This window comes from Lolium rigidum, chromosome 1 (assembly GCF_022539505.1).
Source record: "Lolium rigidum isolate FL_2022 chromosome 1, APGP_CSIRO_Lrig_0.1, whole genome shotgun sequence".
Lineage (NCBI taxonomy): Eukaryota > Viridiplantae > Streptophyta > Magnoliopsida > Poales > Poaceae > Lolium > Lolium rigidum.
Window position 1 is genome coordinate 283,685,221 of NC_061508.1, and position 61,314 is coordinate 283,746,534.

The 61,314-nt window shown below is 44.8% G+C and overlaps 1 protein-coding gene, 1 long non-coding RNA gene and 1 pseudogene across 3 annotated transcripts; all 3 read right to left on the bottom strand.

The window, feature by feature from the left end:
* Positions 1 to 960: 960 nt before the first annotated feature.
* Positions 961 to 7,750, bottom strand: LOC124683819 (annotated as a pseudogene).
* Positions 7,751 to 22,860: 15,110 nt separating this feature from the next.
* On the bottom strand, positions 22,861 to 25,120 carry LOC124683820. Of its 2 annotated transcripts, none has more exons than XR_006996826.1 (4): positions 25,003 to 25,120; positions 24,707 to 24,929; positions 23,915 to 24,106; positions 22,861 to 22,967 (listed from the first exon to the last, which is right to left on the bottom strand). It is a non-coding gene; the product is annotated as an uncharacterized LOC124683820 (long non-coding RNA). The 2 variants fall into 2 exon arrangements; XR_006996825.1 differs by having other exon boundaries at positions 24,707 to 24,909; positions 25,003 to 25,101.
* A 16,380-nt stretch (positions 25,121 to 41,500) lies between these two features.
* Positions 41,501 to 42,949, bottom strand: LOC124683821 (UDP-glycosyltransferase 75C1-like). The gene has a single exon (XM_047218263.1). It carries the CDS (start codon positions 42,947 to 42,949, stop codon positions 41,570 to 41,572), a length of 1,380 nt encoding a protein of 459 aa, XP_047074219.1. The 3' UTR covers positions 41,501 to 41,569.
* Between the last annotated feature and the right edge of the window lie 18,365 nt (positions 42,950 to 61,314).

The window sequence follows — 61,314 nt, forward strand, 5'->3', positions numbered from 1 at the left end:
ATCTCGCCGCCGCCGTCGACCCGCTAGCCCCATGGGAAACTTCTAGAGCGAACGGAGGACACGCGTAAAGAATTGAGAAGAGAAAGAGGCAAAGTGGATGGTCAAAGCGGTTCGGCGGACCAAACCCATCACGCAAACACTAAATAAAAGGTGGAACTGATCTGCTGGCCCACCATAAACAGCTAGAGCCTCACAACAAACGAACCAATTAGTGCAACGAAAAGAACCGGCCAAATCCAACATTGCACGAACCGCTATGTCTCCTAAATAAATTCTTAGATGGCACCTAAGTTACACACGGAAAAAACCCAGCAGAAATCAATCACCAAATAACTTCCATGTCAGCACGAAATTAATCCAAAAAAAAGTCAAAATTCTGTGAAAAAAGGAGGTTGTTCCCGGTTAGTATAGTAGTTATATGGGTCGTCACAAAATCCTAGGGTGGGCTAAAATCCACAAAGAGCACCTTCTAGATCCGCCCTACGAGTCAACACATAGAAGGCTCAGCTGTGGTAGCATCTACATAGTCGAAATTTGTTCCCGATTCCTCTAATTCCCATCAGCAAGACTCTAAACATGAATTATTCTCTTGTAGCCCAGCTATCAAGATTTTCTATGAAAAGTGAGAGGAAAAGTAATGCCAACACCTCTTATAGAATGGGATAGTAAATGTGAGTAGAGGAAAAGTTACTACAAATTCAATGCAAGATTTATGTCCCCTACTATTTATTATTTTGAATGGGTGTTAACCAGTACTGAAGAACATTTGTTGGAAGAACTAAGAACGTGATTGGTTGGCCGTATGTATGGAGACCGGCCAGATCATGGCGATGCAAATTCTCGGTGATTGCATCTCCGCATGAGTTCCTAGACCAGACAACTATACAAGCATGAAGCTTAAAACACCTCTCAGCAAAGTTCAGTGAAAACTTGGAGTGATTAAGTGGGAACAAGATCTGCGAGGCGAAGGATTTCCCTTCTTTGCAGCAGGTTAGTCTGAATAATCTCATACATGACCTAATTCTATCATTGCACGTCACTAGTGATGCATTCCATGAAAGCTCTCAGATTATGATCTGACGAGCCATCTTTCCCAAGAGCCTCCACGACGGCACGCTTCCAGTCCGCCGCCGCGCCCCGCGCATCCCCCTGCATCACCTCCTCTACTCGCCGCCTCACCTCCGCCGCGCGCAGCACGCCGTCGCTCCCCACCTCCGCGCGCGCTCCCATGCGCCACTCGCACTCGACGAGCCACATGTTCATCCGCTGGTCCGACATCTGTGGCACGCACACCATGGGCACGCCGCACGCGACGGCCTCCATCGCCGAGTTCCAGCCGCAGTGCGTGACGAAGCAGCCCACCGCCGCGTGCGAGAGCACGCGCACCTGGTCGCACCACTCCACCACCATGCCGTTCTTGATCCGCGCCTCAGCCTCGGCGAGCTCCGCCTTGTTGTCCTTCCGGACGATGCAGAGGTACGGCCGGCCGCTCTCCTCGAGGCCCCGCAGCAGCTCGTCGAGCTGCTCCTTGGCCATCCTGGCCAGGCTCCCGAACGAGATGTACACGACGGAATCGGCCGGCTTGGCCTCCAGCCACTCGATGTACTTGACGTCGTCCTGCTTGAAGAGGCCGGCCTCGTCGCCGGCCGGGAGCACCCGGCCGATCGGGAGGACGTCGTACGCTCCAAGGGCGGCGAGCGTGGCCGGCTCGAGCTCCTGGCACGTGTTGACGATGACCGTCGCCTTGGGGGTTTCACGGTCGAGGGCGTCGAACAGGTCGCGGGTGGTGGTGTAGATGGAGTGGAAGAAGTCCGAGGGGTCGGTGGAGTCGGTGATGAAGGACGGGAAGTCCCGGACGGCCAGCGGCGGGAGGCCCGGGAGCCGCACGAGGAAGGACGGGTCGTGGCGGTGGTCGGCCACGACGCCGGCGTGGCCATGGAAGTAGTGGTAGTAGACGGCGATCACGGCGGGGGGGCTGGATCCAGTAGAGCCCGGACGGGACGCCCCTGTCGCGCGCGACGTCGGCGGCCCACGGGAGGAGCATCGTGTACACGACGCGCGTCACGGCGCGGCCGCGCGCGGCGAGCGCGTCCAGGAGCTCCCCGACGCTGCGCGCGCCCGCGGCGTGGAAGGCCGCCACGTAGGCGTTGAACGCGCCGTGGTCGCTGCTCGGCACGTACCCGGTCTCGGTGCCGTCCGAGAACGGGAGGAGCTCGAGGCGGCCGTCGTCGGCGCCGTCCGGCGCGTCCGGTTCTGCCTGGAACATGCGGCGGTGCGCGGCTTCGGTGGTGGAGAAGGTGACGAGCGCGTCGGGGGCGGCGGCGAGCAGGCGCCTGGCGAGGCGCAGCGCCGGCGCGATGTGGCCCTCGTGTGGCTTTCGCTTTAGCTCGAGGTGTACAATCTCGATCAGAGATCGACACTCGATCGGCTACGACGGCAAGCAAGCGACTTGTGTGGAGGCGCGAGAGTGAGGTTATACAGAGAATACAATCGACTTGTCTTTAATTTAATCAATTTTAAGTTGCTCGCCGAAAGGTTTCTAGAACAGAGCAGTCAGTAACACCGTTTCTCTACCTTTTTTTTTTTTGAAACATAGTTTTGCAGGTTGTCATATCACTATTTGACTGCAAAAGATACAAGTGATCCCATTGTACATGGGAGTTCTATTGAAGAGCGGGAGTTGAATCCATTATTTGGCTGGTTTGCTCGTTGCATGTTTGCATTGTGCCACTCTTTTGGCTTGCCTTCCATCTCATTATCTGCCTTGTTGTTCCGCCCACGTCTAAGCAAAAAGCAAGTAGGTGCACGAGTCCCCGCGGGTCGAGTTAGAATTGGTGGCTAACCTAACGATGGCATGACCAGTATTCTGGGAGAGTGGGAGTGCTAACTTTGACGATGTTCCAAATGTAGCTTCTTACTTTCACACATGCAACCTCTATTTCTGATCCCTCTCACTCCTACCTACATGACTTAAACTTTATTTCTCTTATTTTTCTCTCTCGTATTTCCGCTGGCAATATTTCTTGTATGAATGTGAAAGCATGGAAAGTGATTGGGAAAAGTTAGCAATGGTACACTGTTTTATATCATGATTTAATAGCAAGTGCAGCATGATATACCATGCAAAAAAAAATCTAATGTATGATGTCAATTGAAAGCTTGATATCTTCGTATCTACTGAAGTAGATGGTAATAAAGTGTAGAGTAGCCACTCGTTTTAGATAACATTAGTTGTTGGTGACTAGGGAGGAGATGGCAAAAATCTGTTTAAACAATTAATCGGAATATTCAACATCAACGCCATAATATTTATGTATCCCTAAGAAATATGTATGAGTCAAGGCACTATATTGTGAGAGAGGAAGAAATTCTTTTGGTACCCAGAGCATGTATGAATTACAGTACTACACAGTACTCCTTGATTTCACAAGAGAGCATGCCCATGTATCCTCCCGCCGAAGCCTTTTTAATGGGCCACATTGGCAGCACTGTTTTTTAATGGGCCTCGCTCACGGAAAGGTGGGCGTGGATCTAATAGCATACCACCAAGTTCAACGCCGCCTACGAGAAGATGAAGAAGCGATGATTACCTAATCTTTGGGCCAATTCGAGACGTCCAATGAGCAAAAGAACTTCAACTTGGTCCATTGTTGGAGGGCGCTCAAGTATTGCCCCCAAATGGCACGACCTATATGTGTCCTACGATATGATGCCAACGTGCCCGGTCAATCCAATGTCATCGATGCTGATTGTGAGATTCCAAGTTCACCCATGAAGAGGCCAAGGGGGCGGACGAGTTCTAAGGCGGAGGCCAAGCGAGAGGCTTCCTGGCAAGCGATGATGGAGACGATCAAGAAGCTCATTGCCGATAAGGAGGTGTCAAGTGAGAAGAGGGATGAGAGGAAGCGATGGGAAAAGGAAGAGGTTGTCAAGAACTACTTCGAGATACAAACCAAGAAGCTCGAGATTGAAGAGATCAATGCCTCGTGCGGCCGCAAAGGAGGTGGGACAACAAGCAAAAGGAGTTGGAGATCGCCCTGCTCCGCGAGAAGGACAAGATCATGGCGACCCCCTTGACCGACGACATGGACCCTACCCAGGGGCACGGCTTGAGAAGAAGAAGATCATTATAGCTCGAGAAATGTGATTTGTTTATCATGCTTTTGAAACTCTGGTGTGCCAGCTAGTTGTATCTGAACTATGTATGTTGCAACTTTAATTTCTATCTTTTTAGCGAATTATTTGCTCAATATTCATGGCCGGTAATGGCAACTATAATTTTTTTTAAAAAAAATATATTGCGGCCACGAATGTTTCGGGGCCACCATTGGAGCCGCTGTCACCCGCATCAGGACCGCGGCCTTTTACCTCTCCGTAGGCCGGTGCATCCGGACCTAGGCGGAACAAAAGGCGGTCCGGATTGCGACCCCCAGTTGGACATGGCCTAACCAAACAATGTCTAAGAAACATTGGCATGACCAGTCTTTTGGGAGTGATAATTTTGGTGCTCATCCAAACGGACTCACGCTTCTCACTTCCACGCATACAACCTCTATTTCCGATCCCTCTCACTCCTACCTACATGACTTTGAACTTTATTTCTCTTTTTTTCTCTCTCGTATGCTAAATTTCTTGTATGAATGTGAAAGCATAAAAAGTGATTGGGGAAAGTTAGCAAGGCTACCCTGACTTATATCATGACCTAATAGTAAGCGCAGCACATACCATGCAAACAAAAGAAAATATCTATTGTACTGTACGATGTCAATTGAAAGCTAGATATGCCATCCGAGCTTTCACGAGTACTGTACCATTGAACACCTATTGGTTGCTCATTTGTTGGAAAAAAATTAAGGGTTTATGTACCGTGAAGGATTTCTATTGCCAAAATGCCATCCTAGCTTTATTATCACCCAAATGTTACTACTACCTTCTACAGAAGTATTCACAGAGTAACAATAGGAAAGATATTGATGCCACGATTTTTTGTAGTAAGATAGGGAACACAAGGAGAACACGCTGCAATCTTGTTGATCCAATCCCTCTGCGTGTGACAAACATAAGCCTAGATAGTGAGACAGATCTTTTTTTAAACGAATCATCCAGCCTCTTTATTAATTTCTTAAAGTGCATGGATACAAACACCCTCAAACGGATCAACAAATCAAACATATCGTCCAACCTGCGACGACAACACAAGTCTAGATATTATGGGGGTTCTTTGTTGGATGATCGATTTTCATGCACAAAGGTCGCATTAGCAAGACCCTTTGCACCTATCTTGCCTTACTCGAAGGATGTGGCAGTAACTCCCCGTGCTCTGCCCCTTAGTTTCCTTGATCACGGATATGCAGTCGCTAGCAAATTGTGTCCTAGAAATATTGAGATCTTGTGATACGTTCAAGCTCTCTCTAACTGCGATTGCTTCCAAACCTTTCGGTGCAGTAGACCTTCAAAAGAACTACGAACACCCCCAAATATGTGCCATTATGTATCTGACATGGACACTACGGCAACCGTGCCGGTCTATCAGTTCTCAGCTAGTATGGTATATGGGTCGTCACAAAATCCTAGGGTGGGCTAAAATCCACAATGAAGACCTTCTAGATCCGCCCTACGAGTGAACACATAGAAGGCTGAGCTGCGGTAGCATCTACATAGTCGAAATTTGTTCCCGATTCCTCTAATTCCCACTAGCAAAACTCTAAACATGAATTATTCTCTTGTAGTACAGCTAGCAAGATTTTCTATGAAAAGTGAGAGGAAAAGCAATGCCAACACCTCTTATAGAATGGGATAATACATGTGAGTAGAGGAAAAGTTACTACAAATTCAATGCAAGATTTCTGCTATATTTCCTACTATTTATTATTTTGAATGGGTGTTAACCAGTACAGAAGAACATTTGTTGGAAGAACTAAGAACGTGATTGGTAGGCCTTATGTATGGAGACCGGCCAGATCATGGCGACACAAATTCTCGGTGATTGGATCACCGCATGAGTTCCTAGACCATAAAAGCATGAAGCGTAAAACACCTCTCAGCAAAGTTCAGTGAAAACTGCCCAATCAACCTTTTCGGTGGAGTGCTTAAGTGGAAACAAGATATGCGAGACGAATGATTTCCCATCTTTGCAGCAGGTTAGTCTGAATAATCTCATACATGATCTAATTTTATCATTGCACGTCACTAGTGATGCATTCCATGAAAGCTCTGAGATTATGATCTGACGAGCCACCTTTCACTAGAGCCTCAACGACCGCACGCTTCCAGTCCGCCGCCGCGCCCCGCGCGTCCCCATGCATCACCTCCTCTACTCGCCGCCTCACCTCCGCCGCGCGCAGCACGCCGTCGCTCCCCACCTCCGCGCGCGCTCCGATGCGCCACTCGCACTCGACGAGCCACGCGTTCATCCGCTGGTCGGACATCTGTGGCACGCACACCATGGGCACGCCGCACGCGACGGCCTCCATCGCCGAGTTCCAGCCGCAGTGCGTGACGAAGCAGCCCACCGCCGCGTGCGAGAGCACCCGCACCTGGTCGCACCACTCCACCACCATGCCGTTCTTGATCCGCGCCTCAGCCTCGGCGAGCTCCGCCTTGTTGTCCTTCCGGACGACCCAGAGGTACGGCCTCCCGCTCTCCTCGAGGCCCCGGAGCAGCTCGTCGAGCTGCTCATTGGCCATCCGTGCCAGGCTCCCGAACGAGACGTACACCACGGAGCTGACCGGCCTGGCGTCCAGCCATTCGATGTACTTGGCGTCATCCAGCTTGAAGAGGCCGGCCTCGTCGCCGGCCGGAAGCACCGGGCCGATCGGGAGGACCTCGTACGCTCCCAGGGCGCCGAGCGTGCCGGTCTCGAGTTCTTTGCATGTGTTGACGATGACCGTCGCCTTGGGGGTTTCCCTGTCGAGGGCGTCGAAGAGGTCGCGGGTGGTGGTGTAGATGGAGTGGAAGAAGTCCGAGGGGTCGGTGGAGTCGGTGATGAAGGACGGGAAGTCCCGGACGGCCAGCGGCGGGAGGCCCGGGAGCCGCACGAGGAAGGACGGGTCGTGGCGGTGCTCGGCCACGACGCCGGCGTGGCCGTGGAAGTAGTGGTAGTAGACGGCGAGCACGGCGGCGGGCTGGATCCAGTACAGTGCGGACGGGACGCCCCTGTCTCGCGCGACGTCGGCGGCCCACGGCAGGAGCATCGTGTACACGACGCGGGTCACGGGGCGGCCGCGCGCGGCGAGCGCGTCCACGAGCTCCCCGACGCTGCGCGCGCCCGCGACATGGAAGCCCGCCACGTAGGCGTTGAACGCGGCGTGGTCGCTGCTCGGCACGTACCCGGTCTCCGTGCCGTCGGAGAACGGGAGGAGCTCGAGGCGGCCTTCGTCGGCGCCGTCCGGCGCGTCCGCCGGGAACATGCGGCGGTGGGCGGCTTCGGTGGTGGAGAAGGTGACGAGCGCGTCGGGGGCGGCGGCGAGCAGGCGCCTGGCGAGGCGGAGCGCCGGCGCGATGTGGCCCTGGAGCGGGTAGGTGAGCAGGAGGAAGTGCGGCCGCGGAGACATGGCCGGCTTCTCTTCCTGACCTGACCTGCGATGGAGTTCGTGTGGCCGGCGTTTGCTGTAGCTCGAGATGGACAATCTCGATCAGAGATGGACACTCGATCAGCCTCTTCTCCTGACCTGTGACTTGGAGTGTGGCTTTAGCTAGCTCGAGATCGGCGCTCGATCAGCGACGACGGCAAGTAAGCGACTTGTGTGGAGGCGGGAGAGAGTGAGGTCTAGAGTAACAAAACCATCAGAAAGGTTGGCTTTCCTCCATTTGTTCGTAAAGTCCAATTATCACTGGGTGAAGTCAACAAGCAATCAGGCACGGCACTCGGCAGGGAGCAGGAACGGCGGCCAGCCGGTTCAGACACGGGTGCTGCCGGTGAGGGAACGGAGATTCATTTGGTCCGTTCTAGTTTTTGGTTTGTTTTAGTTTTTGGTTTGTTTTGATTTATTTGGATATATTGGTGGTGGCTGTCTAGCTGCTAGACCAGCATGCGCAACTGCTCAATCGACCCATTCGGTCCGAGTTAATCATTTAGTCAGCGGACTGTGGTCAAACAGTTTTAAATAAAGTTAAAACACGTGATCTTGGGTCTCGACGTGTCGTCTGAATCTAAAGGAACAAACACTCCAGCCATCCACATGAGGGTGAAATGGCGACAGGACACGAGGTAGGAATAGGTCGGGATAGAACTGAACCCTAGGAAATGATAGAAAAAACACTAGGAAGAGAACAAAGGAAATCTCAGCTTGACTTTTTTTTATCTTGAGATCCGGTACAGATATCTTTCCACACGTTAGATCGATCCGCAGATGGTACTAATGAAATGAAATGGGGCGCTTGTGATATCTGGACCACATGTGTGACTTAGGGATTTGAGCCTTCAGTTGACCAGGCAAGTGGCATCTCCCCGTATAGACTCTGTATTCCCGTATACTGGATTTATCCGCCACTCCACCAGAGATTCCTGGTGGTGGGCCCCATGCTGGACCCCGCGTACATCGAGCTCCCCTCATCGCGCATCCCCCCACCCACCCCGGCGTTCGGGATCTCATCTTGCGCCGCCTCCTTTACCGGAGGAATCCTAGCTCCCGTCATGTCCCCGTGGCCCGGATCCAAAGCGGACGGAAGCGTCCCAGAGTCGTCCCTTCGGAGCGATGGTTTCGCTGGGATTCTGAGCTTGACAATGAGGTGATTTCATTATTCTTGTCCATCCTTTCCCCGATTTTTGGCTTATTTATCTTATTCAACGATTATGTTTTCCAATCCAGAGTTTCGACGACTACGATCCGTTCTTGGATCTGCCTCGAGAAATCCTGGATCCGGGCTTCACGGGGCTGGATTTGAAGACGCATCACAGATGCCGTCACGGCGACGCCCCGTAGAGGAAGGTTGCCTTTGACATGGCCGCCACAAGGAGAAGATTCCTTGGATGCGCTCGTCAGGTGAGCTAACTGTTTTCCAGCTCAAAGCAATTTTGTTTTGGAGGGGAGGGACTGAGATATCAGAAACGCACAATTGTTTATGGATTATTGTCCCGTGCCTTGTACCTTTGGCTAGTTGTGCTCTGTAATCTTAGTTAACAATCTGTTTGTGATGGTGTGTGTTGACAGCAGGTATAAAAAGAGAAAAAAGTGCTTTAATTTGTGGTCACCTATATTCCCAACCAAGTGTAATGGTGTGTGTTGACAGCAGAACTTTTAATCACAATTTTAGAAAACATGACGATGAGATAAGGTAGCCAAAGAAATTTGTCACTGGGGGTGTAGGACTACCAATACATGATCTGATTGTAACGAGTTGCTCCACTTCATGAAAAGATTGGCTATGCTGTGACAATTGATGGATAATACTGTACAAGGGAATGAAATACCAGGGATCTGTATAGTCGGAATGGTGAGGAAGTATGGTGATGACTAACAGTGAATATAATTTCTGTACGGTCAGTTGTAGAAGGTTTCTCAAAGACACATACATGCTAGTGATTCCTTCCCCGAGTAAGTGTAGCTCTTTGTTTATAAAGAATAACACGTGCTATATTAACATTCATTGAAAATTCAGATATAGACTGTCTTATCATTGTGTAAATAAAAACTTTATCTGAAGATTCTGGTCTATGCGCTTGTCATTTTGCAGGGGGCGGAGCGTTGCTCATTTGTCGTGTGGATCGACGAACCTTGGATCCTGTATTAACTAGGTCTTTAATTCGCTTGTGGAGTTTGCTTGGGTTAAACTCAAGAAACGAACTTCTGCCAAATGATGTGGAAGCGCCCACTGATCAAGCATACATAGCTCTATGGACTGAGAAAAACAACCTGCAGCTTGCATTTGAGCAGAAGGAACACCAAATGAAGACTAGGGAGCTCAGGCTTAAGGAAGTTATCCGGCACAACAACGAGAGAGCATCACGCTCTTTAAACATCTATGCCAATGTGTTCATCTTCTGCCGCCAGCGATGCGATTTTTGATCTCCCTTCAGAGATCCCTGATCCGTGTTTTTAGGGCCGGAGGTGAACACAAATAACAGGTGCCGCCATGGCAATGTCCCGCAGCTGAAGGTGGCTTTCGATATGGCTGCATCTGGCAGGAGTTTCCTTGGCTGCCATCAGTAAGTTTGAGCAGAGGGAGCACAAGCTGAAGGAATTAATCAGATAAAGCTTTGAGATCTTCAAACAGTTATGCTAATGAGTGCATCTCTGCAGTCAGTATAGGTGTTACTCTGTTTTGCTATAGTTGCCTTCATATTATTTAAATAGGCCTTCCGTTCAATCTGATCAACAATTCATGTAACATAGAAGAACTATGTTCCAGCTTAATGTGTGAGAAACTATAACTGTACATGAAAACTTGTCTTTTATCATCAAATTGATCGTGACCATGCAGGTTGCCAATATATTTGTTTGTACATCATAAGAATTAGAGCGTCCAGTTTGGGATTCATTTTTCAAATATGTTGCTGGTGTCTATGATTCCAATACAATTGAAAAAATGGCAGGACTTTATAGCGATTGGTGTTGTACTCTTCCGTCGTTCTAGGCGGTACTCCCCATAAAGCCAGATTATTTTAATTTGTTATAATGACATATTCTGTGGGTTTCGTTAAGCTATTTTGATCTGATTGTGCCAACTTAAACTCCTGGTTTTACTAGTACCTGGAGATAGATATCCATCCATATTTTAAAGGCAGGACTGTATGGCTCGGCACTCTGGACGCTACCTGTCCATCCGCGCTGGAGTAGTAGATTCTGTACTGCTATTCAGATGCATTAACGTTTTTGAATTCGCCCCATTCAAGTAAATTTATGGCACTCGGGAAATGCGCGTGCATGCTTTCTCAGCAAACTTTTCTGCTGAATGATTTAAATATATAATATGCTCAGATGCCAGACAGCACCAGACACATTCAGATTCCTGGATTGCATACTCTATCGTTCGAAGTCGTTCTATCGTATGAAGTCCTTCATACACCGACATTCAGTGCCTCTTGCGGATTCATATAGTACATCGATCAGAGAAGCCACCCGGGCATTGATTGGAATCCTATACCAGGTCCCGCTGCCGCTCCGTGTAGTCGATGCAGGCCAGTACAACCGTCCGACGACCGACGGTCGCTCTGCAGCAGTATGGACCGTTGGGTAGCGTCATCGTACCATCAGAGTAGAAAAAATGTGATTCTTCTTCCCAACAAGTGGAAGCAACCTTACGATTTTTTTTATGCAGTCCGATTTTGAAAAAATGTATAATTTCATATGATCCTGATTTACAAAAAGTTGGATGCAATTTTCGCCGGTGAACTGAATATTTTCCTACCGATATAGTCTCGCTTGCAACAATGCACATAAAAATCATACCTGAATGCTCGAATATCGGCCCAGTCTCGATACCGCTGGTTATGCACAAAAAATGACCCGAACACATCTCGGATAAAATGTCGGCCCGGATATTTTTATTGGGTGCTTGGAATTCGTTTCGGAACCTTAGTAGATGCGTGATAGTTGGCGGGAGTCAACCCAAACATAAACGTAAGTGGGACGATCAGAGCGTTGCTCTCAAGGAGATGGATTTGAGAGTTGTTGGAGGGAAGTTGATGGCCAAGGCGGACAAGGTGAAGTCCAATGCTAGAGCCACAAACATCCGAATCATGATGGTGGAGATTTAGGTATACGGGTAGGCTAGGATTGATGTAGTCATAGATCAGGAGATTACCCGTAAACAAAATTTTCTACCAGATTAGATCATGAAGCACGTCAGGCGGTCCTTGAGAAGCTCCCTCATGTGTGGCTCGTCCAAGTGCTACGGATGCAGCACCTCCAAAGTATCCACACCTACGAAGTGGAAGCGCCGCACGCCGAACTCGCTAGGTCAGCACTAAGGCATGAGAGGAGTGGCGGCTAGGTCGAGTGGTTCAACCCTAATCAGCTCGCCCCACCATCTCTTACATAGTCTAATGCGGACCCAATCTGGATTAGGCTTCCAACCCCTTAAGCGTGTGACCCTATATGTTCACACGCGAATAGACATGACACAGGTACTTCTAGTCCGACAATAGTTGGTAACGGCCTCTAGTTGTTCATAACATGTGTCTACATCACTGGTTTGACATCTCCATATCTATGGACTGCTAGGTCAGCACGTGCAACTGAGGCGTGAGATGAGTGGCGGTGCCTAGGTGCAGAGTGGTTCAACACCGAACCCTCTCTTGTATAGGCATCCCTGATGAGCTTAAACACTTGAGTCCCATTAGGACCCAGAGCCTAGTCAAATGCAGATCCAATTCGGATTAGGCTTTCAACCCCTTAAGTGTGTGACCCTATATGTTCACACGCGAATAGACATGACACATGTACTTCTACTCGGAAAATAGTTGGTAGCGGCCTCTAGTTGTTCATATCATGTGTCCACATCACTCGGTTTGCTATCTTCATGTCTATGGCATGCGTGACACACAGCTTATAACCCAAGCGATATGCTAGTCCAATATTCACATACGTCCTCACATGAACTCCGACTAAGGACAACTTTAGAAAACCCTACAAGTAAACGAGTTTCACAAACAATTTACATAATTTTCATTCAACAGAAGTTGCATGGTAATATAATTTTCCTGTCATTTTTTGAATACATGATCAATAATAACACTCAACATAGAGATATTAACCCTCAATATAATACCTTTACATCTACCAAATATAGGCGATTAGCAAATCTATATGGATTCGAGAACAAATGTCTTAGGCATGCGGTTCATCGATATTCCCCCTGAAACTACATTTTGACTAGCCATGCGGTCCTCGGTTTTGTTTAGGCGATAGATTGTGTTCGGATACATTAAATTCATACTAGTCAATGCCGATCGAGATAAATCTTAATGCTTTCTTAATATAAGAAATAACACACGATTGAATCTAAAAATCTCAAGAATTACGCACTTGCATCCTTCTCTATCTCGTCGAACCGTAATCTAGCCATGTGGTACTCAATGGACTAGCTATAACGTACTCTAGGTTTTATCTATTTAACTCACGTGATGATTGTGTTTGCATATAAATTAAATTATACTAGTCACGCTAGACTAATATAAATCTTGGTGGGGTTTTTAATGTAAAACAACATAAAACAACACAATGCATTTCATGAGACTAGTCGAATGGAAGTATCATACACTAGTATCATGCACATGATACTAGTTTGATACTACCCCACAATGCATAGTATCATAACATAGTACTATCATAGTATCATCACATTTAATGTTTTGTAGAATCTAATGCAAATTTGTGACATGATGTGTTTGTCATTAAATTTTCTAGTTTTACGTGCTATGATACGATATCATATTATGATACCACTCCCATCTCCACCTCATTAATTGGCGGCACATCAGATTTTGCCAACATGGCATGCATGATACTACTTATGATACTCTCATTGTGGATAGTCGAGGTCCTTGTTAGAATCTCTATGGTACACAAACATAAATGCATTAGTATATGATACTATTAGATTACAGATGACTCACATGATGAAATCTTTAATATTGTAGCACGATACATGAGGGTAGAAACTTAACACTCATAAACTCGGCGTAGCAAATGAGTGTGAATTTTCAACATACATGAAAACTGCAATGGAAATTTGAAACCTAAGAGAAAATCAGAGATGCAATACATAGATGAAATGCTACTGTACTGCATATAATCCTTATCGGAACTTGGCGGTGAATAACTCGGGCTAGTGCAAAGGGCCTGGAGAATTGAAGGACTATCTGAACTCAAATCCAGAACTTAAAAAAGGACATGTTATTGGGGACAAATCATTTGTTACTTGGAAAATACAACTAAACAATGAATGAACCAACATTGAAGTGTTGGAGATACTACACCTGCATCTACAAATGAAACTGTACATCACACCAGACAATTGCAATAATACCATATGCAGTGCTTGCCGTATTTTCACACACACACGGAAAATAAAATGAGAAGGTTTTATCGTACACCCGTATAATAGATTATTGTGTCTCATGGAGGAGACAAGGGAACACGAAAAATAATCTCAAGAATTACGCAGCTTGCATCCTTCTTTATCTTGACGAACCCTAATTTAGCCATGTGGTCACCGACAAACCAGCCATATCGTCCTCTAGATTTTATCATAAATTCCTTATGTTATCCTCTATGCATCGGTTGTTCAGGCGTTAGATTGTGTTTGGATACATTAAATTCATACTAGTTAAGGCCAGACAACGATAAATCTCAATACTTTCTTAATGTAAGAAAAAAAATACACAATCAAATCTGAAAAAATCTCCAGAATTACACAGTTGTATCCTTCCCTATCTTGTGGAACCCTAATCTAGCCATGCGGTCCTCAACAAAATAGATATGACGTACTCTAGTTTTTTTAGAACACGGTACAACGCAGACGCTCACAAACACGCAGGTACAATCACCCCTATGAACACGTCATCTACCACTGAAAGCATAGCGTCGATTAAATCCTAGAATTAATCCAGGTAAATGCAAACATCCATGCTAAGTCTAGAACTTGAACCTGTGTGGACTGGTATCACCACAAGGAACCTAACCACCGGAGTCAAGCTCTGTTTGCAACATACTCTAGGTTTTATCATAAAGTATTTACGATGTCCTCTATGCATCGACTTAACTCATGTGTGATAGATTTTGTTTGCATATAAATTTATACTAGTCACAACCAGACTAATATAAATGTTGGTGCTTTCTTAATGTAAAAAAACAACATAATACAACACAATATATTTTATGAGGTCCTTATTAGATCGAGTCTCCATGTGGTACAAAACATAATACCATAGAGTGCTTGCCGTTTTATCATACACACATGGAAAATAAATCGAGAATGTTTTATCGTACACCTACATAGTACATTGTTGCGTCCCATAGAGGAGACAAGGCACACCAAAAATAATCTAAAGAACTACGCAGCTTGCATCCTTCTCTATCTTGATGAATCCTAATTTAGCCATGCGGTCCTCGACAAACCAGCCATATCGTCCTCTAGGTTTTATCATAAAGTTCTTATGATATCCTCTGTGCATCGGTTTTGTTTATGTGGTCGATTGTGTTCGGATACATTAAATTCATACTAGTCAAGGCTAGACTAAGATAAATCTTAATGCTTTATTAATGTAAGAAATATTACACAATTGAATCTGAAAAAATCTCCATAATTACGCTGTTGCTTTCTTCCCTATCTTGTGGAACCTTAATCTAGCCATGCGGTCCTCAAGAAACTAGACATGATGTACTCTAGGTTTTATCATAAAGTTCTTGCGATATCCTCTATGCATCGACTTAGCTCATGTATGATCGATTTTGTTTGCATATAAATTTATATACTAGTCACAACCAGACTAATACAAATGTTGGTGCTTTCTTAATGTAAAAAAACAACATAATACAACACAATATATTCCATGAGGTCCTTTTTAGAATCTCCATGTGGTACAAAACATAATACCAAAGAGTTCTTGCCGTTTTATCATACAAATGTGGTAAATGAATCGAGAAGATTTTATCGTACACCCACATAGTACATTGTTGCGTCTCATAGAGGAGACAAGGCACACCAAAAATAATCCTAAGAATTACGCAGTTGCATCCTTCTCTATCTCGACGAACCCTAATTTAGCCATGCGGTCCTCGACAAACCTGCCATATCGTCCTCGAGGTTTTATCATAAAGTCCTTATGATATCCTCTGTACATCGGTTTTCTTTAGGTGATAGATTATGATCGGATACATTAAATTCTAACTAGTAGATCATACTAGTCAAGGTCGACTGAGATAAATCTTAATGCTTTCTTAATGTAAGAAATAATACACAATCGAATCTGAAAAAATATCAAGATCTACGAAGTTGCATCCTTCTTTATCTTGTAAAACCCTAATCTAGCCATGCGGTCCTCGACAAACTAGCCATATAATCATGCATCGACTTAACTCATTTGTGATAGATTTGTTTGCATATAAATTTATACTAATCACGGCCAGACTAATATAAATGTTGGTGTTTTCTTAATGTAAAAAACAACAAATACAACATAATACCATAGAGTGCTTGTCGTTTTTATCATACACATGCGGAAAATACATCGAGAATGTTTTATCGTATACACCCGCATAATACATTGTTGCGTCTCACAGAGGAGACAATGCACACCGAAAATAATCTCAAGAATTACGCAGTTGCAACCTTCTCTATTTTGGCGAACCCTAATATAGTCATGCGGTCCGCAACAAACTAGCCATATCGTCCTCTAGATTTTATCATAAAGTCCTTATGATATCCTCTGTGCATTGGTTTTGTTTAGGCGATAGATTGGTTCGGATACATTAGATTCATACTAGTCAAGGTCAGAATGAGATAAATTTTAATGATTTCTTAATGTAAGAAATAATACACAATTAAATCTAAATGTCTCAAGAATTACGCAGATGTTGCATCCTTCTCTATCTCGTCGAACCGTAAGCTAGCCATGCGGTCCTCAACATACTAGCTATAACGAACTCTAGGTTTTAACATAAAGTCCTTACGATATCCTCTCGTGCTTCGATTTCACTCATGTGATAGATTGTGTTTGCATATAAATTAAATTTATACTAGTCATAGCTAGACTAATATAAATGTTGGTGCTTTCTTAATGTTAAAAAACAACATAATACAACACAATACATTTCATGAGATCCTTTGTTAGAATCTCCATATGTTACGCAACATAATACCATATGAAGATTCATAGAGGGATTTGATTGGTCAAGATGTATATCTAGATCTCCTCTCTCTTTTTCCCAAATATGAGCAAGAATCATGGAGGGGTTAGAGGGAGAAGAAGGTTCTCAAAGTCAACAATAGAGTAGGGAGAGAGAGGGAGAAGCCACCAGCCCAAGGAGGAAGAAGGGGGTCTTATATACTCTCTCCCAACGAAATATGACCGTTGGGGATCCCCTAGGCCGGATTATCCACTCTGGGACGGATTATCAGCCCTTAGCCCTCGAAAACGGCTAAGGACCTTAGCGGGTCCAAAAACGTGAGCCCATGTATAGAGGCAGGATATTTGGCCAGATTATTCATTTGGGACGGATATTTCGTCGGCCGGATAATCCGCCCCCAACTAGGGCCGTATAATCCGGCCCCGAAAACTGGTAGAAACAATAAAAACAATATTTGCATGGGGCAACCTCAAATAAATAGAACACCGTCTTGCTTACATGGCTTTGGGGATAAATACTTGACCAACTCGGAGACGCCACCACCCTATCCGTCCGGACTTTCACATTCTTAATACTTGCTTGTTATCAAATGTCCATGGAGTCCCATTAAACCCCGGGTCTTGAAGATCATAGAAGGATAAAGTTTCTCTAAATTCCCACATCTGTTTTTCATTTCTTTCCTTTTTTAAGAAATGTTCACTTTATCACATGTTTCGTTGAAATTTCCCATCATAAGCCAGGGTAGATTCATCATAGATTTTTTATAACAAATCCCACATATGATGTCGCATGCGGGTTCGAGGTTCCCCATAGACAAACGTGCACCTCCATTTATTTCCTTTTTTTCATATCAATAATGATTACATCGATAATTATCTCATTTATTTTAAAAACTCGACTTCTAAACTCTCATGCCAGAACAGGGCTAGACCTCCCCCCTTCCCTTCCCCGTGAAACGAAACTACATGCTTCAGACCAAGCCTCCAATGAAGGCTTTCCATGACATCTTTTCTTTGCCGTGTCTCCGACAACGAAGACGAGTTGGGGGCGATGAGTGTGCATGAGGTGTTCGAGCTCTTGAACCGTCCGGGAGTCACCCACCCCCGGAGGTTCCAACCCAAAGCTCTCATGGCTCCTGATGAGCATTGAATACATTGTTCTTGATCAAGGTCTATAGGGTACTCCGATTGTACGATATAGAGTACATTGTTGAATGATATAGAGTCCTTTCCATATGAAAATGATATGGTGGCGGCAAACATATACAGACTGTTCAATACTTTGAGTTTGATAAACTCCATGTGGTACATTGTTGTCTCCCGTACATATCGTCCTCTAGATTTTATCATAAATTCCTTATGTTATCCTCTATGCATCGGTTGTTCAGGCGTTAGATTGTGTTTGGATACATTAAATTCATACTAGTCAAGGCCAGACAAAGATAAATCTCAATGCTTTCTTAATGTAAGAAAAAAATACACAATTGAATCTGAAAAAATCTCCAGAATTACACAGTTGTATCCTTCCCTATCTTGTGGAACCCTAATCTAGCTATGCGGTCCTCAACAAAATAGATATGACGTACTCTAGTTTTTTTTAGAACACGGTACAACGCAGATGCTCACAAACACGCAGGTACAATCACCCCTATGAACACGTCATCTACCACTAAAAGCATAGCGTCGATTAAATCCTAGAATTAATCCAGGTAAATGCAAACATCCATGCTAAGTCTAGAACTTGAATCTGGGTGGACTGGTATCACCACAAGGAACCGAACCACCAGAGTCAAGCTCTGTTTGCAACATATTGTAGGTTTTATCATAAAGTATTTACGATGTCCTCTATGCATTGACTTAACTCATGTGTGATAGATTTTGTTTGCATATAAATTTATACTAGTCACAACCAGACTAATATAAATGTTGGTGCTTTCTTAATGTAAAAAACAACATAATACAACACAACATATTTTATGAGGTCCTTATTAGATCGAGTCTCCATGTGGTACAAAACATAATACCATAGAGTGCTTGCCGATTTATCATACACACATGGAAAATAAATCGAGAATGTTTTATCGTACACCTACATAGTACATTGTTGCGTTCCATAGAGGAGACAAGGCACACCAAAAATAATCTGAAGAATTACGCAGTTGCATCCTTCTCTATCTTGACGAATCCTAATTTAGCCATGCGGTCCTCGACAAACCAGCCATATCGTCCTCTAGGCTTTATCATAAAGTTCTTATTATATCCTCTGTGCATCGGTTTTGTTTAGGTGGTCGATTGTGTTCGGATACATTAAATTCATACTAGTCAAGGCCAGACTAAGATAAATCTTAATGCTTTATTAATGTAAGAAATATTACACAATTGAATCTGAAAAAATCTCCATAATCACGCTGTTGCTTTCTTCCCTATCTTGTGGAACCTTAATCTAGCCATGCGGTCCTCAAGAAACTAGACATGACGTACTCTAGGTTTTATCATAAAGTTCTTGCGATATCCTCTATGCATCGACTTAACTCATGTATGATCGATTTTGTTTGCATATAAATTTATATACTAGTCACAACCAGACTAATACAAATGTTGGTGCTTTCTTAATGTAAAAAACAACATAATACAACACAATATATTCCATGAGGTCCTTTTTAGAATCTCCATGTGGTACAAAACATAATACAAAAGAGTTCTTGCCGTTTTATCATACAAATGTGGTAAATGAATCGAGAAGATTTTATCGTACACCCACATAGTACATTGTTGCGTCTCATAGAGGAGACAAGGCACACCAAAAATAATCCTAACAATTACGCAGTTGCATCCTTCTCTATCTCGACGAACCCTAATTTAGCCATGCGGTCCTCGACAAACCTGCCATATCGTCCTCGAGGTTTTATCATAAAGTCCTTATGATATCCTCTCGTGCATCGGTTTTCTTTAGGTGATTGATTATGATCGGATACATTAAATTCATACTAGTAATTCATACTAGTCAAGGTCGACTGAGATAAATCTTAATGCTTTCTTAATGTAAGAAATAATACACAATCAAATCTGAAAAAATATCAAGATCTACGAAGTTGCATCCTTCTCTATCTTCTAAAACCCTAATCTAGCCATGCGGTCCTCGACAAACTAGCCATATAATCATGCATCGACTTAACTCATGTGTGATAGATTTGTTTGCATATAAATTTATACTAATCACGGCCAGACTAATATAAATGTTGGTGTTTTCTTAATGTAAAAAACAACAAATACAACATAATACCATAGAGTGCTTGTCGTTTTTATCATACACATGCGGAAAATACATCGAGAATGTTTTATCGTATACGCCCGCATAATACATTGTTGCGTCTCACAGAGGAGACAATGCACACCAAAAATAATCTCAAGAATTACGCAGTTGCATCTTTCTCTATTTTGACGAACCCTAATATAGCCATGCGGTCCGCAACAAACTAGCCATATCGTCCTCTAGATTTTATCATAAAGTCCTTATGATATCCTCTGTGCATTCGTTTTGTTTAGGCGATAGATTGGTTCGGATACATTAGATTCATACTAGTCAAGGTCAGAATGAGATAAATTTTAATGCTTTCTTAATGTAAGAAATAATACATAATTAAATCTAAAAGTCTCAAGAATTACGCAGATGTTGCATCCTTCTCTATCTCGTCGAACCGTAAGCTAGCCATGCGGTCCTCAACATACTAGCTATAACGAACTCTAGGTTTTATCATAAAGTCCTTACGATATCCTCTGTGCTTCGATTTCACTCATGTGATAGATTGTGTTTGCATATAAATTAAATTTATACTAGTCATAGCTAGACTAATATAAATGTTGGTGCTTTCTTAATGTTAAAAAACAACATAATACAACACAATACATTTCATGAGATCCTTTGTTAGAATCTCCATATGTTACGCAACATAATACCATATGAAGATTCATAGAGGGATTTGATTGGTCAAGATGTATATCTAGATCTCCTCTCTTTCCCAAATATGAGCAAGAATCATGGAGGGGTTAGAGGGAGAAGAAGGTTCTCAAAGTCAACAATAGAGTAGGGAGAGAGAGGGAGAAGCCACCAGCCCAAGGAGGAAGAAGGGGGTCTTATATACCCTCTCCCAACGAAATATGACCGTTGGGGATCCCCTAGGCCGGATTATCCGCTCTGGGACGGATTATCAGCCCTTAGCCCTCGAAAAACGGCTAAGGACCTTAGCGGGTCCAAAAAACGTGATCCCATGTATAGAGGCAGGATATTTGACCAGATTATTCATTTGGGACGGATATTTCGTCGGCCGGATAATCCGCCCCCAACTAGGGCCGTATAATCCGGCCCCGAAAACTGGTAGAAACAATAAAAACAATATTTGCATGGGGCAACCTCAAATAAATAGAACACTGTCTTGCTTACATGGCTTTGGGGATAAATACTTGACCAACTCGGAGACGCCACCACCCTATCCGTCCGGACTTTCACATTCTTAATACTTGCTTGTTATCAAATGTCCATGGAGTCCCATTAAACCCCAGGTCTTGAAGATCATAGAAGGATAAAGTTTCTCTAAATTCCCACATCTGTTTTTCATTTCTTTCCTTTTTTAAGAAATGTTCACTTTATCACATGTTTCGTTGAAATTTCCCATCATAAGCCAGGGTAGATTCATCATAGATTTTTTATAACAAATCCCACATATGATGTCGCATGCGGGTTCGAGGTTCCCCATAGAAAAACGTGCACCTCCATTTATTTCCTTTTTTCATATCAATAATGATTACATCGATAATTATCTCATTTATTTTAAAAAATCGACTTCTAAACTCTCATGCCAAAAGAGGGCTAGACCTCCCCCCTTCCCTTCCCCGTGAAACGAAACTACATGCTTGAGACCAAGCCTCCAATGAAGGCTTTCCACGACATCTTTTCTTTGCCGTGTCTCCGACAAAGAAGACGAGTTGGGGGCGATGAGTGTGCACGAGGTGTTCGAGCTCTTGAACCGTCCGGGAGTCACCCACCCCCGGAGGTTCCAACCCAAAGCTCTCATGGCTCCTGATGAGCATTGAATACATTGTTCTTGATCAAGGTCTATAAGGTACTCCGATTGTACGATATAGAGTACATTGTTGAATGATATAGAGTCCTTTCCATATGAAAATGATATGGTGGCGGCAAACATATACAGATCGTTCAATACTTTGAGTTTGATAAACTCCATGTGGTATATTGTTGTCTCCCGTAGTGTGTCATTCATCGATGAGGGGTCCTAATATTCTAAGGGCACGAAAAATGGATAATTTTTTTTTCTTAATCCCATATATTGCTTTCACTGTTTATTACCACACCAACACAAACATTTGGTGCAGAGCTTGGATGACACATCATCCAAGATGGAGGTGGGGTGTGCCTCGACACATCATCCCAGTATGGAGGTGGGGTGTGCCTCCGTCGTCGCAATGAGCGGTTTCCATCATGTGAGATGATATTTTTAGTTAGACTAACTTTTACTATCAAATAAACGATCAAACCTTTGCCAAATCCAATACATCAAAAAAATTGCACATTAGTCTTTCTGAATATTTAAGTTCTTCTCAGCCCTAAAATGGAATTTCTCCCGGTTGACCACTCGAAGATACACTTGTTATGAATTGTATTTAGCCCAACTAAATTTTATGATTACTAATCAGTGCAAACACCGATTTTGTTAGATGATGACAATTACAATTGTTTTATTTATATGCCACCAAACAAATTTTTATGGTTACTAAACAGTCCATGTTCACCTCGGGGCAAACTTCGTTGATCCGAGCAACCGACAAACCAACTACTAAAATATTCATGATGGACCAATCACTATTTATAAAGTTCTTTGGAGATATTCACGATATACCAATCCCTCATTTATTAAGTTCTTATATGGATCATCTCCCCCTATTACATATAAGTTCACAAATCGTCACACGGAGGGCGACCAGCTGCTGGTTGTCAGTCCTAGCCCCCATCACCTTCATCCGGCAGATCCACAACACCAACGCCGGCAGCTGTCCCCACGTCACCAGTTCTGTCCTGCCACCACTACCCAATTCTTGAGTGATATAATTTTCCTGCCATATTTGGCTTTCTGTAGAACAAAATTCTCCCAAGGCAGGACTGCACAATAAATAATACATGATCAATTATAATTACCCTTCGAGGAGTTCTCCTCGGGGGTAAATATGTCAAAAAAAATAGGCAATATTTGAACTCAGATACCGATAGACGAGGAAGGAAACAATTTCTGAAACTGAAGCATGCGCCACTATGACAATGCAATCGCAGGTCTGAGAGTGTGTAAAATGAAGAATCCACGAGTCTAAGTAAATGATTCTCGTTTAGGAGCTAATTCTCCTACAAACAATATGGCTATCAAGAATGAATTGATAGTCTAAACTCATACAAACATAAATGCATTAGTAAACTGATACTATTAGATTACCAGATGACTCACATAATAAAATCTAACACTCCATAAAACTCAGGCGTAGCAAATGAGTGAATTTTTAACATACAGGAAGAGCTTAAGAAACTGCGATGGAAATTTGAAACCTAAGGGCAAATCAGAGATGCAATACATAGATGAAATGCTACTGTAGTGCATATAATCCTCATCGAAACTTGGCATTGAATAACTCGGGCTCGTGCAAAGGGCCTGGAGAATTGAAGGACTATATCTGAACTCAAATCCAGAACTTAAAAAGGGACATGTTATTGGGGACTAATCATTTGTTACTTGGAAAATACAACTAAACAATGAATGCACCAACTTAGGTCAAAATAAGCCGGCCCTTATTGAAATGTTGGAGATGCTACACCTGCATCTACAAATGACACCGTACATCACACCAGACATGCTGAATTGCAATCAAACGCATTAGCTGTCAGCTTGTTAAAAGAAATTCTTCCGAAAATAGCATTTGTCCGCGATTTTGCATGACCTCATAGGTATAATTTCAGCCGCAACTACCGACCCGCCTTGGCACACTAAAACTAGGAAAATGATTCTGCTAACATACAAGAGCAACGATGAGCATCCTGATATTGACAGGAAATCAACGAACCTCTTCTTCCATGGATGTGGAGATGGAGGCGATTGTGAGGCGCAGATGGGATAATTCATATGTTTGGTTATCATCTGGCCTGAATTATCTCTTCATAAAACTATATCATGATGAACAATAAATAGGAGCGATTCCAAAACGCGAAGGGGGGAATCCTCCAGCGGCAGTCCTTAAGCTTGGTTGTTATATGACCTGCATTTAAGGTACAGAGTGTCCAAGTTAAACAGCATGTATTAAAGTGGATGCTACTACACTATCTGAGAATAAATCATTCCACTTGCTAGAACTGTTTGATCGGAGAAGCAAAAGAAGCAGAAAAGTCAGGATGCGAAGTGTCCCACATACAGACTTTAATTCAAGGAACCTAAATTCCTTATTTATCTATGAAACAAAAAAAAGCACTGTAAATCTGATTTAGAATACACACCCACTTTCCTAACAAAAACATCTCCATCTGTCAAACTATAAGAATAATAAAACTCTGAAACAACTTTGCTTCTCTTAAGATATCGTTTTGCTTCTCGTATATGTCACAGACCTAAAAAGTTTCAGTGATCGATTCCTCTAGAGGTTGACACCAGCTTGGTTCATAAACATTCAGCCAATTAAAGTTGGTTGCTCCCGGTTATAATCCGTAAGATTATCTCGCCTGTTTAGAATCAGGTGCGCTTTCAAGCCCACCAGCAAATCGATCTTTATCCGGTAGTTCATGGGGCTAATTCGTCCCAAGTGCGTGCTGTACGGGTCCTTATTCAACAAATTAAAATGCATCGCCGAATGAACTCTACGCACCTGTTGTTCCATGACCCAGGCGATGGTGGTGAACCGGAGAGATGGGCCGCGGCTTCATCTGGAGAAGGCATCGGAACTTCCGCTACCTCCGCGAAATCCGGCGCGGCCGTTGCTTCCAGAGCTCGTAGAGTCGACGGATCGGCTTGGGCTGGTGCCCTCATCTCCCGTCTGGTTTGCTTCTTCTCGGTCGAGCCAAGGCGAATCTAGGGATGGAAAATCCATGCTGGAGGGAGCATTGAGCGGAATCAGAGAGGCGGCGGCGCTCAGCGAGAGCTCGAATGACGGGGAGATCTGACCTGAGTGAACCCTTAGGGGCGGCCATCGACCTGCATCGCCAGCGGCGTCGGGATCTAGCCGGAGGATCCGCTCTCGCCTGCGGGTGTGTGTCTCGTCTGACGCAGGGAGGAGGCGATTGGATTTCGAATTAACTGGGCTCGGTGGATCCTGTCCAATACCCCACGTCGGCAGCGGGCCACCACCGTATAACATACGAAAAGGTGCTATGTATCTACGGCGCATCGCTCGTATTTGCGGAAATGGCTGGTCAAACGTTCCCGCATGTGGGCCCGGCACGGGAATCTCATAGCAGCGTCCGACGGGAGCGATTTCGACCGCGCCCCATTTCGCCTTCACCAACGCTCTTAATTAGAACCGGGTTCGTTGACTGCTGCTTTGACGATGCAGGCTCTCGACCAAAATGGCACCAAAGAGCTTCCATGGTTCCATGCACCCGTCCATGATCCGCATAGAAGGGGAACCGTGAAGATATGAGATGGGTGCTATCAAGTGGGATCCCACTAAATCCCACTTGAATTTACACTAGAAAAATCAAATTGCACTACAAGTAAAACCTAGGCGCAAAATTATGGAGTCTATTCTTAGAGAATCTCCAACAGGCGCGCTATATCGCGGCGCGCTATATCTCAGGTTCTGCGTGCGGTAAACAGCTAGCGCGCGCTGGGCCGGTTTTTCCTCCGCCGGACGCGGCAAAATGCAGCGCGTGCGCGGGCGGAATAAATGGTCCTCCGTCGGGCGCGGCAAAATACAGCGCGCGGGGGCGCGGAAAACAATTTTCTAGACTATTTTGCATTCACAAAGATCAAATAATCACACATAATTCATGAAACAAATGATGTACCATAATTTAAATGGATACAAAGTGCAACATACATCACATAGTTCAAGAACGACACACAAAATAACGTAGTTCAACAATGACACACGACATATGGTTCAAATAGACAAAGTGGAACACACAATTTGCATATCACAAATGCATATCACACTTCCGCATTCTCCAAGTCAACAGCTTCTCCTTCTTCCTCATCTTCTTGGGTTGAAGGAGGAATAGTAGCATTCATGGAAGACACGAAGCCTCCCGGTGGTGCTCCCATACTCCCATACACACCACTCACCGAGTCTCCCATAGTCCCTCCAAACACTCCTCCATAGCTTGGTCCTCCCATGCCGGCCATGCCTCCATAGCCTCCCATGCCGGCCATGCCACCCATGCTGGCCATGCCTCCATAGCCTCCCATGCCGGCCATGCCACCCATGCCGGCCACTTGAATCATCATCATCGATGATTGTTGCACCACCGGTAGCATTGGCCGCCATAGTTGCCGCATCCAACTTGCCGCGCGTCTTCCACTTTTCTTCATTCCCTAGCACTTCATAGCAATGATGCAAGGTGAATGGCTTGCCAAGAATCTTGTTTCCTTTCTTGTTCTTCTTTCCCACATCCCTAAACAATCCTTGAGCCATAGAGTTCTACACATATGCGGAAAAGAAAATAGATGAGCTATATGAAGTAGAACCGTATTCTTCTCATATGAGCCATATGGTGAACATAGTAGTAGAATGACTTACCCTATCATTCTCATTTGTGCCACTAGGATTGAGAACATCGATGTTTTCTTGCACGCCCGCCCATTTTTGGCAATCGGTACCGGTTGTTGGATCCATTCCAATTGTCAACCACGTCTTGCAAAGCAACTTGTCCTCCGCTATGGTGTAGTTGGCGGACCGACCGGGATGGCGAGGTTCAATCAACCCTTCTCCTTCCTCATCTACATCCTCATACTCCTCCTCTCCATAGGCGGCTTCATCATGCAAGAAGATCCAACATTCATTGTCTCCATGAATGTCGCATCATCCACTCTACATTGCAATGAAATTCATGACTATACGGCTAGGTATGCATCTAAACTACAATTCGACGAAAAGTAGTGTTTTTTACCTCTCGGGCATTTCATCATCCACGGTATGTGCGCCCGCGCGGTTGCCGGACGGAGGCGCCGGCTGGGTCGGCGGAGGAGGAGGAGGAGGCGTCTGGTTCGCCGGAGGAGGAGGAGGCTGCGGCCGGCGGGTGGCGGGCGCCTTCGCTTTCTTCGGCGGCGCGACGGAGGCGGCACCGATGTGCGGCCGTTTGGTCGACGGTGCCTTCCCCCTCCTCGGCGCGGGCCACGCGTTGCCGGCGCCCTGTGCGGCGGCTGCGCCTGCGTGCAGCGCTCCGCGCGGCGGGACGAAGAGCGCGCGCGCAGTAGCCGTTGCGTTGCCGCCGTCGGTGCTGCCGCTAGGGTTTGGCGGCGGCGACGGAGGGTGGGACGGAGTAGGGAGGGGTCGGTGGGTTGCCGGAGGGGTCGTCCATCGTCGGGATTTCACCGGCGGCGCGCGAAGACGACGGATTGGGCGCTCGGGCGGCGACGCGGAAGAGGAAGTTTCAGCGCGGGGTTTTTTCTCGCTTGGACGAGTGATGCCGCGCGCTGTAGCCGACGCGGAAGATATGTGATACGTCCAATTTGCATCACTATTTTATATCATAATTTGTTGTTATTCATTGATATATTTCATATTGGGACACAATACTTATGTTATTTCATCTATTTTGCATGTTTCATCATTATTGGAGGATCAAGCACCGGAGCCAGGATTCTGCTGGAAAAAGCACCGTCAGAACGCAATATTTCGGAAGATCAACTGTGGAAGGAAATTATACCAAAAATCCTATTTTTCAAGATGACGAAGGAAGCCACGGAGGGTACGTCGCGAAGAGCTACAGCCGCCTCTGCGGGGTGGAGAACACCAGAGAGAAAAGAGCTCTCCGGCAGGCAAGAATCCGCCGGGGAAATTCCCTCCCGGAGGGGGAAATCGACGCCATCGTCACCGTCATCGAGCTGGACATCATCTCCATCACCATCATCATCATCTCCACCATCATCACCACCGTCTTCACCGCTGGACATCATCACCGCCGTAGCAATTTGGGTTTGATCTTGATTGTTTGATAGGGGAAACTCTCCCGGTATCGATTTCTACTCGTTGTTGATGCTATTGAGTGAAACCATTGAACCAAGTTTTATGTTTAGATTGTTATTCATCATCATATCACCTCTGATCATGTTCCATATGATGTCTCGTGAGTAGTTCGTTTAGTTCTTGAGGACATGGGTGAAGTCTAACTGTTAGTAGTGAACTATGGTTGAGTAATATTCAATGGTATGATATTTAAGTTGTGGTGTTATTCTTCTAGTGGTGTCGTGTGAACGTCGACTACACGACACTTCACCTTTATGGGCCTAGGGGAATGCATCTTGTACTCGTTTGCCAATTGCGGGGTTGCCGGAGTGACAGAAACCTAAACCCCGTTGGTATATCGATGCAGGAGGGATAGCGAGGATCTCGAGTTTAAGGCCGTGGTTAGATTTATTCTTAATTACTTTCTTGTAGTTGCGGATGCTTGCAAGGGGTATAATCACAAGTATGTATTAGTCCTAGGAAGGGCGGTACATTAGCATAGGTTCACCCACACAACACTTATCATAACAATGAAGATTATATAGCCGTATGTAGCGAAAGCACTAGACTAAAATCCCGTGTGTCCTCGAGAACGTTTGGTCATTATAAGTAAACAACCCGGCTTGTCCTTTGTGCTAAAAAGGATTGGGCCACTCGCTGCAATTGTTACTCTCGCAATTTACTTACTCGTACTTTATTCAACTGTTACATCAAAACCCCCTGAATACTTGTCTGTGAGCATTTACAGGGAATCCTTCATCGAAACTGCTTGTCAACAACTTCTGCTCCTCGTTGGGATCGACATTCTTACTTATCGAAAATACTACGATACACCCCCTATACTTGTGGGTCATCAAGACTATTTTCTGGCGCCGTTGCCGGGGAGCTAAGCGCTATTGGTAAGTGGAATTGGTAAGGAAAACCTTTACTGTTTGTGCTGATTTTATTTCTGCCTGCTGCTATAAGTCATTATGGAGAGATCTTCTCTTCAATTTCTATTTGGGAAATCTACTACTACTGCAACGGTAGTGGATGAGGCGCCAGGTGAGGAAGTGATACCATATAAAATACCTATGAAAATTATTGAACGTGTTATGGATAACCGCTATGAAGGGGATGGAACTGTCCACCCTGGAGATCATTTATTGTTCTTGCATGAATTATGCGCTTTATTCAAGTGTGCAGGTATTGCTATGGATGAAGTGAGGAAGAAACTATTCTCTATATCGCTGTCTGGTAAGGCGGCGCATTGGTATAAATTACTGGATAATGGGGATTCTCTTGAATGGAATGATATTGTGCCCCGGTTTTATTCTAAGTTCTATCCTCCAAGTGAAATTCACAAGGATCGGAATCGCATATATAATTTTTGGCCTCATGATGGAGAGAGTATTGCCCAAGCTTGGGGGAGATTGAAGTCTTTAAAGCTCAAATGCCCCATTCATGAGCTTCCTGGTAATGTTATTATTGATAATTTCTATGCAAGACTTTCTTTTCAAGACAAGACCTTGCTGGATACTTCTTGTTCTGGATCATTTACACGCAACAAAGAAGAGTTTAAAAGGGACCTTCTTAATCGGATCCAAGAAAATACTGAAGGTTGGGAGAACGACAAGGATAGAGAATCAGGTATAATTTATGAGTATAAATGCATTGAAGCTTTTATGGATACTGATAAATTTCGTAATATGAGTGCTACATATGGTCTTGATTCTCAAGTTGCTGCAAATCTTTATAAAGCTTTTGCCTCTCATTATGAATTGCCTAAGAAGAATTTTGATAAGTATCATGAACCGTATAAAGATAAAATTGATTCATCTATTAATAAATGCGTTGTAGTTGAAACTGCTGATCATGTTATTCCCGAAGCTTATATTGAAAAAACTCCTTTCCCTGCTAAAATGAAGGAGTACTCGTTATAAATAGTGTGGTTCATAAAAGTGAAAAGAAACCCGTAGAACCCGAAGAACAAATAAAAGTTGAACCTGCTGTTGCAATAGTTAAAGATCTTGTGACTGAAAATGTGGAGGATGGGCATATTATTTTCTGTGAAGATGCTTCTAATATTGTTTCACATCCTAATAAACCCAAGCAAGCTAGTGTTCCTATGCTATCTGTTAGAATTGGTGATCATTGCTATTATGGTTTATGTGATATTGGTGCAAGTGTTAGTGCTATTCCTTATGAGCTTTACACGGAGATTATGCACGAAATTGATTCTTGTGAACTTGAAGATATTGATGTGGTTATTCAGCTGGCTAATAGAGAAACTATTTCTCCAATTGGTATTGTTCGAGATGTAGAAGTTCTATGTGGTAAGATTAAATATCCTGCTGACTTTTTGGTACTTGGTTCTGCTGCTAGTGATTATTGTCCTATCATTTTTGGTAGACCTTTTCTAAATACTTGTGGAGCTATTATAGATTGCAAGAAAGAGAAAATTTTGACTAAATTTGCTGGTGAATCTTATGAGTTTAACTTCTCTAAATTTACCAAAACTCCTTATAAAGCTGATTTGCCTAGTAATGATTTTAAAATGGAGCAAGTGTGCATCTATTGTTCTTGTTCCTAATAATCCTTTGCAGCAACATTTGGAGAATAGCGAGAGTGAAGTTTTTAGGAAAGAAAGAGATGAGCTTGAGGAAATTTTTCTTCGCCAACCTATTCTCAAGCATGATTTACCGGTGGAAGATTTAGGTACAACACCGCCACCAAAGGAAGATCCTGTTTTTGAATTAAAGCCTTTGCCTGATAATCTTAAATATGCTCATATTGATGATAAGAAAATATATCCTGTTATTATTAGTTCTAAGCTTTCAGAGATTGAGGAAGAAAGGTTATTGGAAATATTGAAGAAACACCGAGGAGCTATTGGCTACACTCTTGATGATTTGAAGGGGATTTCTCCTTCTATTTTCCAACATGCTATTAATATGGAAGATGATGCAAAGCTCGTTGTTGAACATCGGCGTCGTCTAATTCCGAAGATGAAGGAGGTGGTAAGGAATGAGGTATTAAAACTTCTTGAGGCTGGTATTATATATCCTATTGCCGATAGTAGATGGGTTAGTCCTGTGCATTGCGTTCCCAAGAAAGGAGGAATGACTCGTTGTGCCTAATGATAATGATGAGCTCATCCCTCAAAGAGTAGTTGTAGGGTATAGAATGTGCATTGATTTTCGAAAAGTTAATAAAGTTACTAAGAAAGATCATTACCCTTTACCATTTATTGATCAAATGCTAGAAAGATTGTCTAAAAATACTCATTTTTGCTTTCTTGATGGTTATTTTGGGTTTTCACAAATTGCTGTTAAAACTAAAGATCAAGAGAAAACCACTTTTACTTGTCCCTATGGAACTTATGCTTATAGGCGTATGCCTTTTGGTTTATGTAATGCTCCTGCTACTTTTCAAAGATGCATGTCTGCTATTTTTCATGGCTTTTGCGAGAGTATTGTGGAAGTATTCATGGATGATTTTTCCGTCTATGGGAATTCTTTTGATAGTTGCTTGCGAAACCTTGATAAAGTTTTGCAGAGATGTGAAGAAACTAACCTTGTTCTTAATTGGGAGAAATGCCACTTTATGGTTAATGAAGGAATTGTATTGGGACATAAAATTTCCGAGAGAGGTATTGAAGTTGATAGAGCTAAAGTTGAAGCAATTGAGAAGATGCCCTATCCGAGGGATGTTAAAGGTATTCGTAGTGTTCTTGGTCATGCTGGGTTTTATAGGAGATTTATTAAAGATTTCTCCAAGATTTCAAAGCCTCTTACTAATCTTCTTCAAAAAGACGTACCTTTTGTTTTTGATGATGATTGTAAGGAAGCTTTTGAAACTCTAAAGAAAGCCTTAACAACTGCTCCTGTAGTTGAACCTCCGGATTGGAATTTGCCTTTTGAAATTATGTGTGATGCTAGTGATTTTCTTGTAGGCGCTGTTCTTGGACAACGGGTAAATAAAAAACTGAATGTTATTCATTATGCTAGTAAAACTCTTGATGTCTGCTCAAAGAAATTATGCTACAACTGAAAAAGAATTATTAGTCTGTAGTCTTTGCTTGTGATAAATTTAGATCTTATATTGTTGATTCAAAAGTTACGATTCATACCGATCATGCTGCAATTAGATACCTTATGACAAAGAAAGATGCTAAGCCGAGGCTTATTAGATGGGTACTTCTTTTGCAAGAATTTGATTTACATATTGTAGATAGGAAAGGTGCTGATAATTTGTCTAGATTGGAAAATATTGCTTATGATCCTGTTCCTGTTAATGATAGTTTTCCAAATGAACAATTGGCTGCGATAAAGGTGAGTTCGCGAGACAGTCCTTGGTATGCTGATTATGCTAACTTTATTGTTTCCAAGTACTTGCCTCCAACCTTTTCAGCTCAGCAAAGGAGGAAATTCTTTTATGACTTGAGGCATTATTTCTGGGATGACCCACACTTATATAAAGAAGGAGTGGATGGTATTCTGCGAAGGTGTGTTCCCGAATATGAACAACAAGAGATATTGAGTAAATGTCATGATAGTGCTTATGGAGGACATCACGCCGGAGAAAGAACCGCGCAAAAGGTTCTACAATCAGGTTTTTATTGGCCAACTCTCTTCAAGGATGCGAGAAAGTTTATTTTATCTTGTGATGAATGCCAAAGGGTTGGTAATATCTCCGGACGTAATGAAATGCCTATGAATTATACTCTTGTTATTGAACCATTTGATTGTTGGGGATTTGACTTCATGGGACCTTTTCCGTCTTCGAAGGTAACACTCATATACTTGTTGCTCGTTGATTATGTTACTAAATGGGTGGAAGCCATACCTACAAAAAGTGCTGATGGTGAGACCTCTTTAAGAATGCTTTTAGACATTATTTTTCCTAGATTTGGAGTGCCTAGATATATTATGACTCGATGGAGGTTCTCATTTTATTCATGGAGGTTTTAGAAAAACTCTTGCTAGGTATGGTATTAATCATAGAATTGCTTCCGCTTATCATCCTCAAACTAGTGGGCAAGTAGAATTATCAAATAGAGAGATTAAATCTATCTTGCAAAAGACTGTTAATAAAACTAGAAAGAATTGGGCTAGTAAATTGAAGGATGCACTATGGGCTTATAGAACTGCTTATAAAAATCCCATGGGAATGTCACCTTATAAAATGGTTTATGGGAAAGCTTGTCATTTACCTTTAGAACTAGAGCACAAAGCTTATTGGGTCGTTAGAGAATTAAATAAAGATCCTAAACTTGCTCGGTAATAAGAGGTTGTTGCAATTGAGTTCTCTAGATGAATGGAAAAGTGAAGCTTATGAAAATGCTAAACTCTTTAAAGAGAAAGTTAAAAAATGGCATGATAGAAGGATTATCAAAAGAGAATTTAATATTGGGGATAAAGTCCTATTGTATCGGTCTCGTCTCAGATTCTTTGCGGGGAAATTACTCTCGAAATGGGAAGGACCATATGTTGTCGAGGAGGTGTATCGTTCAGGAGCAATTAAAATTAGCTCTCTCCAAGGCAATGCCACGCAAGTGGTGAATGGACAAAGACTCAAGCATTATATCTTAGGTGATTCCTATAATGTTGATGTTGATATTATTCGAGTGGAAACACCGGAGGCTTTCATCAAAGGGCAAATTGACAGTCCGCCAGAACTCGACTTTGAATAGGTAACGATGATCGGTAATGAAAAGTACGCAATTTACTTTCCGAACAATATTTTTGCTTGTTTTTGGAAAATATGAAAAATTACGAGATCGAAACGGAGTGGAAAAGACGCACGAGGGTGTGCCACCATAGGCCGGCGCGGCCTGACCTGGGCCCGCGCCGACCTATGGTCTGGCCGCCTCGTCGCCCCTTTCCGACCCTGGTTCGATCTGGTACTTTCCTTTTGTCGTGAAATTTTTTGCTATATAATCCCCCGGACCCCTGGAGGCCCGTATATCATTTTCTTGACGTGTTTTGTTTCGAGCTGTTTCTGCCAGGATTTGCTTCGGATCTAGGGCCATCATGTCTTCGTCGGAAACTCCGAAGGACAGCTCCTGCAAGGATGTTGGCAACTTGTACATGGAGGAGCTGAGGATGCACCCCAAGGAGTTGCTGCTCGTTGAAGGAGAACTGCAGATCAAGGATGTCCAGGGTCCTAAAGGAGAAGGAAGCTTGGAAGACAGGATGGAGAAGCTAGAACAAGAAGTTTTCAAATACAAGAAGATGGCTGAGTGTGAGGTGGATATCTTCCACGGGATTGTGTCTGAACTCATTGCTGAACATGAGAAGGAAACTGCAAAGCTTTGGGGCGACATCCTCTCACTTCACGACACCACCAACAAGCTCCAAGCACAACTCTATGACGTTCAGAACAGAACTGTGAGTATGAAAACAGGTTTAAATACATAAGCCGTGCTGCTAGTTTCAGGATTCCCGAGACCAAGATGTCGTTTCTTGATGGAGAGCCTCTTCCTTGGAAGTCTGATGACGGGAGTTCATCACCACCATCGCCGCAGGAGTAACTCATCATCGGTATTGGCATCCCCTTGGTTTGTTCCAAACTTGGGGGAGTGCCGCGGTATCACATCATCACTATCTTTTACTTTTTACTGTCAAGTAGTGTCATATCATGAGTAGGGAAGTTATCATATAAGATGGGTTGCAGTTTGGAAGTATCTCTCCTTTAGATGGTTATCTATGTATCCCTTGGTGTGAGTTATCGTTATGGAATATTAATGAGAAGTCTTATCATTTACATATTGCACATCTTATTTTAGTTTGCACTCTCTATTATATGATTTACCTTGTTGTTAGTATTGGTATCACTTTGGGAGCATAGAATAAATCTATTTGGTTTTGGCAAACTTAGCATTGGTCAATAGCAACAACACTTTGAGGTTTAAGTAGAAAAGAGAAATACATGTAGTTGTTTCATTGTCTTTCTTTCTTGTTAGCTCATAGTTTATTATTCTGAAGTTAAAATTGTTTGTGCTTACAAGGAAGATGCATGATTGTTTCTATCACATGTATATTTGTTTGTTTCCCTCAACTCTTATGCTTGCTAATTAACCTTGCTAGCCAAAAACCTGTACTGAGAGGGAATACTTCTCGTGCATCCAAACCTTAGTCCAAACCTATGTCATTTGTGTCCACCATACCTACCTACTACATGGTATTTTCTGCCATTCCAAGGAAATACTTCATGTGTTACCTTTAAACAATTCAAAACTTAGTATCTCTTATTTGTGTCAATGTTTTATAGCTCATGAGGAAGTATGTGGTGTTTTATCTTTCAATCTTGTTGGGCAACTTTCACCAATGGACTAGTGGCTTCATCCGCTTATCCAATAATTTTGCAAAAAGAGCTGGCAATGGGATTCCCAGTCCCAAACTAATTAACCTAATTAGACACTCCTCCATGGTATGTGATTGATGGATGGCACCCGAAGGATTCGGTTAGCCATGGCTTGTGTAAGCAAAGGTTGGGGGGAGTGTCATCATAATAAAACTAAAATAAAAAGGCACTCCTTCATGGTATGAGATTGTTGGCGAGCACCCGAGGATTCGAGTTAGCCATGGTTTGTGAAAGAAAGGTTGGAAGGAGTGCCACATAAAATGAAAATAATATGGGAGCCGCTCTTTGAAGGTTGTCCGGCAAGGGGGTTAGAGTACCCGCTACCGATCGTTGACAACAACAAACACCTCTCAAAATGTTACTTTTATTCTCTTTATATGATTTCAAAACTGAAAAAGCTCTAGCACATGATTTAATCCCTGCTTCCTCTCGCGAAGGGCCTGTCTTTTACTTTATGTTGGGTCAGTAAACCTATTTCCCTCCATCTCAAGCAAGCATTTGAGTGGTTGTGATCAAACCATTATATTGTGATTTGCTTTATCATGTCTTTTATTCTTCCTTGTTTAGTACAAGTTTTATCTGAATGAATATAACTTTGCAAGTTATCAATGATCATGAGGAGACCATTATGATTGAGTATGCAAGTTGTGCCTTATAAACTTTAACATGAGAGCGCTGCTCAATGAGATAAATATAATCTATTAATTGTTCTCTGACCAAGAAACGAAGTTTGCCATCACCAACTATGATTTCTTATGCACCTTTATTTGTGATTACTTTATACTTGTTTCAAGTTGAGTTATATGAGGAAGTTGTTTACTAGAATATCTTGTGTGAATGAATATGATGCTTCTTGTCCGTATTTTATTTATCGACTCTTCACTCCATAAACATGTGGTCCTGTTTACCGAGTTCAGTTTCGCTTGGGGACAAGCGAAGTCTAAGCTTGGGGGAGTTGATACGTCCAATTTGCATCACTATTTTATATCATAATTTGCTGTTATTCATTGATATATTTCATATTGGGACACAATACTTATGTTATTTCATCTATTTTGCATGTTTCATCATTATTGGAGGATCAAGCACTGGAGCCAGGATTCTGCTGGAAAAAGCACCGTCAGAACGCAATATTTCGGAAGATCAACTGTGAAAGGAAATTATACCAAAAATCCTATTTTTCAAGATGACGAAGGAAGCCACGGAGGGTACGTCGCGAAGAGCTACAGCCGCCTCTGCGGGGCGGAGAACACCAGAGAGAAAAGAGCTCTCCGGCAGGCAGGAATCCGCCGGGGAAATTCCCTCCCGGAGGGGGAAATCGACGCCATCGTCACCGTCATTGAGCTGGACATCATCTCCATCACCATCATCATCATCTCCACCATCATCACCACCGTCTCCACCGCTGGACATCGTCACCGTCGTAGCAATTTGGGTTTGATCTTGATTGTTTGATAGGGGAAACTCTCCCGGTATCGATTTCTACTCGTTGTTGATGCTATTGAGTGAAACCATTGAACCAAGTTTTATGTTCAGATTGTTATTCATCATCATATCACCTCTGATCATGTTCCATATGATGTCTCGTGAGTAGTTCGTTTAGTTCTTGAGGACATGGGTGAAGTCTAACTGTTAGTAGTGAACTATGGTTGAGTAATATTCAATGGTATGATATTTAAGTTGTGGTGTTATTCTTCTAGTGGTGTCGTGTGAACGTCGACTACACGACACTTCACCTTTATGGGCCTAGGGGAATGCATCTTGTACTCGTTTGCCAATTGCGGGGTTGCCGGAGTGACGAAACCTAAACCCCCGTTGGTATATCGATGCGGGAGGGATAGCAGGATCTCGCAGTTTAAGGCTGTGGTTAGATTTATTCTTAATTACTTTCTTGTAGTTGCGGATGCTTGCAAGGGGTATAATCACAAGTATGTATTAGTCCTAGGAAGGGCGGTACATTAGCATAGGTTCACCCACACAACACTTATCATAACAATGAAGATTATATAGCCGTATGTAGCGAAAGCACTAGACTAAAATCCCGTGTGTCCTCGAGAACGTTTGGTCATTATAAGTAAACAACCCGGCTTGTCCTTTGTGCTAAAAAGGATTGGGCCACTCGCTACAATTGTTACTCTCGCAATTTACTTACTCGTACTTTATTCAACTGTTACATCAAAACCCCCGAATACTTGTCTCGTGAGCATTTACAGGGAATCCTTCATCGAAACTGCTTGTCAACACCTTCTGCTCCTCGTTGGGATCGACATTCTTACTTATCGAAAATACTACGATACACCCCCTATACTTGTGGGTCATCAATATGCCGCTCCGGTTTGTGCAAAACGCCACACGCTCTAAAATATTTACAGCGCCGCGCCGTTTACCGTGCCTGTTGGAGCGCCTGATTCCCTCCCGCGCGCGGTATACCGGCGGTTTTTTTGCAGCGCGGCCGATATAGCGCGCCTGTTGGAGATGCTCTTAGAGGAAGGCAATTTGATGCTCTAGTTGCAATATTTGGAAGTCAAAAAGTTGTAAAATTGCAAACCGAAGCTTCCCACATTCCACTATATAAAATAAGTAGCCATAAACAGCAATCAGATATAGATCATTCGTAGTTCTCTCCTCTCAAAATTCTACAGAGATATATTTTGGGCGCACCACACCCCTACCCCTCCTCTGTCAGCTCCACCGGAGTGGGAGTAAGGGATACCAATCTATCGAATGGAGTTCTAGTTTACTCGAGTTGAGGCTTTTAATAAGGTTTAATGGTGGCGCCTCGTTGGTGTTGGCGACGCTGCCAATCTGAATAATTTTTTTTCCACGAACCACACCATCTTGACGATGTAGGCTACGATTTGTGTAGAATATTTCCATTCGGTTAGGGTTTGCTGGATTTCGTTGGCGGACGGCTACATTTGCATATTAGCCTACGTGTGCCCTCTCCATCACATTAGCACGTCAATTTTATTTTAAGATGGGATACTCAAGCGGCGCCAACTTTCATGGTTTTTTTTTTATCATATTGCGGCCACGGACATTTGGTGGCCGCCGTTGGGGCCACTACCATCCATATCAGGACCGAAACATTTTTCCTGTCCACGGGCCGGCGCATCAGGACTCAGGCGGACCAAAAATTGGTCCGGAATGCCGCATTGTAGATGGCCTAACCAAACTATGTCTAAGATACACTCGGATGACCAGTCTTTTGGGAGTGATAACTTTGGTGCCCATCCAAACGGACTGACACTTCTTGCTTCCACACATGCAACCTCTGTTTCCGATCCCTCTCGCTCCTACCTACATGACTGAAACTCTATTTCTCTTATATTTCTCTCTCGTATTTCCAATGGCTACATTTCTTGTATGAATGTGAAAGCATGGAAAGTGATTGTGGAAAGTTAGCAAGGCTACCCTGACTTATATCATGACCTAATAGTAAACGCAGCATGCTATACCATCCAAACAAAAGAAAATATCTACTGTACTGTATGCTGTCAATTGAAAGCTAGATATCTTCCTACTATACCATTGAACACATATTGGTTGCTCATTTATTGGTTGCCATCCCAGCTTTATTATCACGCAAATGTTACTAGTACTACCGTCTACATAAGTAATCACAGAGTAGCAAAATTGGAAAGATATTGATGCCATGATTTATTGTAGTAAGATCCACAGTGAGCACCTTCTAGATCCGCCCTACGAGTCAACACATAGAAAGCCGAGCTGCGGTAGCATCTACATAGTCCAAATTTGTTCCCGATTTCTCTAATTCCCATCAGCAAGACTCTAAACATGAATTATTCTCTTGTAGCCCAGCTAAGCAAGATTTTCTATGAAAGTGAGAGGAAAAGTTACTACAAATTCAATGCAAGATTTCTGCTTTATCCCCTACTATTTATTATTTTGAATGGGTGTTAACCAATACTACTACGACTAGTTACAATGGGAGTATCATAAGTAGTATTATGCATGCCATGTTGGCAAAAAATCTGATGTGGCGCATCAATTAATGAGGTGAGAAATATGTGTAGTATCATAATATGATACCGTATCATAGCACGTAAAACTAGAAACCTTAATAGCAAATACATCATGTACACACAATTACATTGAGATTCTACAAAACATTAAATATGATGATATTATGATACTATCTTATGATACTATGCATTGTGGGGGTAGTATCATAAACTACTATCATGTACATGATACAAATATATGATACTTCCCATTGTGACTAGTCTACTAAAGAACATTTGTTGGAAGAACTAAGAGCATCTCCCAGTCGCGTCCCCCAAAGCGTCCCCCAAAGGGATTTGGGGCGCGCCGGACAAAAAGCGTTCCAGCCGCGTCCCCCAAAGCCCATTTTTGTCCGGCGCGGCCCGATACGGTGTCCGGCGTCCCGAGCCCGTCCCCGTCCCACAGGGGACGCTCCGGGGACGCCGGACACAACGAAAGCGAGGCGGGGAGTGGCGGGGCCGACGCGTCGGCCGGCACGGTTAATTTAAACCTAACCGTCGCCTACCTCGCGACGGAAGTTGTCCGCGCGCAGCGGCATCTTTGCCTTAATGGCGACGGAGGGGCAGGCGAGACGTCTCGTCGGTGCCGCGCAGCCTCCACGCGTCGCCGGCGTTCGCACGCCACCGCCCGTTCCCGCGCGATCTTCCCGCCTCTTCTCGTCCGTTCCGCGCTTTCTTCCCGACGCCGGCGTCTATAAAAGGTCTCCCGGCTCATCAATGGTAGCCACCACACCCCGCCGGCAACAAACACAGCCCTCGTCGCTCCACGGCCGTCTCCTCCATCACCGGTGGCAATGGCGAACCGCCCCGGCGATGGCCACTTCCCTCCACCGCCGTCTCCTCCATTGACGAGCCGGCAGCGGCGTGCGGCACTCGAGGAGGCACTCGAGGAGGAGGCCCGCCGGCGGCGTGAGGCGCAGCAGGGCGGCGGATCTAGCGGCGTTCTCCGCCCCTGCCTCCGCAGCCGAGGAGGCCGCGGCGGCAGCAGCGTGGCGAGGAGCAGCGAGTGCGACACCGTTGCGGCGTTCGACGCCTCGACGGGACAAGAGGCGCGACGGCGCCGGTACCGGGAGGAGATGGAGCAGCGATGGGCCGACGAGCGCCGGCGCCGGCGCGATGAGCGGCGGCGCTGTTCCGTGAACGGCATGACTCGATCGAGCGCCGGCGGCGTGAGTCGATCGAGCTCCGCAGCGACGGCGACGGCGGAGGAGCGTCGACAGCGGGAGGCGGCACTTACGGCGCTATGGGGAGGCGGGCGGAGCGAGTGGCGGCGGCCGACGCGTTTGCGACGGCGATGATGGAGGCGCCAACAGATGTGGAGGAGGAGGCGCCAATGGAGGAGGAGGAGGCCGAGGCGGAGGAGACCGAGGTGGAGGACGACGACGACGACGACGACGAGTTCGACTGGTCCGACGACGACGCCCCGCACCCGGACGAGACGGCCGATCAGCAACGCGCCCTCGTCGAGTCCTTCGAGTCGGAGAAGAAGCTCCGGGACGACGCCCGTGCCCTCGAAGAGGCGCATATTCGTCGCGCCATCGAGCTCTCCCTCCGGGCGGCGCAGCGAGGGACGGCGGAGGACGCGCGGCGGGAGCGGCACCGTCCGGCCACCGCCGAACGCAAGGAGAGGAGGCGCGCGCGAGGAGGAGCTGCGGCGTAGGGGAGGCGACGACGGGGCGGGGCCGTCGAACGCGCCGCCGGGCGGTCGGTAGTCTAGGTTTAGATGAAATCTAGCCGTTTTCATTCAAACTTTGTAATATATAATCAAAATTGAATGAAAACCTTTATTTTCGTGCACAAATATTCATTTGGGGGCGGCGTTTGGGGGACGCGGCTGGGGAGCGACGTCCCCCAAACGCGGCACGAACAAAACACGTCCCCCAAACGCTCGATCCGGCGCGGTTTGGGGGACGCGACTGGAGATGCTCTAAGAACGTGATTGGTAGGCCGTATGTCTGGAGACCGGCCAGATCATGGCGATGCAAATTCTCGGTGATTGGATCTCCGCATGAGTTCCTAGACCAGACAACTATACAAGCATGAAGCTTAAAACACCTCTCAGCAAAGTTCAGTGAAAACTGCCGAATCAACCTTTTCGGTGGAGTGATTAAGTGGGAATAAGATCTGCGAGGCGAATGATTTCCCTTCTTTGCAGCAGGTTAGTCTGAATAATCTCATTCATGACCTAATTTTGTCATTGCACGTCACTAGTGATGCATTCCATGAAAGCTCTCAGATTATGATCTGACGAGCCATCTTTCCCAAGAGCCTCCACGACCGCACGCTTCCACTCCGCCGCCGCGACCCGCGCGTCCCCCTGCATCACCTCCTCTACTCGTCGCCTCACCTCCGCCGCGCGCAGCACGCCGTCGCTCCCCACCTCTGCGCGCGCTCCGACGCGCCACTCGCACTCGACGAGCCACGCGTTCATCCGCTGGTCGGACATCTGGGGCACGCACACCATCGGCACGCCGCACGCGACGGCCTCCAGCGCCGAGTTCCAGCCGCAGTGCGTGACGAAGCAGCCCACCGCCGCGTGCGAGAGCACCCGCACCTGGTCGCACCACTCCACCACCATGCCGTTCTTGATCCGCGCCTCAGCCTCGGCGAGCTCCGCCTTGTTGTCCTTCCGGACGACGCAGAGGTACGGCCTCCTGCTCTCCTCGAGGCCCTGCAGCAGCTCGTCGAGCTGCTCCTTGGCCATCCTGGCCAGGCTCCCGAACGAGACGTACACCACGGAGCTGGCCGTCTTGGCGTCCAGCCATTCGATGTACTTGGCGTCGTCCTGCTTGAAGAGGCCGGCCTCGTCGCCGGCGGGGAGCACCGGGCCGATCGGGAGCACGTCGTACGCTCCCAAGGCGGCGAGCGTGCCGGCCTCGAGTTCTTCGCATGTGTTTACAAGAACCGTCGCTTTGGGGGTTTCACGGTCGAGGGCGTCGAACAGGTCGCGGGTGGTGGTGTAGATGGAGTGGAAGAAGTCGGAGGTATCGGTGGAGTCGGTGATGAAGGACGGTAAGTCCCGGACGGCCAGCGGCGGGAGGCCCGGGAGCCGCACGAGGAAGGACGGGTCGTGGCGGTGGTCGGCCACGACGCCGGCGTGGCCGTGGAAGTAGTGGTAGTAGACGGCGAGCACGGCGGCGGGCTGGATCCAGTAGAGTGCGGAGGGCAGGCCCCTGTCGCGCGCGACGTCGGCAGCCCACGGCAGGAGCATCGTGTACACGACGCGGGTCACGGGGCGGCCGCGCGCCCCGAGCGCGTCCACGAGCTCCCCGACGCTGCGCGCGCCCGCGACATGGAAGCCAGCCACGTAGGCGTTGAACGCGGCGTGGTCGCTGGTCGGCACGTACCCGGTCTCCGTGCCGTCCGAGAACGGGATGAGCTCGAGGCGGCCGTCGTCGTTGTGGTTGTTAGGTGCGTCAGCGGGGAACATGCGGCGGTGGGCGGCTTCGGTGGTTGAGAAGGTGACGAGCGCGTCTGGGGCGGCGGCGAGCAGGCGCCTGGCGAGGCGCAGCGCCGGCGCGATGTGGCCCTGGAGCGGGTAGGTGAGCACGAGGAAGTGCGGCCGCGGAGACATGTTGTTGTCCTCTCTTTTCTGACCTGCGATGGATTTCGTGTGGCTTTCGCTTTAGCTCGAGATGTACAATCTCGATCAGAGATCGACACTCGATCGGCGACGACGGTACTTGTGACTTGTGTGGAGGCGCGAGAGTGAGGCCCCGTGCTCTGTTCGTGGGCAAGCAACTTATGAGGTCAGTGCTTGCGCATGAGCTCATGTTGTCACGTGCCTACAGCCCACCATTCTACAGAATACATCCAACAGAAGAGAACAAAACCTTGCGTTGTTGCGTTTCGCGATTGGTTCGTAGAGTCCAGTTATCACTGGGCCAAGTCAACAAGAAATCAGGGACGGCGGCCAGCCGGTTCGGACAGGGGTGGTGGCGGTGAGCGCCTGCTGTTGCCGTCCTCGGACTGCCGCTCACGTTCCGCTGATCATGTCATCTGACAGGGGTTACTCCGATCTTGGGCCTGGACGTCTGAATCTGAATGAACAAACACTAGGAACTCCTGTGAACCGCATGTCCTCCATCTGTTTTCGTTTTAGAGAGGAAAGGCTAGTAAAAACACTAGGAAGAGAACAAAGCAAATCTCAGCTTGAATTTTTTTATTTTAGAGCTGGTACAGATATCTTTCCACACTTCAGATGCTCTTAGAACGTGTTTTGCTGAGTTCTGCTTTGATGATGCAGGCTCTCGTCCAAAATGCCACTAAACAGCCACCATGGTTCCATGCATCCGTCCATGATCCGCATTCTCCGGATACATTTGGCATTCTACTCAACACTGGTGATTTGTGATCCCGCTTCCTTTAATTTTATTTTCATGTCTTCTTCATGGCATACCTTTTGTCATGGCACGCAGAATGAAAATATGGATCTGCCTTCCTCTCGGGGGACGGAGATTTAAGCTAGCGCTCCGGTTGACGTCATTGGCGTTGTTAGGTTTCTTCTCCTCCTCTGGCAAGCCCCGACCTAACCAATGTCCTGCTTGCCACGGCTTGCATGATGCTACCACCTCCTATGTCGGTTCACCGCCATACCTTTCATCTCTACTTCGACTTGATTATCTCTCCGACTCCTCTCTCAATAAGTTTCGGTAAATACTACACATCGCAGGCCGACGGGAAGCAAAACATCGGACTGATCGGACGCCACCCATTCCCATTACATCGTACGGCCCCTGCATCAATGCTTCCCATGATTTTTTTGGCCCATAACATCGCACCTTGCCGCACCTCCTGCCCCAAATTTCTGTTTGCTAGCTTATCCCCCAGATTGCTCCCAAAAATTATGCCTGCATCTCTCCAAATCGATCTGATGGCATTGCATCTGCTCTCTCCGTCGCGCCGCCAATCATCTCCCCGCCGCCGCAAACCCAACAGAGACCTGCGCCTCAACGGGATCCGGGCACTGCGCTGTCACGCATGCCGCACAGTCGCGGAGAGTTTTTTTTTTGAGAACACAGTACAACGCAGACGCTCACAAACACGCACGTACAAACACCCCTATGAACGCACGCACGCACACCCTACCCCTATGAGCACCTCCGAGGGACTGAGCCGGCATATCTTGAGGTTGACGAAGTCACCACCGGCGCCTCGCCGTTGACGGGCACGTCACCTACCACCTGAAAGCATAGCGCCGGTTAAATCCTGGAATAAATCCAGGTAAATGCAAACACCCATGTCAAGTCTAGGACTTGAACCTGGGTGGGCTGGTTCCACCACAAGGGACCTAACCACCAGAGCCAAGCTCTGTTTGCGCACAGTCGCGGAGAGTTGTTGCTGCGGACTCCCTGACCGCCGCCGGCCGGCGGTCTAGACTCGGAGGCGGCATAGCCGGGCTGACCAAGCTACGCTCCACATGAAGCAGTGGATCGAAGGTTGCTTCCACTCGAACCGGGTAGGTAACTGCAGCTGACCTAGCTAGGTTCCCAATCTTGGTTTCAATTCTTTGTAAAGCTTTGTAAAGTAACATTAGCTGGTTAACTTTCATCACATAAGTACACAACCACACGATTGATCTGTTGAGATAGCAACATCTGAAATCCCTAATATTGGTATAGTGTATATAAAATTTGTGTGCTTCCAATACAAATGATTTTGTGTTAAGACAGCATTGATCTCCTGCAATGGGTATATGAATTTTCTATGCTTCTAATATAGATGATTTATGTTGACATAGCAATAATCTCTTGTTTGAAAATATCCATGCTTCATATGTACAATATACGTTTTTCTTTGGTCTACATAGTTTGCTACCTACGACCATGCTTCTTCCTTTTTGATTTTTGTTATAGTCATTTTTAGTACCATTGTAATTCTGATACTGCCCTCATGCTGCTAGTTATCACTAGTGGAAAACGGGGCAACAGACCCGGTTTGTTTGGGCCTTCAGTCCCGGTTTTCAAACCGGGACCAAAAAGGCGGGACTAAAGGGTCCCCCCTTTAGTCCCGGTTCAAAGTTGCACCGGGTCCAAAGGTGTCGCCACGTGGTGCGGCCAATGAGCTCGCGGTGGAGGGCCTTTGGTCCCGGTTCGTGGTACGAACCGGGCCTGGAGGTTCTCTGCCGCGGCAGAAAATTGCTATTTCTCTGCCGCGGCACAGGTTTAGGGTGGAGCACCGTTTCTCTGCCGCGGCAGAGTTTCAGCAATGCATATATCATTCAAGAAACCACAAAAAATCGTCGTGAATACATAGACATCGTCAACAGTACACGTAATGCATGCATATTTACAATATAAAGCTAGTCGGATCTCTTTACTAAATCTATTAGGCTTTACGAAGTTGCTCAATATCTATGACCTTCGCATAGTGCTCTCCAGTTGGGGCAATGACCTCGGTAAGAAAGAATCCCGCGATTTCCTCTTGAATTGCTCATATGCGATCCTCCGTTATGAGAGTGTCCCGCTGGCATATCATCTATATTTAAAAAGGAGATCAATATATATATATATATATATATATATATATATATATATATATGAATGGAACTCAATACAATTGATGGTACTAAGATTAATTGTGAAAATTTGTTATCGTACACGAGTGTGGAGTATAGCGGCATCCGCACCCCTGGAACAGGCCATGTCACGAATGAAGTTGCAGACTTAGTATCCACATAAGTTATTCCCGGGTTCCTGCCTCATACACTTTACGAACAAATAGTTCGATCAAACTAATAATCAAGCATCGTATTGAAAGTAAATATCATAGAGTTTCACGGACATAGCTATATATATAGTACTACTTACGGGGTAATCTTTAAATGTAAGCTCCGGTTTCCATTTACCCGAACAAGTATTGATGAACCGTTTCCAAGCCCTGCCCGACAAAAAATAATGAGTAAATGAGTTATTGATTAGTTGATGATATCGTCGAATTAGAACAGATGAAGATGCCAATACGAAATTGATTGAAATTACCTCCGGAGGATGGCAGCCATGTCCACCCATTCCGCATGTTCTTTACGTTTTGAGTCCATGACATTTACGACTCCTTTGTGAAGATCAATGATTAGGAGAATAAAGTGGAATCTGCACAAGCATAGCTCAATGATTACGAGAATAAAGTGAAAGCTGCACAAGCATAATGTATGTTATATATAACACTCACTTGAAGTTGTAGGGAAAGAATATATCCTCTTTGTTTGCTTGCTTCACTAAAAACATTAGTATGTTGTCCTCTGTGTCCTTGGGGTACTGTAGAACCGTAACTTCATGAACTGTGTCTGGGTCAATGAACCCTAGCTCGTGGAGCTTGCCTCTTGCATTCGAGCTTCTTCATTCTGCATAATTAATATATAGCGTACACAAAGAATATAGTGAGGATAATTGTTAGTGCAAATGAATGAGCTGAGCTACGGACTTAATTACATAAATAAATCACTTACATGCGGTAGCAACTGATGACAGCTTTGCCGAGGGCGTCTTGATTGAATAACTGAAACAGTTCTTCTAACTCAAGGTTTATCTCCTCGTCCCCCCGGAAGTAATGCTCATCTCTAAGATACACCGTGAGGTAGCGATCACCTCTTCGACAGGCTTTCAGGTACCATTCATGCAACCTTCGCATCTGAGTCCCTAAACGCGCGAGCTCGCCAGGTTTGACGAGATCACATCCGTATCTATACTTGTTTAGGACTTGAGCCGTTGGATAGTAATCTTCGTACTGACCTGATGCTCCCTGAGCTCTAGCCTCCCGTTCGATCATCGATGCCGTCTCTGGATCATCATAGGACTGCACGACGAAGTGGGGTATGAACTGAATGTCCTGCTGTCCAAGCTAGGCGACTTTTTTTTTGCTTTGCCCGCTCTATAGGACTGACATTTTACTTTGCAGATCACACCTCCATACAATGTATGACGCCAAGCCAGATTCTATGATGAAAGGCTGTTTTGCAGTGTGGTGGTACACCTGGGCATGAACTTGTACTACATGTGTGTTGGTCTTCTATAATTCTGGTGTTGTTGGTCATTTGTTGAAGCAAGAAATGAAGAAAGCATCTTTCAGCTTTTGGTGTTGAAGCATTGAGTGATAAGCCATGAAGATTTATCTAATTTTGTATGAAACACTAAATATAGTATTCCAAATATAATTCTTAGTTATGTAATTTTGTTGTCGGTCATTTTTTGAAGCAAGAAATGAAGGAAGCATGCTTCATCCATTTTTAGTTTTTGGTGTTGAAGCATTGGTGATAAGCCATGAAGCTTGATCCTATTTTCGATGAAGCATCAAATGTAGTAAACCATTTTTTTTACTTATTAGATGCACATACTGATTCGTTCCAAGGATGTCTAATTATGATAATGAAAATGATTTTATTATTGCTCCAAACAAAGCCATATTGTTTGAAGCAGGTTTCGTTGATCGAAGCTACAGTAGGATGTTATTGAAACAAAATTTCTATTGAATCAAAGGATTTTTATTCAGTGTGGAAGAAAATTATCCTACCTCTGAAAATAAAATTGAGTTAAGTTGCATTAGAAGCAAATTTTATTTTATTTAGATAAACACAGGTAACAAGAAACAAGATTTGCTTCCTAACAAGATCTGAAATTAGTTTCCAAATATACAAGATATATAAATAAAATCAGAGTAGTCAATGGGAATCTCACGTCATTAGCGCCGTAGTTACCAGAAAAGATTGCTAGTTAATGCCGATTCTGGCGTGACTTGAAAGCAAATCGCTACATGCAAACCACACCCTGGCCCACTCTACTTTCTGGATCATCGGACAGACGAAGCAAAGAAATCCTACGTCGGAAAAGAAGTCCGATGGGAAGCTATCTGTCGGCATCCGATCCCTAGCGCCCCCCGTAAGTTTTTGCATCGTACGATGGAAGAAGGGAAACCATGAAGAGATGAGGTGGGAAGTACATAAGGTGGGCCAAGGGCGCAAATCTCAGCGCACTGATACAAGGTAGAGGAGTCGAACAAGCTCCAAGTAAGTTCCTAGTCAGCCGATACCTAGCAAAAGCGTAAAAGTATAGAATCCATCCTCACAAAAGGGCAATTTGATGCCCCAGTTGCAACATTTGCAAGTCAAAATTTAAAAACCCGCAAACCAAAGTTTTCCACATTCCAGTACAAAAGTAGCCATAAACACGCAGTCAGCTAGGTCTTCCATTGTTCGCTCCTCTCCAAATACTACAGGCCCCTCCTCTGCCCTGGGAGTACGCGAGGGCCAATCTACCAAATGGAGTTCTTGTTTACTTGAGTTGGGGATTTTAGCAGGGTTTTGTAGTGGCACCTCGTTTGTGGTGGCGACAATAGCGGCCTAGTTAATAGTTTTTCCTTTGTCCTTATCAAAACATATGGGAAGCGTTGCCCTAACAGGGTCGCTAGTGTGTGTATATATATGGACATGATTACATCGGTTTACAAGAGTTCTACCTCTACACGGTACAGTACAGGAGACCTATACAAACTACAGTTAGCTATACAGGATGTTTAACACTCCCCCTCAATCATAACTTATCTAATTTAAGATTGCGACGAAACACAACTAGCTGTCTTGAGGATAGTGAATTTGTGAAACCATCAGGCACTTGATCTCCTGAAGGAACAAACCGAATGTCCAAAAGCTTACGAGCTACTCTCTCACAAACGAAATGATAATCTATTTCAATATGCTTTGTCCGAGCATGAAACACTGGATTAGCTGAGAGATATGTAGCTCCAATATTATCACACCATAAACATGCCGTCCTATCTTGCGGCACCCCCAACTCATTGAGTAAACTTTGCACCCATATAGCCTCCGCTGTGGCATTAGCTAGAGCCTTATACTCAGCCTCTGTACTTGAACTAGAAACAGTAGCTTATTTCCTTGCATGCCAAGAGATCAAATTTGACCCTAGAAACACTGCAAATCCTCCAGTAGATCGTCGATCATCTGGGCAACCTGCCCAATCAGCATCAGAAAAAGCACTGACTGTAGTGGAGGAAGATTTACTCAAACTTAGTCCAAGAGATATTGTGCCACGAAGGTATCTCATAATTCGTTTCACAGCTGTCCAATGAACTGCGGTAGGTGCATGAAGGAACTGACAAACCTTGTTCACAGAAAAAGCAATATCTGGTCTGGTCAGTGTAATATACTGCAAAGATCCAACAATACTCCTGTATCGAGTAGAATCCTCACTACTCAATGTCTCACCATCTGTCACAGATAGGTTTTCCAGACAAGGATAAAGGAGTATCAACTGACTTGCAATCTTTCATATTCACCCGGCTCAACAATTCATTTGCATATTTCTCCTAAGATAGAATTATACCATCATGTACCTTGTTTACCTCAATGCCAAGGAAATAGTGCAATGCTCCCAAGTCCTTCAAAGCAAACGCTAGGCCAAGATCATGAAGTAAAGCATCAACAGCCTTCTCTGATGAACTTGCAACAACAATATCATCAACATAGATAAGCATAAATATAGACACCCCCTTTGTTGTAGAATAACAGAGAAGTACCAGCCTTAGAGGCGGAAAAACCAATAGAATGAAGCTTGGAGCTCAGCCAAGCGGGACATCGGGAGCAGCGGGCGACGCAGACGTGCGCGCAGGGGAAGATGCGCTGCGGGGTCTAGCCGAAGAGGATGCTGGCGAATGCAAGGACGCCACGCGAGAGGGGACCGTGCCAGGCCTAGAAGCTGACGACGCTGATCCCGAAGCTAATCTTGCCGGTGTCTGGGCGGGAGAATCCTCTCCGATTCATGTGCCTGTGGATGAAACAACACCAAAAGACTCCCCTGGAGCAAAATTTTCAGCAGATTTTGCACGTATGACTCAGCAACAGCAGGGTAAGCAGGATTAGTGTCATTGTCAGGCTGTAATTCTTATCCCCCATGATCATGCAAATGAAGAGGTTGCAAATTAGACGGGAGAAAAATAATTTCGGCCTTTAATTGAGCACCAGCATTAGAGTGTAGAGATGCAAACGGAAAAAACAGACTCGTCGAAGACAATATCACGTGAAACATACACGCGACCAGTAGAGATATCTAAACACTAGCTTATAGCCTTTGTGAAGAGGACTATAGCCAAGAAACGCGCACTGCTTAGAACGAAACTCTAGCTTACGCTTATTGTATGGGCGAAGATTGGGCCAACATGCACATCCAAACGTGCGCAAAAAAGAATAATCACCCTTATCATCAAAGAGACGCTCTCGAGGGGTTTGGGAGTCAATGAATCGACTAGGGAGACGATTAATTAAGCAGACCGCCGTGAGAAAAGGTTCATCCCAAAATTTGTGAGGTATGGATGCATAGGCAAGAAGAGACAACCCAACTTCAACAATATGTCTATGCTTACGCTCAGCTGGACCATTATGCTGATGTGCATGTGGACAAGAAACAAGATGTGAAATCCCTACTTTCTGAAAGAAGGAGTTGAGTTTCTGATATTCTCCACCCCAGTCAGTCTGCATGGCAATAATTTTCTTATCAAAGAGTCGCTCAAAAAGGTGCTGAAATCATGGAATTTCTGAAACACATCATATTTTTGTTTCAAAAGATAAATCCATGTGAACTTGCTATAATCATCAATAAAACTGACATAGTATTTATATATTCCAACTGAGGCTGGAGCAGGGCCCCAAACATCAGAAAACACAAGTTCAAGAGGAAAAGTAGAAACACTTGATGACTTAGGATAAGGTAATTGATGACTCTTGGCCTTTTGATAGGCATCACACACAGACTCTTGTACTGACTCACTGAAAGGAATTTTATTATCTCGAAGCACTTGATGAACCACCGCCAAGGATGGATGACCTAGGTGCCTATGCCAAAGCGAGGGATATTACTTGATGATACCATGAGCTTGCCGACCAGTGGATGAAGATGATGTAAGCGGCAAGGGGTAGAGAGCATCCACACATCTACCTTGAAGCATGATTTCCCTGGTGTCCTGATCCTTGACAAAAAAGGAATTAGACCAATATTCAACAAAGGCATGATTATCTCTGGTTAGACGACTAGTGGATAAAAGGCTTTTGGAAGCTTTGGGAACATGCAGAATATTCTTAAGATGCAAATCATGAGTAGGGGTATGAAAAACAGAATGACCAACATGACTTATATCCATACCTGTACCACTGACCGTGTGAATCTTCTCATTCCCATTGTATCGATCTCGCACTTGCAGCTTCTCTAGCTCACTGACATAATCCGTTGCACCAGAGTCGTTGTACTAGTTCGTATCAACACCATAGGATCCACCATACGCTGCTCCAACTGATTTATCAGGACCCACATAGCCTTTGCGGAATCTCTTCCAACAGTTTAGAGCAATGTGATCCTCCTTGCCAGATACTTGATAGATATCATTACTGCGACCGGCATTGCTGCGCCCGCCGCGCTGGTTTCGGCCGCCGTTGCCTCGGCCACCACCATAGCCATCACGATTGTTGCGCTAATCATAGATGCGCTCATAATTCCGCTGGTTGTAATCAGACTGTTGATCACGGTACTGATACTGCTGCTCCTGATATTGCCCACGGCCACGGCCCCGACCACCAAGGTTAGCCAAGTTGGCCGATGCACCATCACATATTGAACTACCATGTTCCTCAAAAGTATATACCAGATTACTATAACATGGCTCCCATGTTATTCAAACAAAACAGCTACATAAAAAAATCAGACACATTGACCTACCATATTTGTTGGACTACCTACCAAGTAAGTACAACATGGCTACCAGGAAATGAATTGCCTATAAAACAAACCATCACCATACAACTACCATATTTAAAAAAAAAATACCTACCAGGTTAGTACAACATGGCTACCAGGAAATGAATTGCAGATAAAACAAACCATCATCATACACCTACCATATTTTAAAAATTACCTACCAGCTTAGTATAACATGGCTACAAGGAAAATGAATTGCACATAAAACAAACCATAATCATACACCTACCATAGTTTAAAATTTTTTACCTACCAGCTTAGTGTAACATGGCTACCAGGTTCATCAGATGCATCGTTATTCACACGCTACTACCAAAGTTGTTTAATTACAAATCATACTACTATAACATGGATAACAGGTGCATCATAAAAATTCACTGACCTACAATATATCTCATGCAACTACTGCATTTTCCTTGGACTACTACAATATTAAAACACACAAAAAACATGGTTTCAAAAACACATACATGGTGACGCTTACAAACTGCTTTCCCTTTACGACCAGTATTGTTCTGCGCTGCCTTCCTCCTAGCCATGGTGGTACCACCTATGATTAACAAACAAAAATCCACTTTGTAGAAAAAAATGAGAGTGACATAATTACAAAAGGATATGGAAAAAAAAAGAGACTCCCCACATCATATCCAGTACCCATTTTGCTTCTTACTCCACATCATATCCCTAGCTCTAATGTAATCCTATTTTCCTTATCCACTGACTCAACTCATATCCCTAGCTCTAAAGACATACAACAAAAAACAGAGGCCATGGCTGGATAGTGGAGCTAGGGATCATGCTAATAACAGCACATTGCAAAAATGGCAAACCAGAAAGCCTGTAGGAGCTACAAAATTATGCTCCATCGGTAGAAAAATGTAGGACGGGGTTCACATCCTCGCAACCCCACCACCCACCTCACCGTCAACCTCGCCATCGCCGCCATGCCCAATGAGAAGCTCCAAAACGAGCTTGTCGCGCAGCTAGATTAGTACTGACACTCAAGACTACCACCATCGTCATAGAGATGTAGCGAGGAGGGAAGAGGAACCTTAGGCAACCAACAGGACGGCCGTGCACTCCTCATCGCATTCATGCCATTCGTGCCCAGCGGTGGCCTACCCCTCGAGGACTTCACAGCGACACAGACCTCAGCCGGCGCGTGCCCAAAAACGACGGGACCTCCTCGACGGCGGACTCCCAACGGCGGAGACCTCACCTCGGCACGTGCCCCAAAGAAAGACGTGGCCTCCTCGACGACGTCCTCCCCAGCGCTTCCTCGGCGTAGCTTACCTCCCTCAATGTGAAGCCCGACGGCGGTCTCCATCGACAGCTCGAATCTGTCTGGAGCCATCACGGGGGCGAGCCTTACCGCTCGTCGTCGCAGAAGCGCCCTGCCCTCCGCCGCAGAAGCTCCACACGAGCACCGCAACGCCGCAAAAAAACCACCCACCCCCAGCCAAAACCCCAGACCCACCGACGACTAGCGATTCCGACCGCCGGGGACGACGAACTAGCAGCATAAAATACACACACATATGGCGACGAGAACGGCTAAAAAGCCACCAGCAGATGCGGGGAGACTCACCGAGGGAGCGCGTGTGGCGGATCTAGTCGCCGGCCTCAAGGAACCGGAGAAACGCCGGCGGCGAGCGAGCTCCGCCCCCAAATCGCCTCCGAGAGGGAAAAGGAGAAGAGAGAGAAACCGACAGCGAAAATGGGCGGTGGGAGAAAAATATCTGAAAATAATTTCAGGTAGCCCGGATCCCGAAATTCAAACGCACAGACGCTGACATGTGGGGCTCCAAAACTTGTCCAAAGCGGCCGTCCACCCGAGCGACATGGTCGTGCGCTCGCTCCCTTAGATGGCGACGCACGCATCGCGACGCAACTGTCGCACGGAGAGGCCGGTGCGCTTTTGATTAGATTTCTCCAAAACAGAAACAGAGATTGTTTTTTGACAGCAGAAACAGAGAAGCAAAATATGTTGTTGCCACCCGGTGGCAATGCCCCCCCACTGGTTGCCGTCCGATCCAGCTTAGAGATTCTCACTCACTATCACATGTCATGCTACTAATTACCTAGACAATCTGCAAACCTGCTGCCCAGACTGTAGCTATGGCAGTGTTAACATCCACCCCAAGCAGGAAATGATCAGAGAGTGGCAGGTATGTCCAGCGGTGGACTGGGTAGTCAAAGTCTATCACTATGTTTGCGAGCATGTGGTCAGCTACACAGGAACAGTAAGATACCTGATTCATGCATGCATGAATCGTGTGTAGTAATGATTAACTGCCAACATGTATTGATAGATAGTGCATGGTAATATCCAACAAACAAAATATTCGTACGTTGGGAAGCTAGCAGCAAAATCCAGCAACTTATCTGCTTAGCTTCTACCTGAGCTGTCTCGGGACTTTGTCTAGCTCTGTGCATGTCTTGCTGTATTAAATCGAGCCAACTTTGCAAATTCGTAGTTCACGTTAGGAAGTATAGAACATGTTGCATCCTTCAATCGGACCTACGCCAACAGACCTGTAGCTCCGCTCTGCGGCGCTGTCCGTCGACTCCGGCCGGACGGATGTCTTCAATCTGGGACGAGCTAGCAAAGGGCAGCGGCTGCTTCTGCTCTGCGTCGTGTATTGTTTGAGAGTGACACGCATCATCACTCCCACATCTCGCGCCAAAAAAACTGTACACTGGCGGCTCTGAAAAAGAAACAGCTTGTTTTCATGCTTACTAGTGATCAATTCTATAAATTTTACCCGGATGTTTCGGTCAAATATATATAGGTCCATGCTGACCAGTGTTTTAGTGTGCTCATGCATGCAACGGCAGATGCTCCCATGTGGGAAAGAGGGGCCAGCTTGCTTGTTGCTGCACCTCTGCACCCTGCATGCTGCATATCAACGTGAAATTAGGAGCAAATTAGGTTTGCATGCGATCATAAATGCGATCTAGACAGGGTTAGTCACTGTAGAACGAATCTCAAGCATAACATCGGACGGTAGCCAGCGGGGGGGCATTGCCACCGGGTGGCAACAAATCCACACTCAACAGAGAATACAATCGACTTGTCTTTAATTTAATCAATTTTAAGTCGCTCGCCGCTCGAGCCTCGAGAGTACATAAGATGTGCTCCTAGAACAGAGAAGTCAGTGACACCGTTTCTCTACTTTTTTTTCTTTTTGAAACATAGTTTTGCAGGTTGTAATATCACTTATTTGACTGCAAAAGATACAAGTGATCCCATTGTACATGGGAGTTCTATTGAAGAGCGGGAGTTGAATCCATTATTTGGCTTGTTTGCTCGTTGCATGTTTGCATTGTGCCACTCCTTTGACTTGCCTTCCATCTCATTATCTGCGACAATCGACCGTGTAGTATGATTGGATCAATATAACGAAAAATATATGAGTTTAGCCTGTTCGAGGAAATGCTGTCAATGATTTTGAAGTATCAGAAAGTCACGATGGTATTTTTCAATTTGGCATTTTTCAGTTTTGAGAAGATCCGCGGTGGCATGCATAAGACATATGTCTTGAAAAAAGCAGCCCAGTCAAGGAAACAGTGTGACACATTTTTTTTCAATTGTAAGCTTTTTTTCAATCGTAAGCTTTTTCAATTGTAAAACGAGTGAAATGTGTGACATGTCCTCTTGAGAATCCAGGGGTGTACCCCTCACATTTTCTAAGCAAAAGTCACAGGTTTCTTGCATCTTTGTGGTGTTCTCTGCACCATGTGAATGTATATATGCAAAGTCAAAAGATTTACTATTGTCGTTGTTGTTGTTGTATCTCTCAAGAGAGTTGAGTCCTTTTATTGTTGGCACATGAAAACCGGCTCGTCGACCTCCATGTTGTCCACCGACATAGGTTCCACCAGCTTCGACTGTGAAGTTCCCGGGTTAGACGGAGCAGTCCTTGAGTTTACTGGATCAATGTCCATCGGAACACCATTTGATTCCGGAACAAAATTTGACTCTGGTTCCAGTCTTGGCTTGATTGATGGCTTCCGAAGGTGCACCAGGGCTATGCCGGGTGGGATCTCCTGCCGGGATGAGCCTAACTTGGACAAAGTGTCGGCTGCTTTGTCTGCTCGAGGTACATGATGGAATTCACAGCCCTCAAAGAATTCGACAACCTGTTGCACGTGAAACCGGTATGACACCATGTTCGCATCTCTGGCATCTCAATCCCCGGAACACTGATGTACCACCAAATCTGAATCACCGTAACAGATAATCTGGCGTACTCCTATCTCTTTCGCCACCTTGAGCCCATGCGCAAGTGCTTCATACTCGGCTACATTGTTAGATGCTCTGAAGTGAATCTGCAATACATATCTGAGGTGATCTCCTTTGGGTGAGGTGATGACTACTTCGGCACCGAGACCCTCTTTGAGTTTGGAGCAGTCAAAGTGCATCGTCCAGTATTTAGATTCCGCTTCGGGGCACATATGGAGCCAGCTTCGGTGCTTGTACTGCATCTCGGCCCCGTCCACCAAGAAATATGCCAATGCATGTGACTTGATTGCATCTCTTCTTTCATAGTGGGGCACATATGGAGCCAGCTCAATTGCCTATTTGGCTATTCTGCCGCTGGCATCCTGTGGTGACCCGGCATACCACTGCATGGTGTAGTATGCAAGTCTGATATAACACCAATGAAACACTGTTCCATCAGTATTATATCGCTCAGAGTGATACAACAGAAACATATGCGGGTCCAAGGCATGTCTATAGAATTACATACATACTCTGTTACATAAGATCAGCACAGCCTCCTACTTTACAATGAGGTAAATCTGCAAATAAACTCCAGAAGAACGACTCGTAGTCTAATCCTATCACGAACTCTATTTGTAGAGTATTTGACTAGGTATAGGGGCTATGAATAGATTCTAGCTAAATAGGAGCTAGGTTTAGGAAGCTAGTTCCTTTCTATTGCTAATCTAGGTTTTCTCCTTGCTGGATGTGGTGTTTGATTCTTCTGACAGGTTTCTGTCCCTTGAAGTAGTTGTTCACTCCTCGGTCTTCGAGTTGCACTGTAGATCCTCCTTCATGCCTCCATATCTAAGCAGGGGATTTAAGAGTGGGATGAGTACGAGCGTACTCAACAAGTTCATTATAGGAAAGAGGTGTTTAATGCACTAGCTACAGCATTAGACCAGAAAGTATAATACCAATGCAGGTTTTCATAACCATTTTTTCAAAAGGTTGCTTTTATTCAGAAGAACTATGTCCGCCAGCCTTCACCGGTTTACTAGAACTTCATGGAGTTCCTTTCCGGCAGCGTTCGCAGTTCCAAACCTGGAACAGGGAATGACAGGTAACGATTCATTACACTCTGCAGAGGTGTGTTGCTTTACCATTAGAGATCTTAACCTTGGTGCCAACCGAGTTGCATGCTCGTTCACACTTCCTTTGGTGTGAGGCCCGGTATAAGGTCATAGCCAATTATATTCCTCCGCTACCTCGCACACCCACCCGTTGCTGCATACCCCGACCCTGGGTCCTCGCCGGTGCTCTTATACCAATTAAGGACGGCCCCCGACCACGACGACAGACTGGGATGAAACCAAACTCCTTCGCCGGTAGCTGCAACCCATCATAGACCACATTACCGTGGGGAATTAGAAGGGGATCCCCACCCTCAAGTTGTTCCGCAAGACGCAACCGCTACGGTAAGCACTGCATTACCGTGGGGAATTAGAAGGGGCTCCCCACCCTCCAGTTGCTCCGCAAGATACAACTGCTACGGTAAGCGCATCCGTTGATGTACAAGAGGTGGAAATACAATTGACTATTCCGTCCCACTCCAGATCTTATGGTTAACACGGTTATTACGGCACAAGAATTATTGGACGACATTTTTTGTTTAATCCTAGATGGATATAAACCCTTGCAATGGAACCTCCACCATATCAACACAATCCATGGTTCCATTGCCCACCACATAATCATATTCATAGTTATGAAAATAGTGGTTTTGCTTTTTATGCAATAGTGATAAACATAGTACTTTGCAAGTAATTTGGTAAAAATACTCAAATGACATGAGCAAGCGATGAAATTGCCTTTCTTGACTGCAAGATTATGCAGACAAGGTCTTCGATACGCAATAACTCCAAATTCTGAAATAGCATCATCGTCCGGCAAGGACGATGTTTAAAAGATTGCCAAGGATGCAATAATGCATAAATATGAGATGCATTCGCTCTAAACGTGACCTAACTCCGATGATTTAGGATTAGTGAGTTGGTATGATTGGTTTAGGGTGTGTTGCATTTTTAGAGTGATTCACAAACAAGGTTCTTATTAGGGTTTTGTTGTCTTAGAATCATAAGCAAGTGGTAAAATGCATAGTAATAATCATACACACCAAAGAATAGTAGTTGTATAATATGTAAAGAGCAGTTTGTCACTTTTAGGTCCTATAGTGCATGGTTGATGATTATTTATTATATAATTCAAAAGAATAACTTTTGAAGAACATGTTCTTTAATGAAGAACCAGTATAATAATTAGGTTTGTGGGTTCTTGGGTTTACTATGGTTTTCAACTAGTTTCTAGGGTTAGTATTAGATGGATCCCAACCATGTTGGTTTCATCAATAGCTAGAGCTTGTGGGGTGGAATTGAGCCTAAGCATCTTGAGCAATTTATTATAAATAGTTGCTATCAAGGTTGGTATGCCTTGCTGGTGATAGCTGGTTATTGGCTATAGGTCCTATTAGGCAGGATTGATGATGATTCCTTATTTTCTTTAAAAGAACTAGCAGGGTGACCCGCACATTTGTGCGGCTAGATTTCATATGTCCTATTGCTCATAGAATTTGACACGAAACATTTGTATTGTGTAACTTTTACCCCTACTTTATGTAAGTTTTTTTGATTAAAAATAAAAGATGATAATACATTATAATTTACTTGCAGTATATGGGGGAGGGGTTTTACAAAAATATTATTGACTGAAAAGAAATTATGTGCCTCATGTTTCCAGAAATATAAATATTGTTGCAAATTATATTATTTTATTTCTACAATATGTATCAAACTTTTGTCAATTATTTGAATTATATGCATTGCAAGAGCATACAATTTTCTCCCGTATAGGCTATAGATACAATCCGCTGGTGACATAATCACTTCCTTTATTTCACCCAAAAGATGATCACAAATTTTTTGCGTGCAACTATATATTAACAGGTTTTAATAAACAAAGTGTTTCATCTAAATCAATAGCTATTTTAGAATCATTAATCCAGCCGAATAAAAAATCATACAGAAAAATATACATGCATGCGAGCTAAGTCACGTGGTTTGTAATATAATCATTGGATATGGGGACATGTAAGCATCTTCATTCATATTGATCATCATGGCCATTCTGTGCCCTAGCTTCTTCCATCGAGTATAACTTAATACGTGGCGCCGTGGCTAACCAGCTTACATCATGCTGAAGCCACATGCCACAACTGAGTTTAATACAGTAACCTACTTGGCAATCGAGTCCATCCCACGCCTTGGATCGAACAACAAACCAGTTATTGATAGAAATAGATCTTTGAGGCAAACTAATTAGTATGGTTACCAACCTTTGTTCTTTTGCGTCTATATGATCGGCTTTACCGAGACTTCAGCCGATCAGCCTCATATTATCTTGCATATCAATAGATATATATGTGCACCACTTTTTTTCTATACTGCCTGTAGCGAGCTGAGAAATATACACAACATATGTTGTATGATTTATTGTAAAGAAAGAAGTAGGTTGAGCACTCAAAAGTAAACTGAAGCTCGCGTGTAATTACCTTGCTTCGGGGCTGTCCGGATGTGTTTGCAGGATATACGACTAAATTTGATCGATCGATCTATCTTGTACAGCGTCATGCATCTTTTCAGTCCGGATTGTCTAGAGAGCAAGGAAATTTGTAGACCATATATGTCGTATATTGTATAAAAGTAGATGCAGCACTCAAAGGAAATTAAATCTCACATTTATTTACATGGCGATGGGCTGATCGGCAGGGTGTGCAACCGCGATCCAAGTCTTAGTTGGATTGATCGATTCATCCATTATGGCTGCCCCTTGTTTAAAAAAAAAAATTTATGGCTGCCCTGCATGGTGTATGCTAGCTGTATGCATGAGATTGAAAACAAACTAACCTTCACGTGTATGCACAGGAGCAGAGTGGACCTGGAGGAAACTTGGGGGCGATCGGAATACCACGGCATAGCAGTAGTATGCCTGAGGAAACTGCACTTCGATGGATCGGAATACGACGGCCGCGGCAACATAGGTACGTGAGAGAACGCTAGATTGATGTAGGTATGCTCTCGATCGATCTAGATCATATAACTCCACGATGCGGCGGCCACGATGCGCGAAAGAAAGAAAAGGGCAACGGTGTGAGAGAACACGTTATGCTTGTTTTAATGGCAGCCGTGGGTGCTTTTATAGAATCCTAACTAATCTGAAACAAATACAATGGCAGCCGTAGTTTTTTACGCGTGGCTATTTTAAATCTGAGCTGTTCTCTTTTATGTGCTAAATCTGAGCCGTTATTTGTCTTGTGCTTTAATTATATAATAGATAACTTTTGAAGAACATACTTCTTAAGTAATAAGAAGTATTACAATTAAGGTTGAGGTTGTCTAGGTTTTACTTTTGAATTCATCACGTAAAGAATAATTGGTTCCTAAATAAGGTGGTTTATAAACATATTACACTATTAGGGTTTAGGGTGTATGGCAATTGATGCCAAATATTAAGCATGGTTGCTATATAGAGTTTATCACAATGGTGTGATACTAAATAGGGATAAATAAGGATGATGGCTTTGGTAATAGGATCTAGGGTTTACACTTGGTTGATGATACGTCTCCAACGTATTTATAATTTCTGATGTTCCATGCTTGTCTTATGATAATACCTACATGTTTTGTTCACACTTTATGATGATTTTATGCGTTTTCCGGAACTAACCTATTGACGAGATGCCGAAGGGCCAGTTGTTGTTTTCTGCTGTTTTTGGTTTCAGAAATCCTACAAAGGAAATATTCTTGGAATCGGACGAAATCAATGCCCAACATCTTTTTTTCCCGGAAGCTTCCAGAAAGTCAAAGGGGGACCAGAGGGGGCCCTGGGGGCCCCACACGTGGCGGTGGCGCGGCCCAGGGG

Coding starts and splice junctions, on each gene's coding strand:
- LOC124683821 (XM_047218263.1), bottom strand. CDS start 42,949: ATGTCTCCGCGGCCGCACTTCCTCGTGCTCACCTACCCGCTCCAGGGC.